The sequence below is a fragment of the Haliotis cracherodii genome, unplaced genomic scaffold, assembly GCF_022045235.1.
Source record: "Haliotis cracherodii isolate W230 unplaced genomic scaffold, xgHalCrac1.p SCAF_25, whole genome shotgun sequence".
NCBI lineage: Eukaryota > Metazoa > Mollusca > Gastropoda > Lepetellida > Haliotidae > Haliotis > Haliotis cracherodii.
The window spans coordinates 2,943,406-2,999,570 of NW_027266281.1; the positions used below are offsets into that span (position 1 = coordinate 2,943,406).

At 41.9% G+C, this 56,165-nt stretch overlaps 1 protein-coding gene across 1 annotated transcript; it reads left to right on the forward strand.

Annotated features, from left to right (window-relative positions):
- Positions 1–34,038: 34,038 nt before the first annotated feature.
- LOC139472811 (uncharacterized) lies at positions 34,039–50,171 on the forward strand. Its single transcript, XM_071255292.1, has 4 exons — positions 34,039–35,050; positions 48,507–48,566; positions 49,039–49,104; positions 49,664–50,171. The coding sequence occupies exons 1-4, from the start codon at positions 34,039–34,041 to the stop codon at positions 50,059–50,061; spliced, it is 1,536 nt and encodes a 511-aa protein (XP_071111393.1). The 3' UTR covers positions 50,062–50,171.
- The last annotated feature ends 5,994 nt before the right edge of the window (positions 50,172–56,165 follow it).

Consider the following 56,165-nt stretch of genomic DNA (forward strand, 5'->3'; position numbering starts at 1 on the left):
CGAAGGTATACATGATAGCATAATGCTGATTTGAAGCCAATGCTAGTATTTACATAACGAAGCTAAACATGATAGCATAATGCTGATTTGAAGACAATGCTAGTATTTACATAACGAAGCTATACATGATAGCATAATGCTGATTTGAAGACAATACTAGTATTTACATAACGAAGCTATACATGATAGCATAATGATGATTTGAAGACAATGCTAGTATTTACATAACGAAGCTATACATGATAGCATAATGATGATTTGTAGACAATGTTAGTATTTACATAACGAAAGTACACATGATAGCATAATGATGATTTGAAGACAATGCTAGTATTTACATAAAGAAGGTGTGACAAATGCAAAGTTCACTTTAATGCATACATGATATATTTACAAAACTTTGACCGATTTTTTTTTCATTTTACATTATTATTACAATTGAACAGTTTTTGCACTTTAACCATCGATACATCTTTTGAGCTGAAGTAGTAGCTAACATTTCGTTTTTTGTTTCAACACAATCAGTAAACGGGCTGTCACGGGATTGTGTGGTCCAGACTCGATTGAGTGTTTACAATCCGCCGCCGTCGTATGTCAGTACTTTTGTGCCGTGTCAGGCAACAAATATATTTCATTTTCCTGCAAATTGTGTGAGTGACGGGTTCAACCTGTAGAGCTGGACAAGCAAACCCCTTTTCGCGAATACCTGGTGTCATCACTGATTTTCAATATCCATTCATATAATTTTCCCTACAATTTTGCCTTTTGTGTCCGCTGGAATCTGCCTCGGCGGATAATCGACATTGATTATACTCTGGCGTTGACGTTTTAAGTTTAATAATTTAACAGTCTCAAATATTTCAACTTGAGTGAGAGAGGTCCTTACGATTATTAATAGTCACATCAAAGTTGATATCCTTTCACGTGTGTTTGTTGTGTTTGTTTAACGCCGCACGCAGCAACAGTCCAGCTATATAACAGATAATCACTGGAATGTCTAGTCCAGACCTCCGTCACATAGCTGGACTATTGCTGAGTGCGGCGTTAAACAAACAAACATTCAAATTTGTGAATATCTTGTCAAACGATCGAACTGTTTTACTGAGGCCGACCCGCCTGCAAGCGCTTTTTTCAATCGGGGTGCTGTTGTCACAAATACTATACAGGCTGTTTTGTCTTTTCTTTCTCCGTGAGCCGGGGTGACTCTAGTGCACGCGCTGCCCGAAATACACGTGTAGTTGAAACCTGACACGACACACTAACAGAAGCTTGGCAATATACACTCATAGTCGATCAAAACACAGCCAACCACACTCGTGCATGCCTGCGGGTCCCAAAGTGTATAATCTGTTGCTTTGTGCGCTCTGGCAGTCACGTTCGTGAATCGCTTGTCTGAATTTGGTCCTTATGTCGTACGGCAGTGGCGCGACTGACTCATACCCAATCTGTTCTTGTCAGTTTGAGGATATTGGCATAACTCACTGAACTTAGACGATATCAAATAATACATCACAGAATTTTAAAATAATACAATCAATTGCATCATTTAGTCTGATCAGGATCCGCTGTTCGGATATATGTTCAAATCCTGTGTATGCACAGATTTTTGGTCTGTCAACAAAATGACGGCCCTCGGTTTTCATCAGGTTGAACACCGTCTGAATATGGCCGGCCTGTCTTAGTGATTTCTCTCACAGCCTTGTATATCTGAACTGCGGGGGCACTCCCACACCAGTTATATCCGAGTGCGGTGATGAGGTGAAGTGGGGTTTGACATCGCTTTCTTGATTATTGCACTTGTATAACGACTAGCTTACACGTGTGTATGTGAGTGCGTGCGTGCGTGCGTGCCAGCGTGCGTGTACTAGTTCAGCCTGATGCTGATTTTATATGGCCAGTTGAGATACTATGCCCCAGTTTTAACCTGAAGACACAGTATATTGACCAGTCCTTGTTTTAGCCCCTTAATACCGTGCACCAGGCAGGAAAACAACAAGTACCACCTGTAAATGATGTTTGGTTTGACGCGACTTTTACCAGTATGTCACATGTTTTCTGATGAATATTTGCTAAAATTGAGAAAACAAAGCAATATGGAATGGCATGAGTTTATCCCCCCCTCCCCCTCCTATAGCTAAAGAGCTTTATCCTTTATTTCCAGATCCTTTTTGAGGAATCTAAGACGGTAACTCTAATATTGAATGTTTACAGTATGCAAAGCCATCCCCAAGTCCATCTCGATTATCTAGCGTATAATGTTCTCCAGTCTAGAAGGGTATTGTTTGCTTGTTTAACGCTGCACTCAGTAATATTCCAGCTATGACGAAGGTCTGTAAATAATCGAGCCTGGACCAGACAATCCAGTGACTGACATCATAAACATCGATCTACGCAATTGGGATACAATTCATCAACAAAATCAGCGAGCCTGACCAGCCGAAGACCAATTCTAACCCGGATCGTCACGTGTTTCATTCATTCCCCCCCCCCCCCCCCCCACCCCCACCCCACCCCCACCCCACCCCCCACAACAATCTATTATAGCTTAAACTTGACGTGTTCTGTTTTAGGGATGAAATTCAAGGGAAATTGGTGCGTAATTCATTATTCAAACTAGTTTCCCTCTTCATTGGGGAGCTAAACCAGGCATTCCCCAGAAATAAAGTCATGTTAAACATATAATCTAGCATGTTATGTGTTAGCTGGGAAATAGGAAGTAAACTCTATATTGAGCCCAGAGCAAATGCTTATTTGAGCTGAGGCAATCTAGACTTGCCAAATCGTTCTAGACTTGAGTTGGATTAGATTTCAATTGCTAAATATTCGGCCCTAACACTACCTCGCCAAACAATGCTATAAATACGCCCCATTGACCTTTTTCACACTTTGCTATTTCCGGTGTGAAAGGCTTGGAGTGCATAAGGTGAAGGCTGGATAGTACATGACGATGTCAACAAGGCACTCTATCAGGACAAACTGACAATTTAACCAATCCGATACTGTCACAGAAACATTTATCGAAAGTATTGAACATGAGTCTTATTCATATCATTGACAAACTAGTCTACTCTTATCTGATCTCCTTGCTGATTTTTAGCAAGTGAGTCTGGTCATTCTGTTGTGATTTCAATTTCCGATAGGCCCAATCCATGACCACCTGGTAACTCCCAGCGCAGTTTATAGTAGATGAACAGACTTAATACAAATCCTACAGGAATCGTGTAAAGAATCATTCATTTTTTTTACACACCATTAACCCCAACTACCTTTTATTTGTTTTAGTCAAAGCGTGAGTTTGAATACCTTTGTGAGTAGTATTTGAAAACGAGTAGAAAATGTTGACCTTTCAATCTACATGTTCCATTCGAAATAGGGGGCACAGGTGGCCCAGTCGTCTAAGGCGCCGCGATTCGCTGTGCAGAGTTGCGTCCCCTGGACACGCCAGAAACCTATGATTGTGGGTTCGAATCCTGGTTCACCCAGATTATGTTTCTAGGTTTGTCAGCACCATACCCGTGCTCGTGGGTTTCACCGAAGAGAGACCTGCATCACTTCGGGCTTTCCTTCCACATTAAGCTGACACGCCGCGATATAACTGGAACTATGTTAAAAGCGGCGTTAAACCCAACTCACTCACTCACTCACACATTCGGAATATCCCCCGTTTACGTTTTCGAGGCTGAATTTGAAAACATTCTGACTTTCACTTTCCTGTTCTGGTAAGCGACACCTTGATTGGTCGGATGAAAGGTTATTCTGACGTGACCCGTAATGGGATGTCTTCAGATCCTTGTTTGGCCATAGCGAGGACTATACTACTGTCGGAAATGCTAGAAAATGCTTTTCTGGCTTCATTTAATAAATACGAGTCATAGGACTATAAAATGAGCATATATCAAAATAACGCGAATTGACCTAATCTAGCGTGTCCCAACCGACATTGTGATCACCCTTCAAATGTACGTTTACAAGAAAAGGGATAATAAACTCAGGAAATATTCGTGTGGTGTCATGCATATATTAAACGGCAAATATTACCCGAGTTGGGGGTGGTTTTAAAATATTGCTGTTATTGTACTTAATTGACATGTGCGTTGGCGGGGTAGCAATGTAGGATATGTACTGCATTATATTTGCTTGAATATATGATAGAATGGTTAAATGCTATGAAAGGGTATGAGTATTGGAAGGTTGAGGTATTGGAATCAAGAAGTATTTGTTGTTCTACAGATGGTATCTTGAGGTAATGTATATCTCCGCTGACGTATATGAATGTGTACTTTGGAATGTTGTGTTATGTCTTGCCACGAGCCATTGCCAAGATAGGTACAACAGGGTTGAGCTCACAATGTCTGACTGGCGTACGTAAGACAACGTGACAATGTAATGCCGCCAGCACATGTGTCTTGTCGTTTATCAGTTTCTTATTCAACCGAATTGTCATGGGTTGCGGTGTGCAAAACAATGACACGATTACCTTTACCTGATAGTACCATGGGAGCTTTTTGTCCATCTGCCGATAGCCACATGTAGTCAGTGGAATGATTCATCAAGGTAAATTATCTGGACGCCCTGACTGTGATAGTTATGAATGGTCCGGAGATAATGTGACCTCATAGGAGATAATGTGACCTCATAGACAGGTTGGAATAATTTCCCCTGAAACCTGCTCGGTCATCGCTATGCACAGTGTATCGAAATCCAATCCTAAAGAGCTATTGATTGATTTAATTTTGTCTCAAGTTCTACCACAAGTAAGGGTTACCATCTGCTGATAAAGCGTGTACACTATAATCAATCTGTAACAAAGCTGCCTAATATATTTTTACCTTTTGTTTTTGAGACCACCCCTATACCTGTTTTGTTTTATTATCATACTGTAGACTTGATCGTATGCTTGAGTAGTTGCTAATTAACCCTATTTTATGACGACTGCATTATTATCATTACAACAGAGTTACGAGCGCATATTTCTATAGTCTGTGTTAGACTGCCATAATTAGACTTCGAATAAATGTGAACTTCCTGTTTACATTCGAAATTTTCTCCTGTGCACCTCTTGATAGGACTGCTTGTGACTGAATTATTGAGGTATTTACTCGATATGTCAATACGTCTGTTAAATCTTTTATCCTTATTTTACAGGCAAAAAGCATTTTTCTAGCCTTTGCAATATCTGATTTATCAGTTAACAATTGATTCCAGTCTTTGGGATGGTGGATGCTTGATGTAGCACCTTTACCTTTTATTTTCTGAATCTGAATCAATACCTTGGACGTAGGGGTCCGTGAATATATCTTGGATACATAATTTTGCAAAGATTGACGTTTGTTTTGTTTGAAATTGCGCCGGGTTTTAGCATTTACAACTTTAAATTTATTGATATTATGGACCTTTGGATGGTGTTGGACATATTTTAGAGCCCTTTTTTAGCTTGTTAGCGTATATGTTGAACAATGTTTTACGTTTGTGAGGATCTGAGGAGGACTTCGGAATACATTCATCAGCTATTTTAGTAAGTTCATCAGAGAAAAGTTGTATAGGGTCGGGAAAATCAATCAAAACGTCATGTTTTTGTTTGTAAGAACAAAGGACTTCGTATAACGCCCAGCTGGCTTTAGTTAAATGTCATCGTGATGATGGAGGAACATCAGATGGTGTAACAGATTTTAAAATGGTAGGAAAATTGTCACTTTCACAGAGGTCATCGTGGACAGACAATTTAAATTCATTAAATACACTTGAATCTACAACTGACAAGTCCAGACAAGAGTATGTTCCAGTTGCAGGATGAATATACATGTGAGAACCATCATTAAAAATCCTCTAGTAATTTTCCTTTAGTGTTGGTGACATTACTACCCCAAAAGTGGGTTATTATCATTCAAAACTCCCATGATGACACATGTTTTGGGGAGCTGGTCATACAGTCCCTGGAGATCAGACTGTTGAAGAGAATAGGATGGCTGTACATACAACGGACACAAAGTAAAAACAATGTTAAATGTTATACGTACTGCAACAGCCTGAAGAGGGGTATTGAGAGGAACAGGACTGTGAATGATGCCCTGCCTCACCATAACAGAAGATCCTCCAGTTGCTTTATCACCCGAAGGGGAAGAGCTATGGTAAGAATCATACTGTCTTAAATCAAAGTTATCAGTAGTTTTGAGGAAGGTTTCTTGTAAACAAAATGCAGAAGCTAAAGCTAAAAAACCTTAACGCTGTAAGTCATTAAAATTAAGCTGAAGCTCTCTACAATTCCACTGTGTATAAACTTGAGAAATTAGGGAGGTTTAACAGGTGATCTGGGGGAATATCCACTCCGCCTGATAAGCTGCTGAGTGACATCCATCTGCAGATGTTCAAACGGATTAGGAACCTCTATGGAGGTTGTAAAAGGCACTGGTACCGCAACATGTTTCTTTTTTTCTTAACAATTTTCCCCTTTTTGTCAAAATGGACTGTTGTAGATTCGTGTACTTCCTGGTGTGCCTCTGGTTGTGTTTCAGACAGAGGGTCTTTTTGTGTCTCAGGCAGAGATTTATTTTGCGACTGAGGCAAAGGGTTCAATTGAATCTCGGTCTGTGTTTCAGAAGAAGCGGATTCTTCACAAATGGAAAACAAGGGAGTTTGTTTGTCTGAAACCCAGGATATGGCTGTCTGGCAGTCATTATCTACTTTGCAGATAGAATAGGATGCTGTGGCAGAAGAAGATTTCGAGGAAGGATTTGGTGCTGACAGTTCTGCAACAAGTTTCTTAGCGTCAGAAAATGTTATTCGTGTACTTTATTGCATCGATTTTCCTTTCTCTTTCAAACTTCGGTCATAATTTGGAAGATGAAATGTGCTCACCATTGCAGTTTTTGCACCCTTAGTAACATTTGTGCAATCGGTGCTGTCATGTTTTTCACTAAAACGGGAGCAAACTGGAGAGTTTATACAGAATCCGGCACCATGTCCAAATCTCTGATGTTTGAAGCAATGGAATGGACTTGGTACAAAAATATCCACTCCCAGGTTGAAATAGCTGGCTTTGGTAGATTTTTGAAGTTTAAAAGAGCAAATGTGAAAAGGTAAGTATTGCTTTTAATGATCTTGTGGTGTTCTTTGCTGGTGAATCGTTTAACTGCGATAACAACTTTAGGTTTTAGCTCTACCACAATTTCCTCCTCAGACATGACTGACAGACATTTGGAACGATCCCGTACAATACCCTTGCACAAATTCAGTGATCTGTGCCCAGAGACAACACTCTCTGTATTTGCAAAGTAATGTGCGTTGAGCAGATTTATATTGTTGTCTCCAAGCACATTCTACAAGTATGGAACCACTACGGAGACGAGTGACGTTTTTGACGTCACCACAAATTCCCTCTATTGCCTTTGAAATAACAAAAGGGTTGACCTTGAGTTGGTTGCCATCTATTCTTTCCACAACCAGAAATCGAGGCAATGAGTCTGGATTTTGTCCGATATGATGATAAAACAGCATCTGTTTCTACATGTCTTTGTTTAGTTTTGGAACGAGAATCAGCGGATTGTGGGTTAGACATGATGAAAGAAAGAAGATGTGTCATCCCTGCTCCCTCCCGCCATCAAATGTCAACCAGGATGGTGTCGCAGTGGAAGCCAGGCTGCAACACCAGGGCTGCATGAATGCTATACTTCAGAAATAAAGACTATGAAGACTACAAGAAGTAATGTCAGGCAAAGAAACAATGTCATAGCCCACTTGCAAGCAGGGGATTCCCAATCAGCTGTAGCCAGGATTTTCAATATCGTGCCCAGTGCCATCACAAGGCTATTAGCTTCAACAGCATGGGTCAACATCCCCGCCTGCTCCATCCGACTGCGCCACCTGAAAGGACGACCACAGCAACATCAACCGCATCCCAAATACCCGGACTGTGCAGAATCTCAGATCAGAGTGTTTACGAAACCATTTGAGAGCAGAAAGACGTCCTGTGCGACACATTATATCGATATTGATACCATCGTCAACAACATCATCAACAACGACTGCATTGGTGTTGTCAACAACGACTATATTGGTGTTGTAAACACAGGGCATGGCCTCAAATGCGACAGAGAGATGTCTGGTTCTACGACAAATCAAGATTTCTCCTCCATCGAGATGGAAGAGCACGGGTCTACAGAAGGCAGGGAGAACGTTAAGCCGGAAACTGCGTACGGGAAGTGGACATGTTTGATGAGGGTGGCGTTATGATGTGGGCGCCTATCATGGCAGGACAGGTTTGGTTCATATCCAGGGCAATCTTACGGCTCAACCATACATCAACGAAATTCACCAACCACACGTCCTCCAAATTGCAACACGTCCTCCCAACGGTGTATTCCAGCAGGACCGCATACAGCACGGATCACAAGAGCCTGTCTACACAACAACAACATTAATGTTCTCCCCGCGCCCTCCAGATCCCCGGATTTAAACCGTTTAGAGCACCTGTGTGATGATTCGGATAGTCGACTACGCCGACGTCAACCACAACCTCAGACATTGCAGCAGTTGCCTTTTGGGTTGCAGGCCGGGTGGGCTACCATTCCCCAGGATGTGATTCTCATACTCGTCTCTTACATTGGCAGGAGATTTCAGGCCGCTATCGATTCCAGTGCGGGACTTGCGTGTTATTGATGGTAGCTGACCTTTCACCTTGGACTTTTCCTATGTACCGATAACTAAGCTGACTACAATCACTAAGTGTTCTCTCCACAACATTTTGGCTCAATACCTTGGACGGTTCTTGGATAAATGTCTTTTCCAACCCCACACAAATCTGGCTTTGCGTTTCTTTTTTTGAAGAGTATATATTAAAGTTACTAAATGGTGATAATACCTTTGACTATTACTGCGTTCTTTGTATCAAAGACAATATTCTGAAAAAAGTGATCCATCCTGTTTTCTATTGTGGCGCAACATGCATACCCGTTTGCCCGAGCTGGCCTTTTGCCAGACACTTGAGTCGGGCCGACCTCCACAGTAACTGTACGCAATGGAAACGAAAAGAGTTATATTTCTCAGTCTTGTGTTGTTGTGTGGTGTCAGCAACATTCATGCTGACACCAGTTTGGCCACATCCTGGCCACATATATCAAAGCAGGGGAAGGATAGTTGTTAATATCAAGACTTTAACATGTGTCAGTTATCACTGACAAAAGAACTAGCTTACGTTCATTCCTTCCTTGATAAAGCGTCAAGTGAAACAAGCGGTTATTGACATTCCAAAAGAAGGCTATTTGGGGAATAGCATCAGCGGACATGTTCTAGATGTAGTTAACAGCATGAAAGCCGGTATTCATGACACAAAGACACAACTTTGCTCAGTGGCATGCCAGTTCAGACATGTTGAAAGGAAACGAGACACTTACAAAGAGAGTCTTGAAAATTATGTTGCCAGCAGACCAAAGACATCCATAGTTTACAACTGCAGCTGAATGAGATGGCAGCTGTTCTTCGTGATGCAAAGATAATGACCACTGCTCTGAGGGAGGTGGGCAGTCAGGTAGCCTACTGGTTAAAGCGTTTGCTTGTCACGCCGAAGACCCCGGTTTGATTCCCGACATGGATACAATTTGTGAAGCCCATTTCTGGTGTCCCCCACTGTGATATTGCTGGAATATTGCTAAAAGCGGCATAAAACCATACTCACTCACTCTTAGGGAGGATTTGATGACACCGAATACAAGCTGTGTGATGAGAGAAAAGACAGAAGTAGGAAATGCAGCTAAATTCAGTACTGACATTTAGAGTTTGAACATTTAACTAAATAAGACGATTGAGGATTGACATGCTTCAAAGCAAAGAATCACTGGTCTGAAGGAGGACATGATGACACTGAATGCAAGCTGTGTGGTGACAGAAGACATTAAAGAGAGCGATGTCGTTGAAACTCGCTGGCTACATCTTCATTCTCGCAGGTGTCATTGACAATCGCCTTCTCCGTTTCCCGGTGCTGCAGGTGAGACTTTTAGCAGACATTTCTTATGATTATGGAAACGGTTTTGTCGGTTAATTTACTATCGCCTCTGTTAACATTCCATGCTAAAGCTGTTCGAAATCTATTATTTCCTCGGAATAAAACATAAATGTATGTCTGGAATTTCAAACAGTGTATTGAATACATAAAAAGGCAGCGCCTTCCTCTGCCTTTAGAAATGTGTCTAAACCTTCTGTGTTTCAATGTGAAGACAGTAAATTAAGCTTATTTCAAAAGTTGAAAGCTGAGTCGAAAGCTTCCAGACTCACAGATTGAGTGAGTGAGTGAGTTGGGTTTAACGCCGCTTTTAAAGGTATTCCAGTTATATCACGGCGTGTGAGCTTAATGTGGGAGGAAAGCCCGAAGTGATGCAAGTCTGAGACGTTTACCACTTCGGTGAAACCCACGAGCACGGGTATGGTGCTGACAAACCTAGAAACATAATCGGGGCGAACAAGGATTCGAACCCACAACCATAGGTTTCTGGCATGCCCAAGGGACGCAACTCTGCACAGCGAATCGCGGCGCCTTAGACGACTGGGCCCCCCGTGCCCCCGACTCACAGATTGATTTATGGTGGTGGCCCTGCTGCTTTATGCCCCGCTATGTTCAGCAAACCATCTTTATAAAAGTAATTTACAATCTGGATTACGAACAATGTTTGATGACATGAATGATTGGTGGGATAATGGAAGATCATCTTATTTGTCAGTTTTAAAACATCTTTCAACATTTATCATGTGTTTCAACAGCCTGAAGCATAAGCAAGTTCTTTTGATGAAATCACAGGCAGTCCATGTATGTACACCCATTAACAGATGCGGAGTTTGTATCAATTTAACTAAAACATACTTTTTTAGGTATTGTCAAATTAATATTGCAGATGCCAGGAATTACAGACCCATACATTTGACAGCTTTGTATTTATTTGTGTATCAATATATTATTTTTCATTGTGGACATACACCTTGTTTGTTATTCAGTTAATCATAAATGCCATAATCTGACTTGTACTCTAGTATCATTCATATATATGTTTACAGGAGATGTTTGACTTCAATGTTTATGGAAAATATTCAATTTACAAAAAATCATTTTTTTATCTCAATTGCCTGAACATTCAGAGAATGAAATCCCTTTCTGTTGACAAAGTCAGCTTTGTTGACCTTTGGCGTTTGGATTTTAATCTGTGTGCCGTCAACACAGCCAATCACATTTGGAAATCCTAAATAAAGTAATTCATAAAATATTAGCGGTAATCTGAGCATGGTTGTGGAACTGAAGCAGAGCAATGCATTTTCATTACTTTTAGCACGAATACGGTACAGTATTTTTTTAGGTGGCACCAGTGTCGTGTTCTAAATCAAGATCAAAATAACTGCCTCTGGAGACTCGGGGAAAACACTGTGTGTATCCTTTTCGTGTATGTGTTTATTCAGACTGTTATATTAATGTTTAAATGTCAATTTTGGATGTATTACTTACCAGGAATAATGGATGCCAATAATTTTACACCTTGTAGCCTCTGACAATTTACGACGTGCCAAGACAATTAGGGTACTGAACACGCAATACAAATTGAAAGGACAGAGTGTGACATGTCATGATTCCAAACTTGATTTCAAAAATGTTTTGGTTTGACATTGCGCAAATCCGTGCATTGCGCGTCGTTGCAGTACATACATATGCAGTTGCAGTACTTATCTCCAAAAACGTCATGCTATACAGCAAGATGCAATATGTCACACGGATTAATCCGTAACATTCTGTTCTCTTAATTCACAGAATAATAGGTCTATGAATTAGGTGTTGCCTGATTAATTTCCATTTACATACACTCTTCAAAAAAAGAAAAGTACAGGTAGATTTTTAGGAAATTCAATGTACCTAATAAAGTCGATATATTTAATTTAATATCATAGATACAGATATCAAATTTTGGAGCTTGATAGTCACATGTTGTCGTTGTACAAAGGCATTGAAAACTGTTCATTGTCATATCAAATAAAGCCACAAGGTTACGCTGAACTCAGTATCTCGTGTGACCGCTCCGGGCAGTAATCACAGCTCTGCATCTCCTCGGCACTCCTGGATAAGTGTACGAATTCTGTCATGTGGAATACTGCACCATTCTGCTTGTAACTAAACTGAACTGAACTGAGCTTTGTTTACGCTCATGCCGCTATCAGCGGCATCAGAAGTACAACATAATTTCAACAACATAATACGTATACATATAGATATAGAATACATACAAAAACATCTTGGCCGAGCATGCATTCATATTAATACAGATTTACTATGACAGCAATATATGTGCAATTCAAAAAGAGGGAGAGTTACTTGATAGGTTACAATGACATGATGATTTTACAGAATTTTGACAGTTTTCTCAATGTTCCTAGCCGTGAATTATTGAAAAGTAAATAAGTTTTATGCATATTGGGTTAAATGTAGTAGAATCTGTGTAAAAAGTGTTTTCTTTCGTTTTCTGAAGATGGACAAATATACAAATAATGAAATTCTTCATCTATGTCAGATAATGTGCAAAGTTGGCATTTCCTCTCGGTTAAAGGTATTTTACTCCATCTCCCAGTTTCAATAGGTAGATTATGATTACAAGTTCTAAACTTAAGTAAGACTCGCCAAGCGTTTTCCTGCAGTACGTTTAAATAATATTCAAAATTTAGGCAATCATTTTTGTTGATACTATCCATTGTGCCTTTTGAAGACTTATCCAGTACACTGGTCCAACACTGCAGGTTAATGTCATTTATTGTTTTATGGACTAGATGTTTAAGGTATGAGGGATTTTTGAAAGTTTGTGAAAACCAAATGTAGCTATGTCCAAGTTCATCAAAAGTTTGTTATATATGTAATCCATTTATGTTTACATTTCCCAAATAGGGCATCATTAAATGACAACGTTGATGTACACGTCAATCGAGTTCATCCCAGAGGTGTTCGAATGGGTTCAGATCATGAGATCTTGAGAGCCAGGGCAAAAAGTTGATGTTGGCATTATTTAGGTAGTGACACGAGATGTATGCGGTGGAGCGTTGTCCTGTTGAAACAGCTCCCTCTGGTGGCCAATGATTGGAAGAAGGTGAGGTTGAAGAATTTGATTCATGTAGTGATTTGCTGTGGGGCAAAATGCTCAATTCGACAAATATAAACACATTGTCTTCCATCTTGCCGGTGAAGAAGAAATCGTGATTCATCACTAAACAACACTCGTCACCAGTTTCTCAAATTCCAAGGCTGTGAGGTATGGCACCAACGCAAGCGTCGCTGTCGATGGATCTGTTGCAAAACAGGGACGATAAGGGCCTTCTGGATCTTATTCCAGCCTCGGTTCCTCAGTCTGGTCCGATATCCTCCTCAAACCAGGGATGCGTCCTGCCGTCTCCGTAAAAGTGTGCCGTCTCCGTAGCTGTAGCATTGCGATGACGTAGGTGGAACAGTCGAATGTAGCAATCCTGTGCAGGGGTGGTAACTCTCGGTCGGATGGTCTGCCAAGGAACTGAACTGTGTGAATCGGTCACAAAGGCGACAAATGGTGCTGTGGTGGACGTTGAATTGGTGTGCAACAGACGACTGCGATTCCTCCTCTTTGGATACGTCCTATGGCGATGTTCAGATTGGCGGCGCTGAGTCTCTGCATTTTAGAACTGGGAAAATGTTAACAATTGCATGACAAATTTTTCGCTTCTGCTTGCCTTTTTATAGCCACTGCCACGAGTTACGAATGCCATAACATGCAAATGCATTTTGCTTTGATGTTTTCCTCCATGACATTGTTGAAAAATGTGAAAACAATGCCGTTTAAAAGATTGCAAATCGACAATGGCTTTGTTTTGACACACCGTTTATCGAATATGAGGCCACCAATATTTTCCAATGAACATATATCAAATCTCTATACCAGATTTTTTGTGCAGTCAGATTCAATGAACTACATACTACCTGTGCCTTTCTTTTTTTGGAGTGTGTGTATAAATTTGAGATGAACAAGCTAAATCATCAAAAGTAATATTTTTTATAAGTAAAGGGCCCCTAGAAAAAAAGAAGATATCCGTGCCAACCGAGGATTAATATTCCACTGAAAAATAAATTGTTGTGAGAATTTAAGCTCTGATTGAAAATGCAGCAAAAGTGATGACCTGTTTATTAAAAAGCGCCAGAAATATAAACCTACCACGCGATTGTCTTCCAATTGCTTTTCATATAATGGCTGCTCCAAAACTTTTATATTGTTCATATGAATGGGGTTTTGAAAATTAGAAGTAATAGAAAAAATACCCTTAAAATTCTTGAAACTGACACAAACTGAGTTGCCAAAGTTGCATGCATAAAATATCACATTTTTTGTATCGCTACATTACATACTAAACAATGTTGGACTCACTGAAGTTTTACAAAAACCGTACATACACACTACCAATTTGCTAGTTTCAACTGTCGAAAAGACACTTAAGGATCCATTTATACAAAAGTCGAGGGAAAGTATGGAGTCGAGTCCAAAGGGTATATACTATAAACACTAAAAGTAAGTAAATTATCTGTTACTCCTAAATACTTCAAATCATAACTTGCCCATTGAGACTGGCAGAATATACCAAGAGAAGACGACTTTGTCAACTCAGTGATTCACTTTCTTCTCAGATGCGATTCTCTTCTCTAACATAAGAATTCCGTATATTCCAAACAATACTACAAGTGGTCAAATATTTTTAAACACTTCAGAACTGTATCACCTAGTAGGTTAAAAGATATAAGAAATTTGTCCAAATATATTTTATGTCTATGTAGAATAATTAGAAAGAACTGATGAACTTGTCACTCCTCATGTTGACATGTTTGGTATTTTGAGTCACCATTCCAAGATTGTTAGTTCTCCCTTTCCACGTGAATCGTGAATGTACAGACTCTGAGGTGCGCCGACTGTTGATAATTAGCATAACAAGCTCCATAAGTGATATCTGTACAGACTCTGAGGTGCGCCGACTGTTGATAGTTAGCATAGCAAGCTCCATAAGCAATATCTGTACAGACTTTGAGGTGCGCCGATTGTTGATAGTTAGCATAGCAAGCTCCATAAGTGATAACTGTACAGACTTTGAGGTGCGCCGATTGTTGATAGTTAGCAAAGCAAGCACCATAAGTGATATCTGTACAGACTTTGAGGTGCGCCGACTGTTGATAGTTAGCATAGCAAGCTCCATAAGCAATATCTGTACGTACTCTGAGGTGCGCCGATGATTGATAGCATAGCAAGCCCCAAAAGCGATAAGCGATAGTTGCTTCACTGATTTGCCAATCACTCAATCACCTGATATTTATACTACAAAAAAACATATTTACAATTTTTTTAACCTTTGAAAATATTTAGATGCATAACATTTGTGGAATGGCCATGACTTTTATGTATAATGGTTTATATGGTTTTCTGAACAGCATATTCTGTGTTTCAGCCTCGTGTGCTGCGAAACGACGCGAGAGGGCTCAACGTCTCCCAGTGACTACACAAAAGGTAGGTGGGGATACCCAGCAGGCAGAGAGCCAACTCCTAAATCCTTCATACAATTAACAAGCTGGTGTAAAGACCCGTCGTGGCTGCCTCTTGCATGCTATCGTATCTCAGTTGTGTAGATGGGTGCTCATGTTGTCAACAACAGGGCTGCCTCTTGCATGCTATCGTATCTCAGTTGTGTAGATGGGTGCTCATGTTGTCAACAACGGGGCTGCCTCTTGCATGTTATCGTATCTCAGTTGTGTAGATTGGGTGCTCATGTTGTCAACAACAGGGCTGCCTCTTGCATGCTATCGTATCTCAGTTGTGTAGATGGGTGCTCATGTTGTCAACAACAGGGCTGCCTCTTGCATGCTATCGTATCTCAGTTGTGTAGATGGGTGCTCATGTTGTCAACAACAGGGCTGCCTCTTGCATGCTATCGTATCTCAGTTGTGTAGATGGGTGCTCATGTTGTCTAATACAGGGCTGCCTCTTGCATGCTATCGTATATCAGTTGTGTAGATGGGTGCTCATGTTGTCAAAAACAGGGCTGCCTCTTGCATGCTATCGTATCTCAGTTGTGTAGATGGGTGCTCATGTTGTCAACAACGGGGCTGCCTCTTGCATGCTATCGTATCTCAGTTGTGTAGATGGGTGCTCATGTTGTCAACAACGGGGCTGCCTCTTGCATGCTATCGTATCTCAGTTGTGTAGATTGGGTGCTCATGTTGTCAACAACAGGGCTGCCTGTAAAGATAATCGGGTGAGCTTGGATTCGAACCCACAATCATCGGTTTCTTGCGTGCCCAAGGGACGGAAATCTGCACAGCGAATCGCGGCGCCCTAGACGACAACCATGAGCATGTGTTTATGAATCACTATCAAATAGTAATGAAACAAGGTGTTCGCGAAAAGGTGAACGTATCCTGCCCCACCGGTGGCACTCGTCACAAACGCATGACAAGTCAGTTGTTTACCTGTAGCAACACATGGTACAAGTCAAAATGAGGAATTGCATCGGACATCATTTTTGTCACTGATGCGTCATATTTGGAAAGGTGTACTATAAAACGTTTTGAAAGCTTTACTGAGGCCTTGAATGTAGTTACATTGATAAAACAACGACTGATCAAGAAAAGTACCGGAAATGCGCGTTTTCTTAGCCTTGGGCGTATTACGGAATTACCAGATTTAAGCTGAGAAGCACAATATCTAAATTTAAGGGCAGGGCTTCGGAACCACAGATGATCAAAGCATGAAAGGAAGAATGACTGTCACATGTGAAATGAAACAATACTCATAAGTGAAATGAAAGAGCAACACTTTAACAAAAGAAATTGTTTTCTTTTTTCAAGGAGTGAATTAGTCATCTGTCAACAAAGTAACAAGAACCAAATAGCGCAATTATGAGTGTTTGTCACATGCGATAAAACAGTCCTACTGAGTATCTAGAATATCATCTGTATTAAGGGCCCAATGTGTCGTGTATACATGGAAACCTCTAACAATTGTGGTGCAATATTTGGTCAAATGTGCCATATAGGAGCGTGCTACAACAATTCTTGAAGATCTCCCGGTTTGGGAGATCAATCCATTTTACCATTTCATTTAAGCCCAAGGGCATAAACACGCTTTAATATTGTTATTTATATTCGAATAAATAACAAGGAGGCTTAAAACAGGCACTCCTAGTATAGATTCTAAGGGGTGTTTTTTTTCCAAAAGGACATTTCGAGTCTGATTCGCACGGTTGTTATTACAGCGAGGGGCTAGCCAAGTGGTCAAAACGTTTGCTCGTCTCGCCCAAGGCATACATGTAACTTCGATTCCCCACATGAGAAGAAAGCGTGGAACGTATTTCTGATGTCCTCCGACGTGCTACTGCTGGAATACTGCACATAATAAACGGCATAAAACCATACTCACTCACTCTTTCCCCGTAAGTTGGCATGTACTGTAACGCGTTTAACTCACTTGGTGACACGGGACCGTAGATGGAAAGTACCCTTTTCATCTGTGCAGATATTAAACACTGTGTGCTTAAAATCAAAATCATAACCGTCATCATGGCGTTAACATAGTGTGACTGACATTTAATACAATGCCACGGATGTCGAGATATTGTGAGATTAGTAAAGTAGTTTCCGACCTTTTTCTGTCTAGTTTAAACTTCAAACTTCATGACGGCGAATTTTGATATGCACCCTTGTCTCATACATGTAACTGTTTAAGTGTCAGGGAACCAAACTGAAAAATAAATCTGATTAGACTACTCATAAGGATTTACTTTTCCCTACCGTAGAGTTATTGGCGTAAGACTACTGACGTTTACTCCGCAAGAGAAGTTATTTTCAAGTATAGCATATTTCATCGAATGTGTGTCTTTGCGATTTGGCGGGCTCTTGAATCAAAAACTCTGTGCAGATTATTGTGCAGACAATTGTTGTATATATCATGGAACTGTTCTGGGTGAACAATACCTTCCAGATGACGCGCTGGTTTTCTTGGGGTATTAGTCATCAAAGAGGCAGAGTCACAGGAGACTAATCACAATTTTATTTACAAGAACAATTAACAATTTACAATATCTTAGAAATAACTGAGGGTGCCACAGAGAGTCGGTACACACTCTGGGCTGTGGGAGAGAGGTCTGCTTGGTAAGAGAGTCAAACCCCTTCTCTCTTCTCTCAATCTCTCTGGACCAAGGCTTATATAGCCAAGGTCACCTGACATTTAGTAAGTAATAAATATAAATGTAAACAGTAAATCATAAGTGACATACTTGCACATCCTGTTAAGGATGGCAGACAGTCGATGTACACAAAAATGGGGATTAACAAATAGGATTAGCATCTAATAAATAACAGCAATTAAATGTTTCAAGGCATATAGATGTCATGGCTCCAGGGTAATGAGCCTTTGCAATTAAATGTTCTTTAGACAATGGGTGTCGTAAATCAGTCACCATGACAACTTCCCTCTGTTACGTGAAGCTTGGAGCCATGACATCTATATGCACTCAATCAAGGATATATATTGTGTGACTGTTGAATATTGCAACCAGGTATGTTTAATCAAAGCCAGTATATTAATGCCAAAATGTGTCTTTCAAAAATTCAGTTTCATATATGTGCAATATACTCCAAATTACATCTTTAGTCAAGCTAGATCTTTGAAGTTATTGTGTAGTGAATCTTTGAAATGTCTCCAGGCCACGCTAGACATATAGATACAGCTAGGGCCCAGACAAACCTAAGCTGTAGGGTTATCGAGTCACACCTTCAAGCTCGACTCGTAATTTCAAAAATCTAAATGACAAAATTTGTAATTTGTTACAAGTTATTAATGTGCACAGTTTTGTACAAAATTGAATGTATTGTCTAGGACTTTGAATTCAGATTAGGGATATTCTTGGGTGAGCCACCCCCACACATATTTTTATTGTATGTCAGTAATTAGTAATTAACAGCACAGCAGTATTCAGCATTTCAGAGTTTTGATGTCGGAATTAAGGATTTTGTGTTTTCTTGGGCATCGCACCCACAATATCTGGGCAAGCTCCGTCAAAGGCACGGGAAGAGCACCCATTGTACTTAAAAGGGCAATAGTACCCACAAGTACCGTTTGAGTCACCCGGTAAAGCTAGACTCCTGGTTTCAAATTTCTTTATGCGAAATATTTGCTGAGATGTTTAATTTGTACTTTTTATGACATTACTCATTATCATTATTCGGTACTGAGTCGCACCGCCAAGCCAGACTCCTGAATTCAAAGAACCTTCTGTGATATATTTATTGAATCTGTGAAAAGCGGTAATTACCTTGTAGTGAAATTGCACATTATAAAGATCACTTGGTTAGTTTTCAAACTGGCACTAATTCAAATTGGCTAGATGATCACTTTCATACCGTCATTGCATAGATATATTTGTTGCATAAGGATTTCATATAACTGATTTTGATCACATTTGCATGGTTGTTTTCGTTGGTGAAAAAAACTCACACATATCAATTTGGACTCATATAAGCTTGGGGTCCAAGATCTGGACGCAATCAGGATTCAATCGACAAGAAACGGCAATGAACAATTTCTCCAAATCATGCCTGTTCACCACGAAAGCATCCCGATCCAAAGGACACTGTCCAGCCAACACAGGATTGTTACGATTTTGTTCCGATAGAGCAAAATCTGTCACGACAGAGTCACGGACTTTGGTACGAACGTATACGACTGCGTTCAGACAATCATATGACATATCAGATCACTGAGATTAGTAATCCGACATTTCCACTTTTCGTGTCGTAGCGCTGTCTGATGTCAAACGGGAGCCATAATCGGCACTGTGTAAACTGAGTGTGTGAGAGAGTGAGTGAGTGAGTGAGTGAGTGAGTGAGTGAGTTTCCAGTAAAATCACATCGGAGACTCGAGAAAAATGCTGCACACATTTTTCCCATGTAGGAAATCGCTCTAGGCGACCCAATCCTTTTCCGATTCCAGATGACAATGCTAACTTCAACTCCAATGTTGACCTAAATGCCTGGAATCATCATGAACGTTAAATGGATGCACAGATTAAACAGATTAAACACAAGGGCAGTGGATTTCTACTTGTTTCTTTTTTCATGCTACACTGTAGGACTTATACAAGACACGTGCACCCTCGCGCGCTCCACGCTATCACAAATTACAGTGTCACGTGGCTTCTATAACAAGTCTTTTTCATCAAAAGTATTTAGCTGGTGAGCATACCGTCGTTTATGTCGAACAAAAAAAATATTGTCTCCTGCAGACATTAGAGGGATAACTATCGTTGTAGCCGTAAACCAACTTGTCTATATGCCCCCCCCCCCCCCCTCACTGTAATTGGTTGTTAAATGATATACATGCATGAACGGTGCATTCGCGTGGCGTGCATGGCTTCTTGCTGGATAAAGATAAACATTTTGACAGAACACAGCACAGAACACAGCACAGAGCGCGCAGATAACTTTACACAGCAAACAGCACATGATACATCACACAGAACACAGGAAACAACATAGAACACACAGCACGGAACACAGCACACAACACAGAACACGGCACACAGTATGGAACACAGAACACAGCCCAGAACATGACACACAGCACAAAACACACAGAACGCGTCACACAACACAGAACACAGCACATGACACTGAACACAGAACAGCACATAGCTCAGAACACATCGCGCAGCACAGAACAGAGAACACAGCACAGAACACTGAACACAGAACACAGAACATCACACAGCTCAGAACACAGCACACAAAACAGAACACAGCGCGCAGCACATCACACATAACACAGTAGAGAACACATCACACGGCCAAGACGCAGCACACAGCACAGAACACAGAACGCAGCACACATCACACATAAGACAGCACAGAAAATTGAACACAGAACACAGAACGCAGCACACATCACACAGCAGAGAACACATCACACGGCCAAGACGCAGCACACAGCACAGAACACAGAACACAGCACAGAACACATAACACAGCACAGAACAATGACACAGAACACAGAGCAGGACACAGAACAGAATACAGAACGCAGCACACATCACACAGCACAGAACATTTAACACAGCAGAAAACACATCACAGAACACATCACACAGCCAAGAACACAGCACACATCACAGAACACAGCACACAGAACACAACACATATCACATCACACAGCACATCACACAGCACTCAACACAGCACACAACACAGAACACATCTCACAGCCAGGAACACAGCACACATAACAGAACACAGCACACAGAACACAACACATATCACATCACACAGCACATCACACAGCACTCAACACAGCACACAACACAGAACACATCTCACAGCCAGGAACACAGCACACATAACAGAACACAGCACACAGAACACAGCACATATCACATCACACAGCACATCACACAGCACTCAACACAGCACACAACACAGAACACATCAGACAACACAAAACACAGCACACATAACAGAGAACACCCATCACAGATGGCAAACTCCTAGATGTCTGCGCCAGGTACATGTGGTCACACACACGCTGATGACACAACACAACACACAACGGAATACACACAACACCAAAAGACAGACTTCCAAAACATCAAGAAGAAAACGCAAATTCACAACATAACTTTGCCGTAAATCTTATCAGTATATAATAAAAAGAAGAAGAATAGTGACACGTGTTGAAAATCAGAGAATTATGTTCGACTGTGTTGTTTTTTGTTTCTCATACATTCCGGTGTCGATTATGAAAATTGCATGAAGATAACAGTTTAGGAATCGCCATTTCCTATTCATGAATACAAATTTACTTTTGGGGGCCTTTTTAGCACCTGATAACTGCATATCGTATACAATGCTCGACGAAGACATGTCTAAAGTCGCGCAAAAGTCGCAACATATAACTCTTAGCCAGAGGATCAACACGGCGCAAAGATATTTTGTAGATACATACCAACTGATGCAATGTAAGTACCTATACTGTCAGAAAGCGCACATACGTATCCCAGAAGGTAAACCGAATTGCAACTTCAGAATCAGGATATGAGAACATGGCATGAGTTTAAATATTTAGGTAATAATAAGTAAAACAGTAAAACAGAAAAACAAAAAATCAAAGCAAAACTAGCGACACGTTTTCACAACAATGACTACCTGAAACATTTGCTATTGTTTTCCCCGCCTCCGTGGTCCAGAGGTAAAGCGTTCGCCTGGAGAGCAGACGGTCCGAGGTTCGATCCCGACCGAGTCATACCAAAAGACGTTAAACGATGGTACTTGTTGTTACCCTGTCTCGCGCTCGGCATTAAGGGGCTTAAATAAGGACTGGTCGGCTCGGAGTCTGAGTGGGGTATTCATGTTAAACTGCAGCATGGTACCTCAGTGAGCTAGCACTATAAATTGGCATCATTCCGGACTAGTACAAGCTGCCACATAGCCACACAGACACACGTGCGTACACGTCGCTATATAAGTGCAATAACCTTGGACGCGACGTTAAACCCAATTTCACCTCAGTGGACACAATAGGTATTAGGTTGAAATAATCATAGTGGTATACATGATATATGTTTAAAGTGTGTTCAGAATGGAATGGTATAAAAACTGTTTTCTTGGCACATGAACATGTTTGCAACATATCTGCGCGTATTTTTTTGAGTGTGCATGTTTTATGTAACCTTGAATCATTCTTCTCTATAAGAGGTACCTCTCTCACGTTTAACGCACTGTCAGTGTACTGCTGTAGTCTGACACGTAAGTTAATCAGGCTGTCGAAAAAGTTGTTTTCCTTCCAACAGGAAACTTGGTCCACGTTTCCGGCATAGCGATCTGTAAGTAAGGGAAGGCAGCTATGTGATGTTTGCTGTGAGCCACTGAGAAGTGTCGGTAAGCGTGAAGCAAGTGTGATCGCGGGATTTTGGTTACATAGACTTGCGGCTAGTCTCCATCACCAGATTCCAAGGCTGCGGTCAGAGTTAACGCAACCCGCCCTTATCTCACCAGGTGTGATGCCCACTTCTTGGAAGAATTAAACCAATTTTGAAAATTTTTCTAGACTTTGTCAGATGTGCTAGCTGTACCCAAATGTCATGTAATTAGATCTATACAAAGTTTACCCTACTGCTTGTGTACGAAGATGAACCTCTATTGCCAGTGTCGTAACTTTAAGTATAATTCTAATTAATCAAACTGCACAGTTTCAGTGAGTGAGTGAGTGAGTTGGGTTTAACGCCGCTTTTAACAGTATTCCAGTTATATCACGGCGTGTCAGCTTAATGTGGGAGGAAAGCCCGAAATGATGCAGGTCTCAGCCGTTTACCACTTCGGTGAAACCCACGAGCAAGGGTATGGTGCTGACAAACTTAGAAATATAATTGGGGCGAACCGGGATTCGAACCCACAATCACAGGTTTCTGGCGTGTTCAAGGAACGCAACTCTGCACAGCGAATCGCGGCGCCTTAGACGACTGCCCCCTCTGCCTCTCTCTAGACTACACTGACAGTGCGGTTTATATAGGAAGGCTGTGACCCTCAAATCTTCAGGGGGGTCAAAACAAGTTCGTGGTACGATAAACCGGTCAACAACTGTCCGATTTATAACCGTCATCTGGTCATGAAATGACACTTGAACCTTTTAGGGGGGGTCGACACAAGTTCGTGGTACAGTACACGGGGAAACTCTTTGTCAACACTGTCCGATTTATGACCATCACCTGGTCACTGACCCCTTTCTTCTGCTCACCTCTACACAGCCTCTGGCCATACTGGATAGTGTTACATTCGCCCTTATCTTATTGAGAAATTTTCAGCATAAAATTTCTTAAAATAATTATGACAATCCGTAGATGCATGAATACCTCAAATGTATGTACAAGCCACAACAAGCCGTTGTTAATTAGAATATAGTTAATATGCATACATATATAAATTCACAAATAAAACACATTCAAAAACAGGGTACAATTCATCCTCGCACATCAAGAACCGAAGTGCAAACAGCTGCACCATGTTAAATCGTCTTTCATGCGTTGTGTATATTTTCACAGTCAACTTGTAAAGTTCTGTAGTATGGTGTTCTGATCGTATGCGACGACAACAGTTCATGTAGTTCTCTGTTGTCCGTACTCCTGTCCACGTGGGTCAGTCAACTCACGATGCCCTCGGGTACCCGCATCCAGCGTCGGGTAGATGCTCCGTATGGCGGGAGTTGGTCGAACTTCTTCTGCTGGATCGGAGTCCCTTTGTGTCAAGAGTGGCGCAGAGGGTAGAGTTCCTCTGTAGGCGCGACCTGCGCTCCCAGTGTCAACTGGCGCCATCTCAAACTCGGTTGTAGCCAAAACATTCCTCCTACTCATTCCTCGCTTGGCTAGCCAGGGTCTAATAAATCTTACATACAAGAGAATCCCCACAAGAATTCCCACTACAGTTAAGGTTATTCCCAAGAAATATTTCCAATGTGACATCCCCTCATCTTCACTTTCCACAACTGAATCTGTCGCTATCCGCAACTTCACTTTCCACAACTGAACCTGTCGCTATCCGCAACTTCACTTTCCACAACTGAACCTGTCGCTATCCGCAACTTCATTTTTGCACAACTGAGCCTGTCGCTATCCGCAACTTCACTTTCCACAACTGACCCATGGAACTCTACTTGTTTGTCATGCTTTCTGTAAGTTTCGGAAGACTTGCTTTCCTATCTTAACTGTACCAGCTACCACTGCTCGGGCTACCAGCTTAACGTATACAGAATGTTGTCCCCTCCTCCTCCTTCCAATCAGTGTCATCATGAGAAGGAGTGTTCAGTGTTTAAACCTCTGTTATGTGTTCCCCTGTGTGCCCCATAGTTCGTCCCATAAGTTCTGACTGTTTGGCAATCTCTTTAATCATATCAGTATGCTCTTGTCGCTACTCGCGACCAAATACTGATCATCACCATTATCATCTCAGTACACCCTTGACGAAATCCGCGATCAAGAACTGATCCTCATAACTGGATCCTTTATGTTTTTACAATCCCTAACTATATTAGCATACTTTTGACCGGACCTGGGCCACGTGTATGTCTTATCATTCATTTCCTGTTGTGTTCACAGTTTCCCTATTCTGTTCTTGATATGAACCTTGTTCTCCCGTTTTAGAGTTTCCCTCATCCCATAATTTGTTTAAAACTTCCTTAATAATCCGGAATATACTTAAGCATACCTCTGTACATGTTTGATCACTTCCACCACTAGTTTTACTTTATCTAGACCAAACATTACTCAGTCTTTGCCAACGCTTAACACATGGCTGGATCTCCTTCAAATGAAAGGAATAAATTAGCGATACCTTGAGCACCTACGACTATTGCCAAGGTTACAATCTGCCTTGTTGCTTGATCATGGTCTTGTAGATACCCATGGCTAAAATCGCTAACTGTCCCTGAGCTTGATTGATACGCCACCAGTTTTATTCTTTCTTGATCTGCATTAGTTAATACAGCATATTTTTCTATACTTTTCAGCCATTCCTTAAATTTTGTTGGTTCCCCCTCAAAAGTTTTAATAACTTGCGCTATTCCCTGTGCTCCTAAGGTTGTTGAAAGATTAGCTAAGTGTCCTGTCAAAAATTCTCCCAATTCCTGGCCAGCCATAACGAAAAATGAAACAGAAGAAATCCGAGCTACTTACCCAAGCTGGTCTGAGCGTCAATCTTCACTTGTCCCAGGCTGTTCCTTTGTTTTGAGAGGGGTCCGGGTCACGGCACCAAAGAAGAACCCCAACGTGCTCTATATGTAGCACAACAGACAAACACGGTCTTCGGTTTCAGCAGGTGTTTTTAATAACAAGGACCAATTTTATACGCTGTTACAATGAATACTTAACAAGGGCGTGGCAGAGACTGAGAGAGAGGCTATGGGCTGTTTCAGGCGTGACCCAGTGTGACCAGACCTCGTCCCAGTGTGCTGGCCTTCTGAGCTGTGACTTGACTGTTAGCTTGGCTCGTGTTCTTCTGCCGTTTTCTTCTGGACTGCTCTGTCGGTCTGGTCCTGGTCAGTGTTCAGCGCCCTTCTCTGCCTCTCTCTGCCTCTCTCTGCCTCCCTCCGCCTCTCTCTGCCTCTCTCTGCCTCTCTCTAGACTACACTGACAGTGCGGTTTATATAGGAAGGCTGTGACCCTCAAATCTTCAGGGGGGTCAAAACAAGTTCGTGGTACGATAAACCGGTCAACAACTGTCCGATTTATAACCGTCATCTGGTCATGAAATGACACTTGAACCTTTTAGGGGGGGTCGACACAAGTTCGTGGTACAGTACACGGGGAAACTCTTTGTCAACACTGTCCGATTTATGACCATCACCTGGTCACTGACCCCTTTCTTCTGCTCACCTCTACACAGCCTCTGGCCATACTGGATAGTGTTACACTAGTAATATGCTTTCACAGCAATGACTTCCTGAAACATTTGTTATTGTTTTCAAGGAACAAGAGGTATTAGGTGGACACAATCATAGTGGTATACGTGGTTCATGTTCAAGTGCTTTCAGAATGGAATGGCATAAAACCTGTTGTGTTGTGAGGTGATGAGCAACACGTTCAAGCAGTGCAGCACCGTGGCAGCCTGGGCTATAAATAGAAACACTGGTTTCGTATTCCAATGGATGGCATGACCAGTGTTGACACAAAAGTTCATGAGACCTAACCATCAAAGCATGAAACAAATAATTCACTGAGGAAACAAGAGGTCGTGTATGAATTTATGTCAAACACGTTAATCTAAACCATGGTAGTATTAAACTTATATCAGAATTGACAGTCAATAGTATGCCCACTTACGTCTGGTGACCTCACCAGCGTGGAGTCCAGAGAGCTGCTCCTCCATTGTTCTGTGTATATGACGACAGCTACTCCAATTATTTGCAATTGTTCTGTGCATATGACGATAGCTACTCCAGTGTTTTGCTATGTTCTGTGTATATGACGACAGCTACTCCATTGATTTGCCAATGTTCTGTGTATATGACGACAGCTACTCCAATGATTTGCCATTGTTCAGTGTATATGACGACAGCTACTCCAATGATTTGCCAATGTTCTGTGTATATGACGACAGCTACTCGAATGATTTGCCATTGTTCTGTGTATATGACGACAGCTAAACGCATGATTTGCCATTGTTCAGTGTATATGACGACAGCTACTCCAATGATTTGCCAATGTTCTGTGTATATGACGACAGCTACTCCAATGATTTGCCATTGTTGTGTGTATATAACGACAGCTAAACGCATGATTTGCCATTGTTCAGTGTATATGACGACAGCTACTCCAATGATTTGCCATTGTTGTGTGTATATAACGACAGCTAAACGCATGATTTACCATTGTTCTGTGTATATGACGACAGCTACTCCAATGATTTGCAATTGTTCTGTGTATATGACGACAGCTACTCCAATGATTTGCCATTGTTGTGTGTATATAACGACAGCTAAACGCATGATTTACCATTGTTCTGTGTATATGACGACAGCTACTCCAATGATTTGCCAATGTTCTGTGTATATGACGACAGCTACTCCAATGATTTGCCATTGTTGTGTGTATATAACAACAGCTAAACGCATGATTTGCCATTGTTCTGTGTATATGACGACAGCTACTCCAATGATTTGCCATTGTTGTGTGTATATAACGACAGCTAAACGCATGATTTACCATTGTTCTGTGCATATGACGACAGCTAAACGCATGATTTACCATTGTTCTGTGTATATGACGACAGCTACTCCAATGATTTGCCATTGTTCTGTGTATATGACGACAGCTACTCCAATGATTTGCCATTGTTCAGTGTATATGACGACAGCTACTCCAATGATTTGCCATTGTTGTGTGTATATAACAACAGCTAAACGCATGATTTACCATTGTTCTGTGTATATGACGACAGCTACTCCAATGATTTGCCATTGTTGTGTGTATATAACAACAGCTAAACGCATGATTTGCCATTGTTCTGTGTATATGACGACAGCTACTCCAATGATTTGCCATTGTTGTGTGTATATAACGACAGCTAAACGCATGATTTACCATTGTTCTGTGCATATGACGACAGCTAAACGCATGATTTACCATTGTTCTGTGTATATGACGACAGCTACTCCAATGATTTGCCATTGTTCTGTGTATATGACGACAGCTACTCCAATGATTTGCCATTGTTCAGTGTATATGACGACAGCTACTCCAATGATTTGCCATTGTTCAGTGTATATGACGACAGCTACTCCAATGATTTGCCATTGTTCTGTGTATATGACGACAGCTACTCCAATGATTTGCCATTGTTCAGTGTATATGACGACAGCTACTCCAATGATTTGCCATTGTTCAGTGTATATGACGACAGCTACTCCAATGATTTGCCAATGTTCTGTGTATATGACGACAGCTACTCGAATGATTTGCCATTGTTCTGTGTATATGACGACAGCTAAACGCATGATTTGCCATTGTTCAGTGTATATGACGACAGCTACTCCAATGATTTGCCAATGTTCTGTGTATATGACGACAGCTACTCCAATGATTTGCCATTGTTGTGTGTATATAACGACAGCTAAACGCATGATTTGCCATTGTTCAGTGTATATGACGACAGCTACTCCAATGATTTGCAATTGTTCTGTGCATATGACGACAGCTACTTCAGTGTTTTGCCATTGTTCTATGTATATGACGACAGCTACTCCAATGTTTTGCAATTGTTCTGTGCATATGACGACAGCTACTCCAGTGTTTTGCAATTGTTCTGTGCATATGACGACAGCTACTTCAGTGTTTTGCCATTGTTCTGTGTATACGACGACAATTACTCCAATGTCTTGTTTTGTTCTCGCTCTCGTTTTCTTTGACATTGGAGGAGCACAATATCCCCATCACTAGTTTTTTCCTGTGCTAATGTATCACACTACAGAAGTCATCGGCTTCACCAGTAATGACGTCAAAGGGCTTTTGAAAGGAATATTGCTGTTGTTGCTGATTAACTCATGTGTCTCGAACAACAGTAGTTGGAGTGAGTGAGTGTTGTTTTGCGATGCTTTAGCAGTATTCCAACAATATCACGGCAGGAGACACCAGTACTGGGCTTCACACATTGTACCCATGTCGGGAATCGGCCCCGGGTCTTCGGTGTGACGAGCTAACATGTTAACCACTAGGCTACCTGACGGCCCCTAGTTGGAGGTCTAATCAGGAATGTGTGAGTGTTGTTGTTGTTGATGTCACATGTGTTTTATACAAGAGTAGTTCGGGGTTTAGCCAGGAGTGAGTGAGTGTTGTTGTTGATGTCATATGTGTCTCGAACTGCAGTAGTTAGGGGTTTAGCCAGGAGAAAGTGAGTGAGTGTTGTTGTTGATGTCAAATGTGTCTCGAACTGTAGTAGTTAGGGTCTAAGCCAGGAGTAAGTGAGTGAGTATTGTTGTTGATGTGAAATGTGTCTCGAACTGCAGTAGTTAGGGGTTTAGCCAGGAGTAAGTGAGTGAGTGTTGTTGTTGATGTCAAATTTGTCTCGAACTGCAGTAGTTAGGGGTTTAGCCAGGAGAAAGTGAGTGTTGTTGTTGATGTGAAATGTCTCTTGAACTGCAGTAGTTAGGGGTTTAGCCAGGAGTAAGTGAGTGAGTGTTGTTGTTGATGTCAAATTTGTCTCGAACTGCAGTAGTTGGGAGTTTAGCCAGGAGTAAGTGAGTGTTGTTGTTGATGTGAAATGTGTCTCGAACTGCAGTAGTTAGGGGTTTAGCCAGGAGAAAGTGAGTGTTGTTGTTGATGTGAAATGTCTCTTGAACTGCAGTAGTTAGGGGTTTAGCCAGGAGTAAGTGAGTGAGTGTTGTTGTTGATGTCAAATTTGTCTCGAACTGCAGTAGTTGGGAGTTTAGCCAGGAGTAAGTGAGTGTTGTTGTTGATGTGAAATGTGTCTCGAACTGCAGTAGTTAGGGGTTGAGCCAGGAGTAAGTGAGTGTTGTTGTTGATGTGAAATGTGTCTCGAACTGCAGTAGTTAGGGGTTGAACCAGGAGTAAGTGAGTGAGTGTTGTTGTTGATGTGAAATGTGTCTCGAACTGCAGTAGTTAGGGGTTGAGCCAGGAGTAAGTGAGTGAGTGTTGTTGTTGATGTGAAATGTGTCTCGAACTGCAGTAGTTAGGGGTTTAGCCAGGAGTAAGTGAGTGAGTGTTGTTGTTGATGTGAAATGTGTCTCGAACTGCAGTAGTTAGGGGTTGAGCCAGGAGTAAGTGAGTGTTGTTGTTGATGTCAAATGTGTCTCGAACTGCAGTAGTTGGGAGTTTAGCCAGGAGTAAGTGAGTGTTGTTGTTGATGTGAAATGTGTCTCGAACTGCAGTAGTTAGGGGTTGAACCAGGAGTAAGTGAGTGAGTGTTGTTGTTGATGTCAAATGTGTCTTGATTGCAGTAGTTAGGGGTTGAGCCAGGAGTACGTGAGTTTGAGTTGTTGTTGATGTCAAATGTGTCTCGAATTGCAGTAGTTAGGGGTTTAGCCAGGAGAAAGTGAGTGATGTTGTTGTTGATGTCAAATTTGTCTCGAACTGCAGTAGTTAGGGGTTTAGCCAGGAGAAAGTGAGTGAGTGTTGTTGTTGATGTCAAATGTGTCTCGAACTGTAGTAGTTAGGGTCTAAGCCAGGAGTAAGTGAGTGAGTATTGTTGTTGATGTGAAATGTGTCTCGAACTGCAGTAGTTAGGGGTTTAGCCAGGAGAAAGTGAGTGTTGTTGTTGATGTGAAATGTCTCTTGAACTGCAGTAGTTAGGGGTTTAGCCAGGAGTAAGTGAGTGAGTGTTGTTGTTGATGTCAAATTTGTCTCGAACTGCAGTAGTTGGGAGTTTAGCCAGGAGTAAGTGAGTGTTGTTGTTGATGTGAAATGTGTCTCGAACTGCAGTAGTTAGGGGTTTAGCCAGGAGAAAGTGAGTGTTGTTGTTGATGTGAAATGTCTCTTGAACTGCAGTAGTTAGGGGTTTAGCCAGGAGTAAGTGAGTGAGTGTTGTTGTTGATGTCAAATTTGTCTCGAACTGCAGTAGTTGGGAGTTTAGCCAGGAGTAAGTGAGTGTTGTTGTTGATGTGAAATGTGTCTCGAACTGCAGTAGTTAGGGGTTGAGCCAGGAGTAAGTGAGTGTTGTTGTTGATGTGAAATGTGTCTCGAACTGCAGTAGTTAGGGGTTGAACCAGGAGTAAGTGAGTGAGTGTTGTTGTTGATGTGAAATGTGTCTCGAACTGCAGTAGTTAGGGGTTGAGCCAGGAGTAAGTGAGTGAGTGTTGTTGTTGATGTGAAATGTGTCTCGAACTGCAGTAGTTAGGGGTTTAGCCAGGAGTAAGTGAGTGAGTGTTGTTGTTGATGTGAAATGTGTCTCGAACTGCAGTAGTTAGGGGTTGAGCCAGGAGTAAGTGAGTGTTGTTGTTGATGTCAAATGTGTCTCGAACTGCAGTAGTTGGGAGTTTAGCCAGGAGTAAGTGAGTGTTGTTGTTGATGTGAAATGTGTCTCGAACTGCAGTAGTTAGGGGTTGAACCAGGAGTAAGTGAGTGAGTGTTGTTGTTGATGTCAAATGTGTCTTGATTGCAGTAGTTAGGGGTTGAGCCAGGAGTACGTGAGTTTGAGTTGTTGTTGATGTCAAATGTGTCTCGAATTGCAGTAGTTAGGGGTTTAGCCAGGAGAAAGTGAGTGATGTTGTTGTTGATGTCAAATTTGTCTCGAACTGCAGTAGTTAGGGGTTTAGCCAGGAGTAAGTGAATTTGAGTTGTTGTTGATGTCAAATGTGTCTCGAACTGCAGTAGGTGGGGGGTCGAGCCAGGAGTAAGTGAGTGAGTGTTGTTGATGTCAAATGTGTCTGGAACTGCAGTAGTTAGGGGTTGAGCCAGGAGTACGTGAGTTTGCGTTGTTGTTGATGTCAAATGTGTCTCGAACTGCAGTAGTTAGGGGTTGAGCCAGGAGTAAGTGAGTGAGTGTTGTTGTTGATGTCAAATGTGTCTCGAACTGCAATAGTTGGGGGTTTAGCCAGGAGTAAATGAGTTTGAGTTGTTGTTGTTGATGTCAAATGTGCCTCATGCTCCAGTAGTTAGGGGCTTAGCCAGGAGTTAGTGAGCGAGTGTTGTTGTTGTTGATGTCAAATGTGTCTCGAACTGCAGTAGTTAGGGTTTTAGCCAGGAGTAAGTGAGTGAGTTTTGTTGTTGTTGATGTCAAATGTGTCTCGAACTGCAGTAGTTAGGGGTAGCTCAACAGGAGATGTCCTGGTTTATATGCATTAAACCTAATCCTAATGTTGCGCAAGTCAAATAAAAAGTGCCAACATTCAGTACCGAGTTTCGTACAGGTCACTCTGACATTGGCTAAATTTAATGTGAAGTCATCTGGTCGAAATCCATACTTTCCTGAAACCCCTGATGCCCATTAATGTTTCCACAAATAACTAATATGCAATTACCTAAATCTTAGTGTCCCAAAGTTCAAGCGGGTCAAGCTGACATGCAGATTACTGACGTCGATTATGCATGTATGTCTCGTCTAACAGATGTGTTAGTGTGGCGCTACAATGCCATGCTCCTTACAGCACAGATACAGTTTCTTATTCTCTATACCTCCAACATGGGGCGACTAAATGTGACAGCAGCAGAGTATTGATGAGTAGAGTAAGAGATGACCTTTTTATTACAGCATTCTGTATATAGAGGATTAAAAACACAACCAGCATCCACATACAGGCTTTGTCTCAGAGAAGCTCTAAAGGCTCAAAGGCAAAACCTCAGTCTCTGATCATGAATGGAATCTAGTTTTTTTAAACTCACTCATTTGCTCGTTCGACATGAATTGTCTCAGTATCAGCCTGAAAGGTAGAATATGTCATTCGGATTGATTGTCAGCGTGACAGACGAAGCTACGACAGTTTGATCAGACTTGACCCATGTCAACTCAGTCCGACACAGAACAGATAAAGAGGTTGTGGCAGATTTGGCTACAGCAGCAGAAGAATTTAGAGTAAAAGTAAGCTGCCTGGCGACGGCAAAGCTGATGTTTCGTTCTTGTTTAGTTTAAGAATTTTGATTTCTGTTTGATAAACAGGGCAGAACTTGGAAAATGGTCATGTGTTGCCCATCACAGTTTGAATATTTCAAATCTTGATGACAGTCTGCACTTTTATTGTTGTCACCATAACGATGACAAACCATGGGATGTGTGCAGGTTTTCGAACCATGTCCACTTTTTTTTACATTTAAATCATCGGAGTGTATTGGGGACATACTTCTTCACTCCGATGTTGACATAACCAGCTTTAATTGAATTGGGAACAGGTCAACGGGCAAGTGAATAAATATGTGTTCGTTTGAACAGTAGTTGATTTATTATCCTTTCTGGTAAAACGTTTGACAGACTAAACTTGATTTTTGTCCCGGCACATTTCACCTGAAGAGCTCCACTGCGCAAACGTGTCACATTTTAACCTCCCCACAATGGCCATGAACAGATCTGGATATACCAATTTGATTGGTTCATGATCTGTAACTTCGATCACAAGGAATCAACATATGTATTAGCCTTATCAAACGAACTTGTATCCAAATGTCTTCGTTTAGAAACAGAATGATTGTTAGCCATGGTGAAAGAGGGAGGGGGATTTTGGGGGGTGGGGGATTGGATGAGTAAGGTATATGTGAGACTGCATGTGGCATAGAGACCTAGGTGTCTGCTACGGGTGGATCAAAGGTATATGTTGTACATTGGACATACAGACCGTGGTGTCGGGGATGGGTAATAAGTAAGTTCCGCATGTTAAGGGGTTGGATCGAGATTAGTTAAAGTAAACAAGAAATCTACTATTTTTCAAGTTACTTCAATGGTAATAATACTCTCAACACGAGGCTATTGTGGCAACATACTTGGTATGTAACACAATACCCTGATGAAGTTCCCTGCCTTATTTGTGTCTGTGGTGCCACATGTACGCACAGGAATTTTCTGTCAGAGCATTCCTGAGTTGGCTTTTTGTCAAACACTTCGGACTAAGCTCCATGTTGATCCAGCACCAAGTCAGTCTTCTCGTAACTGCGGCGAGCTGCACATATCACTGCATGATGGAACTAACAAGCGTTGTATTCATCAGTCTTGTGTTCTTGTGTGGTGTCAGAGACGCACATGCTGATACCAATTTGACCGACTTGACTGGACAAGTGAGAGTCCTGACCGCAAGTATCCAAGCATGGAAAGGAAGAGTTGTTAATATTAAGACTGATATGAAACAGCACTTTAAGAGGTGGGAGTCATCACTGAAAAATCAACTGACTGACACGTTCATTCCTGCCCTGATAAAGCCTCTAGTGGAGCAAGCGATTACTGGCATCCTGAAAGAGTATAACATTAGGAATATTATGAGTGAACGTGTTCATGATTTAGTTAACAGACTGAAAATCAACGTTCATTACACAAAGACACAACTTCGGGCAGTAACACAACAGTTCAGACGTGTAGAAAGGGAAAGAGACAGTTACAAAGAAAGTATTGTTAAGCTTCGTAGCGAGATGAACACAGACATCCACAGTTTACAGCTGCAGCTGAATGAGACGAAAGCTGGTCTTCGCGATGCAAAGATTGTGAACACTGTTCTTAAGGAAGATTTAATTACACTAAATACAAGCTGTGTGAAGAGAGAAGAGATAGAAGCGCGCTCCAATGATGAACAGTCATACAGGGCGGACGTGCAGGAAATGCAGCAAAAGTTAAAAACTGACATTCAGAGTTTAAACATTCAACTAAATCAGACCATTGATGACCTACATGATTCAAATCAAGTAATCACTGGTCTTACAGAGGACATGGTGACACTGAATACTAGCTGTGTGATGAGAGAAGATATTAAAGAGGTCGATGTTACGGACAGGTCGCTGACTACATCGTCGTTGTCGCAGGTGTCATTCACAGCATCGCCCCCTTCGTTTCCGGGTGCTGCAGGAGGTGAGACTTTTAGCAGAGATTTCTCCCTAAACATTCCATGCGAAAGATGCATGAAATATGTTATTTCCTTTGAAAAAAGCATTAGTGTATGTCTTGAATTTCCAACAATATATATACAAAGGATATGCCTTCTGCCTTTAACTTGTGTCTAAACATTCTGTGTTATAAATGTGTAATACAATAAAATACACTGACACATAACAGTGTTATCCTACATAAAACTGTCTCAGAAAATTGAGATGTCTGAATAAAGTCCAATATTCATATTCACCCTGTAGCAGAACGAACAACAAATAAGTAAAACATACATGGAGTTCTACACACTGCACGTATCACAGTTATTGATATAATAATTAAAATGCATTCTCCACATTAATCATGATGTCCTCCTTATGTAATATTTAGAACTTAGTTTTGATGAATAGGCATAAATGGTTTTTACATCCCATCACATAAAGCTATGACAGATATCACATGAGTCATAATATTCATCTCTGTGCTACATATTACTTAAACTGCACCAATGCACTCATATGTACAAGATGTATAGTATTCATGCAGTTCACAAATACAGGTATGTAGCTTATACTAGGACTAGAATGTTTAAGATGCCTACCGAATGTGTGGCACTCAGGTGACAGTAGGCATAATCTACTGTAACTGCTTGTCACTGCAGATCCTGCTGTAAGTGATCAAATACACGTCACTTACATAGTTTAGTATACATATCATACAATTATATACACAGTAATACTGCCATATCATTTCATTCTAAACATAATCTCAAATGGAATGGCATAGATAAACCTACATAAATATGTCCTTATCTGAGCCATACATGTACTAGCATTACCTGTGCTGTGATATACTCTTAATTACAAACAACACACATGAAAATGAATGATATTGATTAATTTCTCATGGCACAAACATAACATGTACCATGGTATTGAAAATTAAACATGGCCAACAAAATGGCGGACACGATTGGGACACAAATCCTTATATAAGTCGCCTTTATCATAAAAGTATTATAGCATTTTCACATTAAATCAGAAAACATGAATGGTGTTCTTATAATCATTACTGTACTTATACTAATGACTTTAACTACATTCATACACTCAAATCACACAATTATAACCTACACTGAACTAATGTTTACACTATACATGCTGTACTAAAACAAATATTATATCCTACATATTGTTTATAACTTCGTATTAAAACTAGAGAGACATGCTGCTGTGAAAAGTCTTGTCTGTCACAGTGTCTGTCTCATGCAGTGACTGCCTGGTGCAGCTATACATGGTGGACTGATTTACAAAGTCCTTTTGTTAGCATAGAAGATAAAACTGACCAAGCGGACAGCAAAAATAGCCTGCCCTCTAAAGGCAAGACAAAAGATTACCCCGGACCCTCACCATAACACAATAGAACTGGCCAGAACAAGGGCAGCTTGGGCCAATCAGGCTGGGAACTGGTACCGTGCATAATCCAATAAAACACTACAACAACACTGTCGAAAACCAATGCGATATATATACAATAATACTAAGAAAGAAATACACTGACACACACACACGCACACACGCGCGCGCCTACACACACACACACACACAGAAACACACGCGCGCGCGCGCACACACACATATATTTTGTCATACTGTTTCATGCGAAAGAAAGTCATGATTCATTCGTTGGAAAGATGTCATCGCGTCAATGTTGCAAACAAAGGTAGCACGTTCAGATAGTTTCATCTTCCCGAGGCATGATCGTCCACAAGTGAATTTATTAAAGTCTAGTTTCCAGCCCGATGAACTTTTGATCTTGACCTAGGGCGGCCTGTGCGGGGTCGATCCTTGACTTTTCTGCAGAACATATTGAACATATTGTCTATCCACCACTGACTTCCGCCAGTTTCCGGAATGACAATAACTCTTAGGCGTTCATTACATTGTAGACCGCCTCCGTGGTTTAGTGGTAGACGTCCGCCCGGAGATCGGAAGGTCCGGGGCTCGATCCCCGGCCGCGTCATACCAAAAGACGTTAAAATATGGTACTTGTTGTTACCCTGTCTGGTGTTTACCCTGGCATTAAGGGGTTAAAACAAGGACTGGTCAGTATACTGTGTCTGAGTAGGGTATTCATGTTAAACTGCGGCATGGTATCTCAGTGGGCTAGCACTATAAATCGACATCAGTCCGGTCTAGTAAAAGCAGCCACACACACACACACACACGCACACACACACACACACACACGCATGCACGTCGCTATGTGAGTGCAATAATCTTGGACGCGGCGTTAAACCCAATTTCACCTCATAACATTGCAGACGACGCATTCCTACTCTGATCATAAATATTGCAGTGCAGCAAGCGTAGAGAGTTTACCAGCTCACGTGCACGGAGGAATGTTTGTGTGCAAGGTTTCGTGTGTGTTGTGGCGTTAGGGTTTGGTTCCGAAACCGTTTAGCGTCTGTCTCTGGCAGTCTTGTTTTCAAAGCTGATCGTCCTTCTGATCATAATATCAAAAGACAGGACACCCAATACCCGGGTACATAGGTCAACGTCGGTATGAATACTCCCAGCAATATTCAATACAATATAGAAAAGAGCGCATGACTCAGATAAAAACTAGAAGAGGTGCTCGTCTCTTAAATAAGTTAGTAAGTTTTAGTAACACGACATTTATACGGGGTGAAAATATACAGGAGCTTTCTAATCCTGCTTCATTTATACGCAACCTCTATAATAGGCTAACTATACTACTCAAAAGCAGTTAGGGAACACTAATATGTTTGCACTTAAAATTAAAAAAGAACAGAAGACGAAGACATGTGTAGTAAATTTAATAATGACCGAGTATACAGTAAGAAAGAATCATGAACAATCCACTACATTTCATAACGTGAGTGTGATTGAGTTTGATTGAACGCCGCTTTTAACAGTATTCCAGTTACATCACGGCGTGTCAGCTTCATGTGGGAGGAAAGCCCGAAGTGATGCAGGTCTCAGACGTTTACCACTTTGGTGAAACCCACGTATGGTGCTGACAAACCTAGAAACTTAATCGGGGCGAACCGGGATTCGAACCCACAATCATAGGTTTCTGGCGTGGCCAAGGGACGCAACTTTGCACAGCGAATCGCGGCGCCTTAGACGACTGGGCCACCCGTGCCCCTGAAAGAATCATGAAATAACCCACTACATTTCATAACGTGAACAAGCGTTGATGTCAATAATGTCACTGGGGTCAAAATTGGAAATCCAGGCCAAGAGAGAAAAGTCAGTAACGAGTGTGTCCGCCCCTAGCAGCCACACATACAACACAAAGACGCCTCATGGATGTCACTAATGTCTGTAGTGTGTTCTGTGGGATAGCAGGCCACTCCAAACTCAGCCATTGAGGAAGCTGGCGCAGATCTTGAGGTGGAGGGTGGTTCTCTCTAACACGTCTCGTTAACAGATCCCATACGTGTTCAATGGGTGCCATATCAGGATAATATGCTGGCCATTCCATGCGAGTAACATTGTTTTGTCCCAGAAAGTCAGTGACTATGCGTTCACGATGAGGTCTAGCATTGTCATCCTGGAAAACAGCCTGTTGGCCTATTCGATGAAGACAAAAATTCATCATTGGTCTCAGAATCTCACCCCTGTAACGAACAGCATTCAAATTCCCGTTGATGACGTACAGATTGGTTCTGTGATGAAATGAGAAGGCTGCCCACACCATGACACTACCACCACCAAAACGATTGTGCCCACGGACGTTGACGTCAGCAAAACGTTTCCCACGCCGTCTGTAGACAAGAACACGACCGTCATTATGCTGCAGTGAGAACCGAGATTCGTCAGAAAAAAGAACTGCTGACCACTGTTGTCTTGTCCACTGTCGGTGTTGCCGTGCCCATGCGTCTCTGGCTGCTCCTTTGGTCACTGACATTTGTTCCTGGAGCAGCCCTCATTTGCCTTCGAAGATGGTTTGCTGTGACTGCTCTCCTCCTCAATGCTTCAACAACGACGTAACGTTCTTCTCTTCCTGTTGTCACACGAGGGCGTCCTGGCCTTGATCTGTCACGTACTGTCTGTGTTTGTTGGAATCGCTGACGTAATCTGCAAATGACGGATGGACTAACATTTAACCTTCGAGCAGCTTCCCGCTGTGAAATATTTTCATTTAGCTAGCCAATAGCTCTGGCTCGTTCTTCAATCGTGAGGTGTCGACGTTGTGGCATGTTGAACACAGTGTGGCTCGTGCTTCATGAGGATAAGTGAGCAAATGCACGATCTCCATTCTTACGGCAGCTGTGAGGAGGAGATTACAACAAAAAATTCCATGAAAATGAGTGCTGGTGAAAATTAACGTTGTTCAGTATGATTCAAATTCTTTGTTCTGGTCATGAAGTCACTTGAGTAAGGGTAGTCTTCAATATCAGTATGTTAGCCGCCAATCAGAAGGCCATTTACCAAATTTAGAAGGAATCCAATGAACAGTGCTACAAAATATCAGTGTTCCCTAAATTGTTTTGACGAGCAAACTTCATAATCAAACACAAAAGCAATTATAAATAATTTACACTCAATTAAAACTTGTTCTAACACTGCATTGAAGACACAATACACCAGCTTAGTGTTTCTAGTGGTGTCAGGAAGCGTCATTGACACTCACAACACTGGACAGTAGACATGATACACCGGCCCTGTGTTTCTAGTGCAGTCAGTTAGCGTCATTAAAACTTCCAACACTGTACAGTAGACATGATACACCGGCCCTGTGTTTCTAGTGCAGTCAGTTAGCGTCATTAGAACTTCCAACACTGGACAGTAGACATGATACACCAGCCCTGTGTTTCTAATGGTGGAGGGAAGTGTCATTAACACTTGTAACACTGTACAGTAGACATGATACACCAGCCCTGTGTTTCTAGTGGTGTCAGGTAGTGTCATTAACACTTGTAACACTATACAGTAGACATGATACACAAGTCCTGTGTTTCTAATGGCGGCGGGTAGCATCATTAACACTTCTAACACTGTACAATTGACATGATACACCAGTCCTGTGTTTCTAATGTCGGCGGGTAGCATCATTAACACTTGTAACACTATACAGTAGACATGATACACCAGTCCTGTGTTTCTGATGGCGGCGGGTAGCGTCATTAACACTTCTAACACTATACAGTAGACATGATACACCAGTCCTGTGTTTCTGATGGCGGCGGGTAGCGTCATAAACACTTCTAAAACTGTACAGTAGACATGATACACCAGGTCTGTGTTTCTAATGTCGGCGGGTAGCATCATTAACACTTGTAACACTATACAGTAGACATGATACACCAGTCCAGTGTTTCTGATGGCGGCGGGTAGCGTCATTAACACTTCTAACACTGTACAATAGACATGATACACCAGCCCTGTGTTTCTAATGTCGGCGGGTAGCATCATTAACACTTGTAACACTGTACAGTAGACATGATACACCAGTCCTGTGTTTCTAATGACGGCGGGAATCGTCATTAACACTTCTAACACTGTTGAATAGACATGATACTCCAGCCCTGTGTTTCTAATGGTGGCGGTTAGCGTCATTAACACTTCTAACACTGTACAGTAGACATGATACACCAGCCCTGTGTTTCTAGTGGTGTCAGGAAGTGTCATTAACACTCACAACACTGTACAGTAGACATGATACACCGGCCCTGTGTTTCTAGTGCAGACAAGAAGGGTCATTACAACTTCCAACACTGTACAGTAGACATGATACACCGGCCCTGTGTTTCTAGTGTAGTCAGTTAGCGTCATGACAACTTCCAACACTGTACAGTAGACATGATACACCGGCCCTGTGTTTCTAGTGCAGTCAGTTAGTGTCATTACAACTTCCAACACTGTACAGTCGACATGATACACCAGCCCTGTGTTTCTAGTGGTGTCAGGAAGCGTCATTGACACTCCCAACACTGGACAGTAGACATGATACACCGGCCCTGTGTTTCTAGTGCAGACAAGAAGGGTCATTAACACTTCTAACCATGTAGAGTAGACATGATACACCAGCCCTGTGTTTCTAGTGGTGTCAGGAAGCGTCATTAACACTTCCAATACTGTACAGTAAAGGATACACCAGCCCTGTGTTTCTAGTGCAGACAAGAAGGGTCATTAACACTTCTAACCATGTAGAGTAGACATGATACACCAGCCCTGTTTTTCTAGTGGTGTCAGGAAGCGTCATTAACACTCCCAACACTGTACAGTAGACATGATACACCAGCCCTGTGTTTCTAGTAGCGACGAGAAGAGACATTAACACTTTTAACACTGTACAGTAGACATGATACACCAGCCCTTTGTTTCTACTGCAGTCAGGAAGTGTCATTAACACTTGTAACACTGTACAGTAGACATGATACATCAGGCCTGTGTTTCTGATGGCGGCGGGTAGCATCATTAACACTTCTAACACTGTACAGTGGACATGATACACCAGGCCTGTGTTTCTAATGTCGGCGGGTAGCGTCATTAACACTTCTAACACTATACAGTAGACATGATACACCAGGCCTGTGTTTCCAATGTCGGCGGGTAGCGTCATTAACACTTCTAACAATGTACAGTAGACATGATACACCAGTCCTGTGTTTCTAATGTCGGCGGGCAGCGTCATTAACACTTCTAACACTGTACAGTAGACATGATACACCAGTCCTGTGTTTCTAGTAGCGACGGGAAGCGACATTAACACTTCCAACACTGTACAGTAGACATGATACACCAGCCCTGTGTTTCTAGTGGTGTCAGGAAGTGTCATTAACACTTCCAACACTGTACAGTAGACATGATACACCAGTCCTGTGTTTCTAGTAGCGACGGGAAGCGACATTAACACTTCCAACACTGGACAGTAGACATGATACACCAGCCCTGTGTCTCTAGTGCAGTCAGGAAGCGTCATAAACACTTCCAACACTGTACAGTAGACATGATACACCAGTCCTGTGTTTCTAGTGTAGTCAGGGAGCGTCATAAACACTTCCAACACTGTACAGTAGACATGATACACCAGTCCTGTGTTTCTAGTGTAGTCAGGGAGCGTCATAAACACTTCCAACACTGTACAGTAGACATGATACACCAGTCCTGTGTTTCTAGTGTAGTCAGGGAGCGTCATAAACACTTCCAACACTGGACAGTAGACATGATACACCAGCCCTGTGTCTCTAGTGCAGTCAGGAAGCGTCATAAACACTTCCAACACTGTACAGTAGACATGATACACCAGCCCTTTGTTTCTACTGCAGTCAGGAAGTGTCATTAACACTTGTAACACTGTACAGTGGACATGATACACCAGTCCTGTGTTTCTAATGTCGGCGGGTAGCGTCATTAACACTTCTAACACTGTACAGTAGACATGATACACCAGTCCTGTGTTTCTAATGTCGGCGGGCAGCGTCATTAACACTTCTAACACTGTACAGTGGACATGATACACCAGTCCTGTGTTTCTAATGTCGGCGGGTAGCGTCATTAACACTTCTAACACTGTACAGTAGACATGATACACCAGTCCTGTGTTTCTAATGTCGGCGGGCAGCGTCATTAACACTTCTAACACTGTACAGTCGACATGATACACCAGTCCTGTGTTTCTAATGTCGGCGGGTAGCGTCATTAACACTTCTAACACTGTACAGTAGACATGATACACCAGTCCTGTGTTTCTAATGTCGGCGGGTAGCGTCATTAACACTTCTAACACTATACAGTAGACATGATACACCAGTCCTGTGATTCTAATGTCGGCGGATAGCATCATTAACACTTGTAACACTATACAGTAGACATGATACACAAGTCCTGTGTTTCTGATGGCGGCGGGTAGCATCATTAACACTTCTAACACTGTACAGTGGACATGATACACCAGTCCTGTGTTTCTAATGTCGGCGGGTAGCGTCATTAACACTTCTAACACTATACAGTAGACATGATACACCAGTCCTGTGATTCTAATGTCGGCGGGGAGCGTCATTAACACTTCTAACACTGTACAGTAGACATGATACACCAGTCCTGTGTTTCTAATGTCGGCGGGCAGCGTCATTAACACTTCTAACACTGTACAGTCGACATGATACACCAGTCCTGTGTTTCTAATGTCGGCGGGTAGTGTCATTAACACTTCTAACACTATACAGTAGACATGATACACCAGTCCTGTGTTTCTAATGTCGGCGGGTAGCGTCATTAACACTTCTAACACTGTACAGTAGACATGATACACCAGTCCTGTGTTTCTAATGTCGGCGGGCAGCGTCATTAACACTTCTAACACTGTACAGTAGACATGATACACCAGTTCTGTGTTTCTGATGGCGGCAGGTAGTGTCATTAACACTTCTAACACTGTACAGTACACATGATAAACAAGCACTGTGTTTCTGATGTCGGCGGGTAGCGTCATTAACACTTGTAACACTGTACAGTAGACATGATACACCAGCCCCATGTTGCTAATGGCTGCGAGAAGCGTCATTAACACGTCTAATACTATACAGTAGACATGATATCACGGTGAGGCACGTGAAGTAACAAGAATCTGTGACAAGTCATAGACGGAAATTTATCAGCAAATATCCTTCCGCCGCACAAGTGGTGTGTGAGTTGGTTTTAACGCCGCATTAAACAGTATTCCAGTTATATCGCGGCGTGTCAGCTGAATGTGGGAGGAAAGCCCGAAGTGATGCAGGTCTCAGACGTTTACCACTTCGCTGAAACCTACGAGCACGGGTATGGTGCTGACAAACGTAGAAACATGTTCGGGACGAACAGGGATTCGAAGCCACAATCGCTGCGCCCTATAGACGACTGGGCCACCCATGTAGCCCAAATAACTCGTCTTCCTGATTGAATTGTCAGAACCGCATTGTCAAGGGTTTTCTAATGCCCTGTATATATAGATAAATATTCTGATAATTGGTATATGGCAGGTATAGCGACCGTTCCGTCACGCATATTAACACCTGTATAGCTGGCTTACCGACGAAGAGACAAAGCAGAGTCCAGTTGAGTAACATTTAGTCCCGTAAATATGGTTATCTTATTTATACAAAGGGACAGAGGGACAGACAGACAGACAGACACGGTTGACCCAGTTGTTTTAGGCGGCACAATTCGCCGTGCAGAGTTGCGTCCCCTAGGCGTGCAAGAAATCTATAACCGTAGGTTCGAATCCCAGCACTATACAATATTTCGTATTTTCCTCCCACATCATGAGTGAGTGAGTGAGTTGGGTTTAACGCCGCTTTTAACAGTATTCCAGTTATATCGTGGCGTGTCAGCTGAATGTGGGAGGAAAGCCCGAAGTGATGCAGGTCTAAGACGTTTACCACTTCTGTGAAACCCACGAGCACGGGTATGGTGCTGACAAACCTAGAAACATAATTGGGGCGGACCGGGTTCGAACCCACAATCATAGGTTTCTGGCGTGCCCAAGGCATGCAACTCACAGCGAATCGCGGCGCCTTAGACGACTGGGCCAACCGTGCCCCCTCCTCCCACATCAAGCTGACACACCGTGGTATAACCGAAATACTGTTAAAAGCGGCGCGAAACAATAGTCATTCAGGATATCCTTCTTGACGATCCTTTATCGATAAATTACTAGTATGTCAGATAACCAACGACTCTTTAACCGACAGATGTAGTTCCTACTTAACGGACTTCAGTATGCATATGTGTTATTGCTGTGACTGAGTTAAATACCTGGGCGCATTCATCTACAATCAAATTTCATGTTCAGTAAACATTTTGTAAATAAGCAATACGAAATGAAATAGCAACAAGGCAACACTTCATCACTATGTCAGCGGCCGACATGTTTTACAAATACAACATTCAAAATGGTGGCTACCGTCGCGATAGCTTCGATGCTTTGTTTGCTTGTGATAAGGTCGAGGAACTGGTCAGTAGTTCTTGGTATTTTTCCGATCAAAACATGAGTTCATGGTCTGATGGTTCTTAACAAACCAGAATGATGTCTCATGCAGGGCAAGGGCCAGGCAAGTCGGGCTCGACCAGTTTAAAAATATGTTCCCATGGTAAAGTGAGAAGAGTAGGCTTGCAGTCAATAGATCGAGTCGTTACAGTCAATAGATCGAGTCGTCACAGTCAATAGATCGAGTCGTTACAGTGATTGATGTTATGAGCATCGATCCATGCTGAAGACATACTTAATTCGTAGGGCACCAACGCCCGCATCGAACAATTTTGTGACTGTTGTCGCATGGTTTATTTGGTTGGTTTGTTGTTTAACGCCGCACTCAGCAATATTCCAGCTAAATGACGGCAGTCTGTAAAAAATCGAGTCTGGACCAGACAATCCAGTGATTAATCTATATGAACATCGATCCACGCAATTGGGATCGATGACATGCATCAACCAAGTAACCGAGCCTGACAATCCGTCCTCGATTCTTACGCCAAGCATAGTCGCCTTTTACGCCAAGCATGGGTTGCTCAAGACCTTATTCTACTCCGGATCTTCACGCGGAAACAATGCTTTGTCGCAGGATAAAGTATAGTCGGTGCCTTTGATCTTTTAGCGAAGCATCTTAGAATAAAAATAAAGACGATGATGAGGTAGATTTCTTTAACCAATGAAGTAGGCTTAATTTTTTACCTCAACATGCAATCTGAGACGAAATATGGTAAGACTGTGGTAAGACTTGTAGATCTTGTATCACTCCACACTGTATTATCCTAGAGTGATCGGCACAAGTAGCAGCCGAGCGCCAAACTATGACATGCTCCTAACCAGACACGTCACACTGACGTCATAGCTCGCCCCTTCGCTAGTCAAGGCGTTTCTTGACTGACAGTGAGTTGTGTCGCTCGTGTGAGGACGTAAACGGTGGTAAGTTTTCAGTTTGTACTTCAGAATTTTGTTAGGATATTAAATGAAACAGACATTGTAAATATAGTAAGATTTATGTACAACAGAATACATTTTGAAGGAACCAGGTGCTTGCTTCACACAATGTTTACACCCAGACGTTTGTTTAGCCTGCCACCGGGGATAAACAAACGTCTGGATGGAAACATTCATACCTCGTTTAACTGAAAAGCTTGTTTGTTCTATTTTAATCAGTATATTGCAAAAATATGCTTGTAAGTTTTATCCTCTGAACTAATAAGAACTATTTACAACTGAGACTGAAGACTAGATGATATGAGATTTTTTCTAAATCTGTTCAGTCATAGTGTCTGCTATGTTTTTTCGCTCATATGTTTTAATACGTTGTTCTGCATCATATAATGGCAGAAATCTACTGAAATACATCCCCACTACAGACCAGGGCTAAATGTATCAGCCTCATTATTTTAACACTCAGCTTTGTCCTTCTAATCCGGAATATCTTATGTGGAATAAATGTATTTTTGCAGGGCACCCACATAGTTTTTTGAAGGATGGCAAGGAAATGTAGAATATATAAGGGCAAATGTGCATGATTCTCATTATTTTATGACTAAGTTAGAACGGACGTTAAATGCGAAAACAATTTGGCGCTTGGCACACTGGCAATCGGCATTTCAATCTTAAAACGTACGTGTTTATTTCCTTCTTTACACAACCCAACACCGTATCAAACATCTTGTAGTGCCGGCGACAGTTTCTGCCTCAGATAGAATCTAGTAAGCTGATCTGTGATGGATGTACTGCCGCCATCGCTCGGAATGCTGAATTATGACAGTGTTGCAAAGAATTTTCCTGACACTGAATTACCACTGTGTTGCACACGCGCTGAGTCATGTAGACCTGTTGCTCTTTTACATTTATTGCATCATCATGAAAAGTTTATAACTGAAATATTATTCTGTAGCATTTCGTATATCGTTGTTTGTAATACTGTGTAGTCCGAGACATCAAACGACGTAAATTGCACCAGTTTCAGAGTCTAGTTAAGAGAGTGTTTGTATTGGGGAGTTTGGGGACTAAAACATCAAGCAAAGTCACTCGGAACAACAAATAATTTACGATAGGTCGCAGCACTCTACATTTAGTAGCCTGTTATCATCATTTAGCAAAAAGCAATATGGACACAGAAACCATCAAGACAGTTGTCTATTTGACGATGTATCCACAGACGTTGAAATGCACGAAAAATATATTTTCCTCCAGAATTACACTGGTGGGCGTCATATCCTGGTCAAAATATATATAACGATGTGCATTGATTCTCACTGACAACAAATACCTGAGTATAATTTAAATATACAGTAATAACATAGCAGGCAATGAAAATTAGAAAACAATGTTCAGTATTTGACCTGTATGTACTATGTAGATTTGCTATGCGCAGTATTGATACTCAAACAACAACTTGTTATTGTTATTGATATTGTGCAACAACGCACCAACTTGCGGGGACCGTTTCATTGTCATAACAATTCCACCCACAACTAAAGAAGTCAGACTAAAATAATAATCATTCCATAATTGGGAATTAAGAGTAGGTAGCTGATGTCATACGATGTTGTAATGTTCTAATATGATAAATGCACATATGCTGTGTTTCAGTTTATTTGAGATCTGGTCTTTCTTCCGTGTACAGCAATATAAACTAACATGTTTAGTCCTTAGTCCTCATAATGGTAACATATAAAACCCTTAAAATGACATGTTTACTAGCCTAGTCGTTATGTATCTGAACTATTGGGATGTTGTAGTAGTGTTCATTTATGTTGTATGGTGAATGATTATATTATTATGACAAGAAAATAACAATCTATTCAGTTTCTGCAACTTCGACCAAGAGAAGAGATATATCTCAGCAGGTAGCACAGAGGCAGTGTGCAGCTTAGGTTTATTTAGGGGGTGTTTTTCCAGCAATCTAAATCTAATAAATATAAGCGATTTTCAAAATGTGTCAGTCACCATGCTACGGTATAGCCTATTAATCAGGGTTAGAAACTAACAGTTTTTGTCCACTATTCCTTATAATGATAACATATAGCCAAACCCTTAAAAGGGGCCAATTTCTACTACTCCTTAGGATACCTTTACTATTGGGCAGTCTAGTAAAGACTACAGGACTAGTGCCAATTTCTAACGCTGTTAATAATACCTCTACTACAGCAACTGTATTATAAATCAAGTTTATCAGTGAATAAATTTGAAAGTCACACATTTGTTGAAAGGCAAAAGCTTCTCCCAGGCCAGTAGTTGTAATGTTTACCTGCAATTTATAGTTTTCTGAACAGCATATATGGGGGAGGGTAGCCCAGTGGATAAAGCATTCGCTCTTCACGGGATTGATTCCCCCACATGGTTACAATGTGTGAAGCCCATGTCTAGTGTTCCCCGCCCAGATATTGCAGGAATATTGCTAAGAACCTGTAAAACCCAACCCAACTGAACAGCATATTTTGTGTTTCAGCCTCGAACGACCGGAGCCACAGAGAAAGGGCTGCACAGATGACGACAGTGACGACTCATGGTAGGTGGGAGAACCCAGCAGGTGGTAGATACTGTCACTGTCCAACTTTGTACGAGATGAGGTCACATCAACATGTAACAAATATAAGCTTGAAAGTTTACTCCACAAACCTTCATATAAACAGTCTCTACAATAACAAGCTGATAAATGTAGTCTCTTATCCTAATAATTTGAAACAAGTCAATTGTTTTGGCAGTACCACCATAAGACTCAATCCAACAAGCCTGTACAGACGCGTGGCTCAGATGAACAGCAATCTCAATTTTTGTGTTGTATATTTATGATAGAATCTAGTCGTTTGAATGATTTGTTAGTCGCTAGACGACCTTATATTTATACCTCTAAGATGAATGGTTTTGAAATTGTATTCATCAGTCAAAATTTTAAAATACATAAACTTTGTCGAATATCTTGTATGTATAATGCTTATTTAGTTTGAATTGTTTTCTGAACAGCATGTTCTGTGTTTCAGGCTCGAGCGACCCGAGTCGGACCACGAGGACACCAGTGACGACCACAAAAAAGCCTGCTACACGGGGTAGGTGGGAGAAGCCAGCAGGCAGAAAGCCAACACTTTAATCCCCCCAACAATTAACAAGCTGGGGTATAGACCCGTGAGGGTTCTGACTTGCGTCTTGCATGTCATTGTATCCCAGTTGTGTAGATCAGTGCTCATGTTGTCAACCACTGGACTGTCTGTCTTTATCAGACTCCGCCATATTATTGCTGGACTACTGCAAACAAACAGACTGACATAAACCAATGTCATGTCTTATAAGATCTATCTAATATTTCCAAACAGCAACTGTACTGACAGTATCATCTCATAAAGCTCAGTTCATCAAACGTTGACACTCTCCAGCCACACACAGAATAATGTTACAGCAACTGGATGTGACAGAAAGATTCTAAACATTGACCACATAATCCTTGATTACATGAACCAGCTGTCGTCCTTCCCCTTGATCCTTGTGTTGTCAGCCATGTTGGAAGTGGTTGATGACGTACCGTGTCACGTGTCACCACGTTGAGGTGTGAACCATGTAGATGTATGACGAAGATGTCTGGAAGTGTACAGAGTTTACTTTGTGTTACAGCGACTCCATCACCAGCAGACTGCGAGGACCTCTATGTCGCCAGCGGGGACGGGAACCTGGAGGAGGTGAAGCGGATCCTGTCTCGGGGCGTGGACGTCAACTGTAGGTGGAGGGGGAGCATGACACCGGTGATTTTGGCAGCATACTATGGACACAGAGACGTGCTTGAGCTCCTGGTGGGTGAAGGGGCCGATGTGTCACTGGTGGACGAGGACGGTGACAACACCCTTCACTGGGCCTGTAGGGGAGGAGACATGGAGACGGTGAAGTTTGTGCTGTCTCTGCACGTGGTGGACATCGACGCCAGGGACAACGACGGGCTGACGGCGGCCTCCTGGGCGAGACTCATGAGACATACGCGAGTGGCGGATCTCCTCGTGTCCCGCGGCGCTCAGTGACGTCAGTGTCGTGTTTGTGTGGACGGTGGGGGAGACCTGACAGTGACGTGGTGTGCCGTTCACGTCGTCGTGTGTACATATGTCTTTATTTACGTGAAACTGTTTGTTGTCTTTGGAGATGAATAAAACTTGTAAAAACTTTGTCAGACATTTTGTCATTTGTTGTGTTTGGAAGTTCTCATGATCAGGTAAGAAAATTGTTAACTGAGTGTAAATAGAGACGATGTGTGATTGGTATGTAAGCACCGCACCTCGTGATATGTTCATGCATGTCGTCATATATTTCTGTGTTAGTTTTACGCCATAAGTTTGTAATTAATCATGAAAAACACAAACAAACCTGTTTGTTTACATCTCGCTGCACTCGGTGACCTCAGACCGAGCCGAGGCTCGCCCAGCTGACGTGGCGCCAAATGTACAATGACAGTGACGTCACACTGTCGATGACGTCACGGCATTGCAGCTTAGGTCTAAACACTAAAGCTGCCGGCTGTTTTCTCTGCTAAATACGATATCGGTAATTCACAGGGCGGCACAATGCTGGCTTCACGGCATATGCAAGTACAGCACAGGCCTCATGTGGGCGATATAGTTTAACAAAGGAAACATATACATCTGTTTCTATAGAGATGTTTTGCATATTATTGCTGCTAAAATTTAAAAAGAAATATTTCTGATTGGCGAGATATTCATTTTCTCTCTCCCATTTCACCATTTCAATCAAGCTACTTCCCAGCGCGTGACACCTTCTTTACACTCTCGTCTCACGACTGACCAGATTCCCCAGATGAATTCAGAGCTATAGATAGGGTTTTAGTTATTTGTTGTTGTTTTTCACCCTCAGGGGCAGGATGCCAGAGGGACATATATGTCTCTCCTCTTCAAACCTCACTTGGAAGTCGAATACAATTCAAATACATCAGACACGCAGATACACTTCACAGTTTTGTATACTCTGAGAAATTCCCTGTTCTGTGTTATCATCCACTGGCATCTTAGTGATCACAGGTATCTGTCTTTTGTCAAACCACCAAAGATCAATCCAAAACGTCGCCGATAACCCTAGAATCGCAAAATCACGCACAACGACAACGGTATTTATCGGAATTTCTGACTATTTCTCGTTGGTTTGTATGAAAATATTACAACAAATAACAGTAAACAGATTGTCCGAATGTTTCTGATTACTTACATGTCACATGTATGTATATACGATCCGTGAGTCACCTCGTACAATCCCGCATACTGTTGACAATGAACACGTCATTTTGTAATTTTGTCATTTTTCACACAATTAATTTCCCTTTGGATATTTGTCAGTGTTCAATATAATATCATACGTAAATATAGGCCACAACATGTATGAATGAACCTTCGATAATCTCGTGTTTGGTTGAACATTGTTCATATAAGAAATTGATAAGTTTATAGTGTCGTATACGATATTTCTTTCCTTTGGACAAGATGAAATGTAAATGTAACTGCAACATTAACGTAATTTTTGGAGAATGTAAAAGTCAATATTATACGTTCATATAAACACTTTCCATAAATAGCCGTTTCATTTTATTTTAAAACTAAAACTGAATATATTACTTTAACCAAATGGATAATATTTTTCGTTAGAATATACGCACACATTTATGCCCCCTTTTCTTTTTACGTGTGTAACCTCTCTGCCGCCTTTTGACGCCATAGAGAACAAGAGTGTTCTGAGAGCACAACATCCCCCGCCTGAATTTTTTTAACGAGTTCATATTTTCTTTGTATTTTATGAAATAACAACAGTAGATGGCACCGCACATTTGAAACAAATTGTGCAGATCATTTTGTTGGGTGTAATCCAGTCTGAATGCTAATGCCAGAAGGATGTAGCTCACCCACAAAAGCCTTATACAAGGAAACTAACTATAGTTATAGTTATAGCTATAGTTCGATATTGTGATATTCTCTGGAAACTGGAGGAGTAGATTTCATGAAGCTCCGTAAAACAGGGGCAGTGACTCGATCAAAATTTGTCGAAATGAAACAGGACTGCGATATGCGTATCATCAACATGTCGACATCTTGTGTGTAGAGTGTCAGGGATATTCTCAGGGAGTTGATTTCACAAGCTTAGTACCCTCTGTGGGACGGACGGACGGACAGACGGACGGACTGCGCCACGACATAATCCCCCTTCGGCCATTATGGCCCGGCGGAGGATAAAAATCAGTTTTCGTCATTTACGGCAGGTTATTTTTTGCATTGAATGTATGTCGTTATACACACGCATATAACTCCATTTGATATATATTTATGTCGTTCAGATATTAGGCAGAATTTTGTTTACTCACAGTTTCCGTAAAGCTGCTAAATAAAATAAAATCGTTGCACAGTACTTTTACCATGCAGTGTACGATAAAAAGCGGCGAAATATCCTGAATACATTTTCGGACAACACTTGGCAGTATCTTTTGTTCAAACCGGATTGACATCTGCAGTTAAATTTACACCATCAGATAGGAAATTTAATACTCTGTGTAATCTTATGGCCGGAGGTAGATCCAGTCCCGCATGAGCGCAGTTGTCGCCCAGCCTTCACTTTTCCGATCTTAGGAAAACGTGCGTCAGAAAAAAAACTCAGCATCAAGCGGGTTAATTTTGTTTGCGTTTCCCATTTTTTAAGACACAATATGTATAATGAATACTGACGAGGCACGATGTGCTTTTCATTTGGCATCTATCGGTTTGTTTGTGGCAAACGCTTTTCTGAATGTAACTGACGTTAAGTGAATTTGGCGATCGGCTGATACACAATCATGTTATCTAACAGATGTAATATATGCAATCGTTTTTTCTAATAGTTATAATATAAGCATAAATTTTATTTAAAGAGCAAAAAGTTTAGTTTTTGTTGCGTATTTGGTACGCAAGGATATGATTTGTCTGCGTAGTTCCGTTTATTTAATGTGTATTTTACGCAAATACACAGCTCATCTCGAGCTCTGGAATTTACCTTTTTCTTTGTTTAATCAGATTCGACCGAGATTGCAGACTAACATGAAATCATTAGACTGGGTTCCTGTCTACCTAAACTAAATTGCTCTAACCATGCGTGGCGAACCAACAATGGAACCAGTTTAATAAAATCACCATACTTGCCCCTTACATTCCTACTGTACCAATTATATGATAGTTAATACGAAATAGAATTCAAATTGACAAAACAATAATTATTAGCTGGGGTAAGTGTATATTCGGCGTCACGGAAGTCACATGAATATAAACAAAATGGTCAGTCGGTTGCGAGTTGAACTCCAAGCATGGTTGTGGTCACCTATCACAGTGGGGAGCTTTGACTGGTGCCAGCGATAGCAAAGAGAAAATTGCATCTATATCCCCCGCCATTTTAACACGTTATGGTCCCAAACCAGGTAACTGACTCAACATTTCTCTTAGGCCATGTCAAAATAGCTGCAATGGAAATTCTAAAATAAACATTTATAAAACACTTTAATAGCAAAAGGCACCAGTTCAGTATGTGCCTAGTAGACATGCAAAGTTTTGTAAGAAAGTATTTAATGTTTTTTTTAGTTACGCTCCGGAAACGAACAGCACCCTTATAGAACCTAAGTCCAACTTGTTGCCATAGAAACGTAAAAAATAAAGATTTATAAAACTCCTTAATAGCAAAAGGCACCAGTTCAGTATGTGTCTGGTAAACATGCAAAGTTTTGTAAGAAATTATTTAACGGTTTTTGAGTTACGCTCCGGAACTGAACAGCACCCTTATAGAACCTAGGTCCGACTTGTTGCCATGGAAACATAAAAAAAAAATTTTGAATAAATTCCTAAATAGCAAAAGGCACAAGTTCAGCATGAGTCTGATAGACATGCAAAGTTTCGTACAGAAATATTTAAAGGTTTCTGAGCTAGCTCCGGAAACGATTTCGGGACGCACACACGCACACACGCACGTACACACACACGCACGCACGGACGGAACCCATTTCTATATCCCCCGCCAACTTCGATGGGGCGGGGGATAACAAGAGGTCCATGGGGCCTGTGCCGCTCACCTTGATATTCATGCAATCAGTCCATTTCTACAATTGTGCATTCCTATCACCTGAGAATACTTCCAACCAAATGTCAGTGGTGGGTCAGTAATGGGAAGTGGTGGGTCAGTGATGGGGAGTTGTGGGTCAGTGATGGGAAGTGGTGGGTCAGTGATGGGGAGAGGTCGGTCAGTGATGGGGAGAGGTCGGTCAGTGATGGGAAGTGGTGGGTCAGTGATGGGGAGCGGTGGGTCAATGATGGGGAGCGGTGGGTCAGTGATGGGAAGAGGTGGACCAATGATGGGGAGTGGTGGGTCAGCGATGGGGAGTGTCGGGTCAGTGATGGGTCAGTGATTGGGAGTGGTGGGTCAGTGATGGAGAGTGGTGGGTCATTTATGGGTAACGGTGGGTCAGTAATAGGGAGTGCGGGTCAGTGATGGGGAGTGGTGGGTCAGTGATGGGGAGTGATGGGTGAGTGATGGGGAGTGATGGGTCAGTGATCGGGAGTGGTGGGTCAGTGTTAGGGAGTGGTTGGTCAGTGATGGGGAGTGGTGGATCAGTGATGGGGAGTGATGGGTCAGTGATGGAGAGTGGTGAATCAGTGATGGGGAGTGGTGGGTCAGTGATAGGGAGTGGTGGGCCATTGATGGGGAGCGGCGGGTCAGTGATGGGGAGCGGTGGGTAAGTGATGGAGAGTGGTGAATCAGTGATAGGGAGTGGTGGGTCAGTGATAGGGAGTGGTGGGCCATTGATGGGGAGCGGCGGGTCAGTGATTGGGATTGATGGTCAGTGATGGAGAGTGGTGGGTCATTGATGGGTAACGGTGGGTCAGTAATGGGGAGTGTGGGTCAGTGATGGAGAGTGGTGGATCAGTGATGGGGAGTGGTGGGTCAGTGATGGAGAGTGGTGGGTCAGTGATGGGAAGAGGTGGACCAATGATGGGGAGTGGTGGGTCAGTGATGGAGAGTGGTGGATCAGTGGTTGGTCAGTGATGGGGAGTGGTGGGTCAGTGATGGGGAGTGATGGGTCAGTGATGGGGAGTGATGGGTCAGTGATCTGGAGTGGTGGGTCAGTGATAGGGAGTGGTGTCATACACACCACAGAGGATCATTCAGACCACAGAGGATCATTCAGACCAAAGGGGATCATACACACTACAGAGGATCATTCGCACTACAGAGGATCATTCAGAGCAAAGAGGATCATTCATACCACAGAGGATTATTCAGACCACAAATATCATTCACACTAAAGAAGATCATACGACTACAGAGGATCATTCAGACCACAGTGGGTCATTCACACTACAGAGGATCATTTAGACTAAAGGGGATCATTCACACTACAGAGGATAATTCACACCACTGAGGATCATTCGCACTGCAGAGGATCATTCAAAACACAGAGGATCATTTACAATACAGAGGATCATTCAGAAGAAAAGAGGATCATTCAGAGCAAAGAGGATCATTCACACCACAGAGGATCATTCACACCGCAATGGATCATTCACGCCACAGAGGATCATTCACACCACAGAGGATCCTTCACACCACATGGTATCATTCAGACTACAGAGGATCATTTACACTGCAGAGGATCATTCACACTACAGAGGATCATTCACAGCACAGAGGATCATTCACACCACATGGGATCATTCACACTACAGAGGATCATTTACACCAAAGGGGATCATTCACACTACAGAGGATCGTTTACACTACAGAGGATCATTCACACTACAGAGGATCTTTCACACTACAGAGGATCATTCAGCCTACAGAGGATCATTCGCACTGCAGAGGATCATTCACAGCACAGAGGATCATTAATACCATAGAGGATCATTCACATTACAGAGGATCATTCACACTACAGAGGATCATTCATACCACAGAGGATCATTCACACCACAGAGGATCATTCACATTACAGAGGATCATTCACACCACAGAGGATCATTCATACCACAGAGGATCATTCACACTACAGAGGATCATTCACACTACAGAGGATCATTCATACCACAGAGAATCATTCACACTACAGAAGATTATTCAC

What these genes read in the sequence shown, in the direction of transcription:
- LOC139472811 (XM_071255292.1), top strand. Translation starts at nt 34,039, where the DNA reads ATGTACGCACAGGAATTTTCTGTCAGAGCATTCCTGAGTTGGCTTTTT. An exon ending in GTTTCCGGGTGCTGCAGGAG is followed by an intron (nt 35,051 to 48,506) that starts GTGAGACTTTTA and finishes TTTGTGTTTCAG; the next exon opens with CCTCGAACGACCGGAGCCAC. An exon ending in AAAAAAGCCTGCTACACGGG is followed by an intron (nt 49,105 to 49,663) that starts GTAGGTGGGAGA and finishes TTTGTGTTACAG; the next exon opens with CGACTCCATCACCAGCAGAC.